The following is a 72,089-nucleotide window of genomic DNA, read 5'->3' on the forward strand; positions in this document are numbered from 1 at the left end:
ACAATGGAAAATCCAAACCTATTAGAAGGAAACAAAGTAATGTGAAATCCTATTTGAGTAATGGCATCATAAATGCAAATTATGTAGCATCTCGTGATAATCTTCCAGATTCGTTAACTAAGGCCTTGGTGAGAGATAGGGTTTGGAATACATCGAGGGGGAACCTATAAAATCATAAACCATGTATGAGGACACCAAACTTGGGACTATAGATCTTGTACCCAAGTTCAATGGAAAGAACGAATCATATGGGGGTTGTAAGAAATGCACTCTTTAATATTTTTGTCCATCCCTATGGTGTAATAGTGTATTTGTCTTGTCATATTGGAGGGTTGAGTCTTTATACTCTTAATAAATATTTGTAGCTGTTTTTGAGTGGGGTATATAAATTGTAGGAGCAACTATAACAGATTCACCTATGTGAGTATAGAAGTGGGGTCACTTCCTATAAGAATTTGGCTTATTCTCAAATATGCGCATGAAAACTAGGATCAATACAAGGTTGTAAAGTGCTGGCTATTTAAAGTTTATGTTAACACCTAGATTATTGTATGTGAGTAGGGATACTTTATGTCTCCTAAACAATCATAGTTTAAGTTTGAGATCACTACCGACTCTACAGTAGAGGCTGTTGTTTCATTACTGAAGGTTCAATGTAGAGCACACCTTCATAATGCATAGTAGTCCCCATTTATCTGGTAGTCTCTCTTGTCATTGTTAAATATTAAAATGAGTAAGGGATTGTTGGAGCATTTTAATATTATTAATTAATTAATTAATTTGAGTACCTTTCCATATGATCCATGAATGAGGAGTTATTGGGAGCGTATGGCCATTGGTGTGACACCCCAATAATAATAATAATAATAATAATTCGAATAAAATAAAATATTGAATGGTATGAGGGTATGTGATAAAGCGTAATTTAATTAGGAGTTACAAAACAAAGTGATATAAAGCTAAGTAAAGCAAAAGAATATTTAAGATAAATATTAGTCTTAATGGATACATATATTTGAGATCATGGATAAGGATTTAGGAACAACGTGTCTTAGCAAGGCAATACCACCTGGCACACCTAGTAATTGAGGGAAGTGAGTCATTAGGGAGGGTAATAATGAAATAGGGTGAAACACCATTACCCTCAGGTATATAAGGAATACATGGTTAACCATCGGAGCAACAAAGAAAAAAAAAACATATATATAACATAGGTGCTGCAGATAGTTAAGGAGGAGGGAAATCAAGAGTAAGAAACTAAAGGTTAAGGGTCAATATTAAGGTGAATTATATTATACCTTGAGTTACCATAACATGTTTTATAATATATTTTACGTATGTTTTGAGTTACCATAATTTATTTTACGAATTCGTGTTTTATAAATTATATTAATATTTCGATTACGTTGATTATTTTCTAAACTCTATTTGCTTAAATTGAAACTCATGGATATGTTTGTTTAAAGTTTAGAAATTACTTAACAATGATTTTGTAAACAATTATTTTCTGTAAGTACCACCACGGGAGTCCCATGTATTAGGGGAGTTAAATAAACATTGGCTTCTAATTGGTCACCTTGTAGCCCTCTGTTTGTCATGGATCCATTGACCTCTGTTCTATTTGTCACACCAATGACCTCTGTTCTGTTCTATACCATGGTTATGGTTACATAATTTTAGTTTTACCACTTAAATGATTTATTTATTCAAATTAAGTTAGTTTAAATATTTTAGCTTAAATAATTATCCATGGTTATTTTGTGCCCTCTATACCCTTGGCATACTACTTTTCATTCTACTACATGCTTATAGCTGTTACCCGTTTCTGGTGATGAGATATAAGGAAGAACTATAACCCCGTATATTGGAACCAGCACGGAATGTGATGCCAACGTATTACATTTTGTTTTTCCTTTCTTTTTCGTTCTAAAATTTTGTCACCACATGATAAAATAATAAAAGCTCTATGGATGTATTTTCAATCATTGACGAAGTAAATTTTCTATTTAATTATTTCTTACTTCCATTCTGTCTTCGCCTGCGCCATTTAATTGTTAAGATTAAAATTAATTAGTAAGTTGCGATTCCAACCTTACGACCCTGGTGTTGGATCGTGGCAAAAGTGGTATCAGAGTAATGGTAAGAAATAATAAATGAAATAAAATAAAGAAATAAATCTTTTACCTGCCACGTTAGTCCTTGTATGAATCTCACGTTTGTACTATGACTAATTCTGGTGATGTAGGAGTGTTTGAGTTTAATCTTAATGAGGCAGTTTGGGAGGAGTTCAGGGCTATAAATTTCGAGGAAATCTTAGCAAAGCACCACGCCCCCCGCCTTACCCGAAGGATCGAGAAACTCGGAAGATATAGTTAGGCGACTATATCTAGGCCTTGCCTAATTGATGGGTTGGCCAATAAATGTATGGGCCAATCCTAATGATGTAGCACACTTATCGTGGAGACAAAGCCATGCCTACACCCGCGAACGATATCTTGGACCTACCTGCGTACTCGGCCTTGCCCCAGGATTTGACCTCCCTCACTACATAGTTGGCCCTTTGCCCCCAGATTTTGCTGAGAGAAGAGGAAATATTTACCCCGAAGACAACATATTCACTGCCATTCCTAACCCTTTGGAAATTATTAATATTGAAAATGTTAATTTTAGCAATGACTTAACATACGTCGAGACACCTAGCTGGATTGTCGACCGAGCCTTTTGGGGATACATACAGTCCATCCCCATTTACACCGTTCATGTCGCATGGATTTGTTTTGGCATGGTACAATTAGGATGAGAATTTGAGCTTCTTATGCAACATTACTTTCCATGGTTGTTTGACCTACCCACCTAGATTTTGTAGGGGAGAATTCTTTTGTGAGCTAACCATGATGAGTTCTGATCCCTAGTTGTTGTATTAAAGGGATAAGACACTAACAAAAACTAGTTTTGTTTGTAATAAATTATTTGTAGAAATTGTTAAACTAGTATGTTATATATATAATACTTTGTTATGCTTTACAAATGTGATGCCCCGTTTATTAAATTCTTTTTACTGTAAACTACTTTGTAGAATAACCAATGACGGTAACAAAACTGAGTCATCTGTCAGCGGAACTGAATCAATGGAAAAAATCATGGAAAGAACGATTACCAGCTTTTTGCAAGCCTTGCAGGCCAACATAAACAATGTGATGCCAGAATGGCGAAAAGAGAAGGTTACCATAAAACAATTCCAGGAACTGAAACCCACCACATTTACCGGCGATCCAAACCTAATGGTAACAGATGCTTGGGTTAAAGACATGGAAAATTTTTTTTGCACCTTACCCTGCACCGAAAATCAAAAGTTAACTTTCACCACTTTCACTTTCAAAGATAATGCGCAAGAATGGTGGCTTCTCACCCTGGAGAAAGAAGAAATTGTGACTTGGGCAAGATTTTTGGAAGTATTTTATGAAAAATACTTCCCAGATTCACTGTGGGAACAAAAAGCATAGGAATTCATACATCTAAAGCAAGGAATCATGACGGTGGCCGAATACGAGAGCAAGTTCACACAACTCACTCGATTTGCGACATATGTCATCCCCACCGAAGTTCGAAAAGCAAGGAAATTCGATGCAGGATTGGATGCTGAAAAGGAAATCATTCGTTTGCAGGATACCCCAGTTTTAATCGTGTCTGATCGAGACCTCCGCTTCATGTCCCATTTCTGGAACAAGTTGCAGAAAACTTTGGGAACCACACTAAAGTTTAGCACTGCTTATCACCCGTAAACTGATGGGCAATCCAAAAGAACAATCTAGACTTTAGAAGACATGTTCCGTGTGTGTGTGCTGGACCTCAAAAGTAATTGGGATGAACACCTACCTTTAATGGAATTCACCTATAACAACAACTACCAAGCAAGCATTGGAATGGCACCGTACAAAGCACTGTATGGAAGAAGATGTCAATCACCTCTGTGTTGGACGGAAGTTGAAGACATGAAACTGTTAGGTCCTAAGATCGTGCAAATAACAAGTGATAAAATTTAACTTATCCAGCAGTGAATTCGCACTGCCCAGAGCTGCCAGAAAAGCTATGTAGATACACGAAGACGGGACTTGTAATTTCAAATAGGAAATCATGTGTTTCTAAAGATCTCACCCACAAGATAAGTTATCTGATTTGGAAGGCGAGAGAAGTTAAATCTGCGTTGCATCAAGCCATTCGAGATACTAGAAAGGATTAGTCCTGTGGCATATCGCCTTGCACTGCCACATGAACTATCCAACGTCTACAATGTGTTTCACGTTTCAATGTTTCGACGGTATCTCCGAGATCCAGAACATGTTGTCAATTATGAGGACCTGGAAGTTCAAGAAGATCTCTCTTATGAAGAACAACCAGTGCAGATTCTCAATCGTCGTGATCAAGTTCTCCAAAACAAGACTACACCCCTTGTGAAGGTCTTGTAGAGGAATCATCAGGTCAAAGAAACGACATGGGAAACAAAAAGTCAAATGTGAGCCAAGTGCCCATACCTCTTCGAAAACCAAGGTACGTAAAGTTTGGGGACAAACTTCTATTTAGGAAGGTAGAAATAAGACACCCCCAAAAAAATAATAAATAATATATATATATATATATATAATAATAATAATTTGAATAAAATAAAATATTGAATGGTATGAGGGTATGTGATAAAATGTAATTTAATTAGAAGTTACAAAACAAAGTGATATAAAGCTAAGTAAAGCAAAAGAATATTTAAGATAAATATTAATCTTAATGGATACAAATATTTGAGATCAAGGATAAGGATTTAGGAACAGCATGTCTTAGTAGGGCAATACCACCTGTCACACCGAGTAATTAAGGGAAGTGAGTTATTAGGGAGGGTAATAATGAAATAGGGTGAATCACCATTACCTTCGGGTATATAAGGAGTATGTGGTTAACCATCAAAGCAACAAAGAAAAAAAAACATATATGTAACATATGTGTCGTAGACAGTTAGGGTGGAGGGAAATCAAGAGTAAGAAACTAAAGGGTAATGGTCAATATTAAAGTGAATTATATTATACCTTGAGCTACCATAACATGTTTTATAATATATTTTACGTATGTTTTTAGTTACCATAATTTATTTTATGAAATTTGTGTTTTATAAATTATATTAATAGTTTGATTATATTGATTATTTTCTAAACTCTATTTGCTTAAATTAAAACCCATGGATATGTTTGTTTAAAGTTTAGAAATTACTTGACAATGATTTTGTAAACAATTATTTTCTGTAAGTATCACCACGGGAGTCCCATGTCTTGGGGGACTTAAATAAACCATTAGTTTCTAATTGGTCACCTTGTGGCCCTCTGTCTGTCATGAATCTATTGATCTCTGTTTTGTTTGTCACTCCAGTGACCTCTGTTCTGTTATGTTTTGTTCTGTAGTGTGGTCATGGTTACATAATTTCAGTTTTGCCACTTAAATGATTTATTTATTCAAATTAAGTTATTTTAAATATTTTAGCTTAAATAACTATCCATGGTTATTTTGTTCCCCCTATACTCTTGGCATATTATTTCTTACTTTATTGTGTGCTTATAGATGTTATATTTTCGGGTGATGAGATCTAAGGAAGAACTATAACTCGTATAGTGGAACCAGCACGGAATGTGATGCTGACCTGTTACATTTTGTTTTTCCTTTCTTTTTTTTTTCTTTAAATTTTTGTCACTGCATAATAAAATAATAAAAGCCCCATGGATGTATTTTTTTGATCATTAATGAAGTAAATTTTATGTTTAATTATTTTCTTACTTCCATTCTGCCTCCGCTTGCGCCATTTAATTGTTAAGATTAGAATTAATTAGTAAGTTGCGATTCTAGCCCTACGACCCTAGGATTGAGTGGTGACAATTGGAGAGTAGGGGTGCTCGCGGTTCGATTTTGGACGGTGCAGTTTGGGGAAAATTGAACCTGCAACTGCTCGTAGTACGGGTTGCGGTTTGTGTGGATAGGGTTCACGGATGCGCGAGTGGTTTTATGGATTGGACTTTTTTCTTTAAAAATTTATTTTTGGGCCTTTCTTTCCCCTTGTTTTGTAAAGATTTATTTTAGGCCTTTTTCTCTCCATTTTCTAAAATGCTCAACATTAATAATTAATTAATTAATTAAAACTTATAAAATTAAAAACACAACAAAATCAATTCCTAATACAAGCAAATCATTTAAAATCCTCAACTTTTAAATAAAATCATAAACTAACACAAACACATTTTCAAAATCTTATACTAAATCATCAAAATCATTCACTGCCCAACAATACAATTGAAGTAAAACCATTCAAAATCCAAAAATATCTAGGCTAGGATGAATGAAATTAATGGTCTAGGTTAAAAAAAAAAAAAAGTCTAAGTGTTGGCGGGTTCTTGCGGGTGTAGGTAAAACCTGCAACCCGTTCGCAACCCACAATAATGCCATATTCCAAACTGCATCTGCCCATAGTGTCTCTGTGAAACCGCCCAGTTGTATGCTGATTGGTTCGGGTTGGGCTGATTGGGCAGTTCGGATAACCCTATGCCCAGCCTTATTAGGGAGTAGTAAATGCTTGGGATTATGAAGAATCCCACATTGTAGGAAAGTGGATGAAGAGGTGTATATATTTATCTATGTTATTGGGCTTGGGTATAACTTATAGGAATTGGATCCAACTCACAGGCGCAAGGAAGAAGTGGAGGAGGTATAAGAAACTCCCTTGTTACTCTAGTTTAATGAATCATTATTTCTGATTAATTTGTATAGATCCAAGTATCTTATAAATAGACTTACTCACTACCAACCCATATCATTCCATACTAACCAATTTATACTCGAGAGATATTACATGTCATAGAAGGTATCCTTTCCAGTGGAGCTTTGGGTTCACCATCATGTGCGAAGGTAACCTGAACCATATGACGATCGGTCAGGCTGTTGTATCTTAGAGGGGACAAATCAAAGCTGGTGACTGCTGCACTGGTGTTTGGATTCTTCATATCGCATTGGACTTGATCTCCTTAAAGAAAATGAGATATACATGCCCCATCTTGATTGTATCTCATTTTCTTTGTATTTTTTCTTAATAGAATATTATTTTTCTTGGTATTTTCACCAATAGAAATAGGTGTTTCTATGTCTATCATGGAGATATAATTCATTTCATGTTAAGTATAAAAGCTTGTGCAAGAGTTCAAGTTAAACCAAAAGAATTCCACTTAGCATCAATATAGAGAATCCTAAAGTATATTATTGGCTTTCTAAAGTACGAATTGTGATATCTTATGGACACATCAATTGATTTTGTAGAATACTCAAATGCCAATTTTAAGGGAAGGGGTAAGAGTGAATGTGGCCAATCGTAAGAGAACCAATAGTGGTTGCTTTTACTTGGGAAAATATGTGGTACCATTGGATACCAAAAAGCAAAGTTCAATTTCTTTATCCATTATCAAAGCATTATACATTACTGTAGACACCCCATTTTGATTGTCCCTAAGACTTGGACGCTTCCTTTTGATTACCCAATGATGAAACTAAGATTGTGTTTCTCACATGATTCTTAATAAGAAAGATGGAATTTTTGCCTAATTTCCAAACCTAGGATTGTTTTGGCCAGCCATTTTTATGGCCAGTCGGCCAGAGTTCATTTTGTGGCCGGGCAAGAGAAGAAAGTGGTCGGCTGGCTACTTTGCCCCAGAAGTAAGGCAGTTTCCGTAGAATTATTGATGAAAGTGTGTGGGTCTTGTTCATTCCAGCTGTTTCTTGTTAGAAACATGCACGAAATGTATCTAGGCCCCTTCGATTATCATCATATAGCCTTTTTTGTCAAGAGAGAGGTTGTCATCTTCCTTAGAGGTGGCACCATTTTTCAATCCATCCATATCACCCCATCACCTTTGACACCTACCTTGTCTCTTACCTCGTTGATTGCATTTCATTGTTATTCTATATGGAGAAAGAGATAGGATGAGATTAAGGGAAGAAGAGAATTAAATTGAGAAAGAATGGAGAGAGTTAGAGAGAAAAAGAGAGAAAGTGTAAGTTTTGAGCAAAAACTCCGAAAAAACACGTTGATATTCCACCTTTCAATATACCAAACCAAGCCCATAAATTCTGTGAGAGTGATATTCAAGAGCTTTAATCTAAAAGAGAGTGCGTGCTCTTCAAATTGAGAGAAAAACAGAGAGTTGGAATAACTTTCCCCCACAAACACTGTTATATAACCTAAAAACACTATTCAAACTAGAATTTTGAGCTTTCAAATTGAGAATTGAGAACACACTTCCATAAGCTTGAGGGTAAGCAAAAGGAAGTTTGGAAATCAAATCATTTCCTTGCAAGGTAAAATTTGCACACTTTTCATTTTCTTGTATCTCTTGCATTTTCTTTCCTTGAATTGATTTTCTTGCTTCAATTTCATATTATACACCTGTTGTAAGCTAACTGTAAGTAGTGAGTTAAGCCACCTACATATTTGGTGTTTTGAACAAAACATAGCCTTTGGCCTAGCCTAAGTAGCTGGCCGCTACTTTAGTGGCTGGCCAGCCAATTAAGTGGCCAATCGGCTGCTCTTTTGGCCAGCCATCCACCTTTCTCTATGACAGAACCCAGCAACCTCCGGCGATGAGTAGAACATTTTCTAACGGTCTTCGAGACCCCTTGCAGCTTCTGTTTTTGTTGTTTTTAATTTAATTAGAGAGTGATTGTGAGGATTTAATTTTGTTGTAATTATTTTCCTCTCTTCCCTTATTCTGATTTGTAATATTTCAAAGCGATGTAATAATTCCCCCACCCCGCTTCTTTCGATCCCGTTCTTTTATTTTCTTTCCATAGCTGTATATATGTTGTTCATCTTGTTTTGTCATCATATCCATGCCTTGCATCCATGATTTATGTCCTAAGATCTAGCTAAATTTGCATTTGTGGGTTTAATTGCTTATTATGTGATTTTGTGCATTACCTCATGCTTTGAGATGATTCAGATGTCATATACTAGAAGTCGGATCTGTAGTTGCATTTCATGGGTGAATTGCATTAGGATCTTGTATATAGAAGCATGTATATATTACTAATTTTGTTTTTGTGCCTAGTTGCAGGACGTTAGTAAATATACAAGTTTTTGTGTTTTAGCATCTCACCTGTGTGTAATTTTTTACTATATTTAGCATCTTACCATGTGGCTATGTGCTTATTTGATATAACTCTATGCATGCCAGTGAGTGAAGGTTATGTTTGGAATAAAATTAATTTTCATGATTGCACAATTCAAAACACTTTCAAAACATCGAAATCAAATTGCTCCAAATTGGATGACATAGTCTATATGTGTTTGCTTCACATAATGAATTTTAGGATTTATAAATAACCGGAATATGAACACGTAAAGGAAATAAAAATCATATCATGGTTAGCAAAGGTTGATCTTTTGATCGGGTGAACGGAGTGCTCAATTAATGACATTCTCCCTTTATATCTAAGGTTCCGAGCCAAGCATACTCGGTTACGACGAACAGTAGCCTTAGCACGAGTCACGGGTTTCCTAATTTTTTCAAAATAAATATTAAGTGGCGACTCTAAGATCTAATGACGCAATCCATTTCTGGCAAGTGTTTTTGCGATAAAATGAATTTTTTAATAGTTGTCAAATTTGGACTCTCATCTACATTTCACATTACACTCGTAAGACTAGATCGAAGAAATCGAGGGTCCGAACTATTAACGCGCGGGTAATCCCCGGGCAATGTTACAATTACATCTTATTGTTATGCTCAAATAGTTTGGATGAAGTAAATGTTGACAAATTATGAAATCTCTCAAGAAATAATGGCATTATATTGTGAATATACAAGTGCCATATATATATATATATAACGAAGAATTTTGTTCAACATTATGAAACTGAGCACATGGAGCCACCACTTTGTTATAGAATTGGTTGAGGCTCAAGTAATTGCTTTAGGGCGTGTGTCTAAAAAATTAATTTACAATATCATGATTAAATTATTGAATCAACTCACATGTGCACATCTCAGGAAATCCTTGGGTATATGCCATCCATATTGACATGGGCCTAAGATATGTTATTGAATTTAATAATTAAAACTTTTGAGATACTTGACTTTATAAGACCCTTGGTTGGGAATCAATAGTGAAGATTCCCTTATGTGACTATTATTATATGTGATATTGTGAAAACACAAGTTATAAGGACCTAACATCAATTGACAATGTAAGATTTAAGTTATATCACGTTTTATATATATTTGCTGATATTTATTTTCCTACTCATTTAGGATAGTGTATGTATGTGTTATTATTATTTTTTGGGTCATGCATGATGTTTGATGCTCTCATCTTGCTCTTATATACTTCATAAATAAAATTTTATATTATGTATTGTGCGAACCTATCACTTTAGATTGCTTCTTTGACATGTTTTGATAATTATAAAAAAAAAATGAGAAAAAGTTACATTACTTCTTTATCGTATACAAAATTGTGTTGAGACATTGAGAACATCGCAATAGGGGAGTTAGGGAACTAAGTTTAAGGTTAATTTCCATTGTAATTTATCATGCAATTAATTTTTTGATTTGAAATGTACCATGTTAATTTTTCCTTTATATTCTATCGTGTTAATTGTTGGATGGTGAATGAAGGGATTGAGAGTGAAGGAGTGTTGGTGAGGACAATAACATGGTGGCAATGAAGAGGAAGTATAGGAAAAGCTAGACTAATAGGAAAGGTAGTAAGGTGACAAAACATGGTGGTGGAGAAATTGGAGGTAATAGAAGAGGGTGGCATAATGGTCGCTAGTAGGGATAACAACAAAAAAAATAGTTGCAAATAGGTAGGGAGAAAGGAGAGAAAAAAAAAATTAATTATTTCAGTAGAGTAATATAATGTGGTGGCAATGAAGAATGAGGATGGGATATAGTTGAATTGGTGAAGAAGGTAGTGAGGTGATATAAAATGGTGGTAGATGAGTTAGATGTGACAAAATAGAGTGCCGCAATAGTGGCAGTTGAAGTTAGGGATGTGCAAAATACCGCTAAAATCATCCAACTTGCATCTATTCGTCGCTAATCGCGGGTTAGTTTGATCAACAATTTGAAATTTATAATTCATCTTTGAAACCGCCTTGCCCTACCCTACCCTACCCTACCCCACAATAGTGAATACATTTTTTTTTTATCTCTAATAAAATATCAAAGTAAAAGTCAGTGTGAAAGAGATCTGAGATGTGAAATTTGTTATAAATTATAGTGCTATATATATAAAAAATATTATATAAAACTAGTTAGTGTTATATATATAAAATATTATATAAATTAGTGTTATATATTATGCAAATACTTGATAATTGTTTAATATTATTTTTCAATCAAGTAATCTGTTAAAAATGGAATAGCAAATTTGTTAAAAAATTTCAAATTTCAATCTCTCTCTCTTTCTCTCTAAAAAACCTCCACCCCTGGGCCTCACTTTTAGCTGCCCGGCCGCCGCCTTTGGATATGGTGGTCGGCTGGTCCAACTCCCTCTTGTGTTTGTGTGTTGGTTTTTCCTTATAATAACTTGATTCCCACAATGTTTTCCCACTTAGGTGTGTTTCGGTGCTGCTGGTCCAGCTTCCATTGGGGTTGTATGTTTTTGTTTCACCAGGGGGTGCTTGGATTGGGGATCAAAACAGAGCAGAAGGTGGTCGGTTTTGAAACCGGAATAGAGGTTGTTCTAATCTGGTTAGGAGTTTCATTCGGGCGCTCCTGTGCGAGTGGGAGTGTGAGGGATGAACTCTGGTTCGGATCTATGGTGATGCTTCGGTCCAGATCTAAGATCTAAGAGTTCAGATCTAGATCTTCGATCCAGATCTAAGATTTCATTCGAGTGCTCCTTTTCAGGTGGGTGTTTGAGGGGTGAACTTCATCTAGATGTATGGCGGTGCCTCGGAGGTTGTTCGTTGTTTTGGGTCGTTAACTTTGGAGCTTCTGCAGTGGGTGTGCTCGGAGTTTGGATCGGAACAGAGGTGTCCGACCATGGAACTGGTGATGGCAGTGGGTTTTGAATCGGAAAAGCAATGCTTGGTTGCTGTGAGTTTTGAATCAGAAAAACAGTGCTCGGTTGCTGTGATTTTTGAATCGGAAAAGCAGTGGGTTTTGAATCGGAGGTTTGAATCGGAAAAGCAGTGTTCCGATCGTGGAAGTGGAGATGGGTGTTCTAACGGGGGTCTTGGTAGGCTCGGCTGGTAGTGTGAGTTTATTGTTTAGGGGCTTGCATAGGAGTTGGCCTTCAAAAAGGTTGCTAGCATGGAGTTAAAAGATGGTTACATAGGCAAGGAGGATGGTGTACCAGGGTAGGTTCGGAGCATTGTGGAGGATGATGTTGGTGGCAGGAGCAAGGTGGTAGGTGAGCCTGCGAGGGGCAACAGCAGAGTGGAAGAAGAGGCTTACCAGGCATGGCCCTTGGAAGGCATGGGTCTTGGTGTTGGTGGCGTGGGTCTTGGTTTGGGTGGGCTGTTGAGTGGTTTTTAGGTTGGGTGGTGTGGGCTTTGGGAGTGCAGCACAGGTGAATTGGGTCTTGGTTGGGTGATGGTGAGTCAGCAGGCGTGCGCGGGTCTTGGCAGCATAGATGAATTGGGAGTGCAGCAGCTTGGGAGTGCAGTAGCATTGGGAGTTAGTTTGTTAAGCTTGGGTGTTTTGGTGTTGGTTATTGGGTTCGGGTTGTGTGGGTTGATTTTGTGGGGAGTCTTGTATTTTATTTTCTAGTTAAGTTCTTCTTAACTTTTTTGTTTAAAAAAAAAACAAAAATCGTGAGGCCAAGGGGTTGGTTGTATGGATGCGAGTAGCAGTAGTAGGGGTATTCTGTACTTTCCGAATCTCTTTCGATGTATGTCATCTTCCTGTACCTTTAATTTCATGCTGTTAATGAAATTTTTCTTTGCTGATAAAAAAAAAAAATTGTTAATTCACCATTCATGATTTGATTATAATTTTATTTTCAAACTGTACCAAACCACACAACACCCCCTAGTTGAGTAACCATGAGATAATAGTGGCAAATAGTAGAGAGACAAGAGGAAAAATAATAATAAGAACAAAAAAAAGAAAAAAATAATAATAATTTGATCATTCCAAGAATAGATTCGTGAACCATTTATCTATCTCTATATCGATCTATAAAGTGAACACCTCTTATGGTGTTTTGAAACCTTGGTTTCTTATGTTGCCAACCAAGTGTCCAATTTTCTATTGGAAACAAAAAATTTTTAGATAAATGAGAGCGGTGAGTCTTGAATCTTAGACCTTGTGTCCAATAAAGAAGATTCGTACATTTTGAGTGATACAAAATATATAACAAATATTTTATTTTTATTTATTTAAATTATACACATATCGCGTGTGCCAACCGTTAATAATTATTACTTTCTCTTTACTTTTAGTACAATTTTTTTTATGAAAAAGAAAATTTGACCCCTTTTTACTTTTTTTCTAGAATATTTTCTCCTGAATTAATAACAACAATATTACAAACCCACTCTTATCGACTTAGAATTTATTCAAAAAAAAGAAATCAATAATTTAAATTTATTTTACTCATAAATATATACTTCATTAATTTAACTTTCACAATACAAATACATTTGGGATAAGTTATATAAGAGCACCTGCATCAACCTCAGCAAATTTTGAACCAAATTATAATCCAAAATTCACTTTTGTATTTTAGATAGTTTATTTTTTATGTAGACACTCTATCAAACTTTCTATTTTAAAATTCTATTTCATTAAAATATTATTTTTTATTCTTTTATCTTTTTCAATTAAATATATGATAGATTAGCATCGCAAATTACAGCAACACAAAATTTGGGGAAAAACAATTTTGACCAAGGATTCATAAAAAGAAAAAAAAATGGAAAAGTTTGACATACAATATATTCTTTCAATTAATTTGGATGATGAACAATTGAGTAATTATCTAAAATATTGTTGAATATGTTTTCCAAAAAAAAAAAAAAAAAAAAAAATCCACAAAACAAAAAAGCATGCCCATCGCAATCAATTGTCATATACATATATACACAGGTAGAAAGAAAGGAGATTCAATATGAAAGAGAGAGAGAGATGAAACTGATGGGGCAAGTGATGAGAAAGCCAGAATGAGAGTGATGGAGGAGGGAAGAAGGGGTGTTGTAGTCGACGCAAGGGATGTTTATCAATGCTGAATGCTGCTCTCATGGCTTCATGCTCACTATTTCATCATCCTCCTCCTCCTCCTCCTCCTCCTTCTCGCACTTTCACTTCAATTTCTTCAGCCATGTTTGTGTTGTTTGCAATGCACTTTTCACAAAGCACTCATTGCCTACCCCTTAATCCCAAAAGAGCAGCAAACAACAAGCAAACAGTAGTAACACAATGACATCAGGAGGTCGATCGGCGGTCAACCGACTAGGCCAATTTTGGATATTTTCCTTCTTTGTTATAGGGCATTCATGAGATATTTAGAAAAATATTCAAGGGACATCCGGGTGAACGATAGACCATGACTTTTTGGCTTAATTTTGTTCCAAAAAATATAATAAAAAATAAATTACCGTATAAACAATGCCTTAACAAATCAAGTGAGAAATTATAACAAATATAAAATAAATGATTAATATAAGGAGTGTGATAGAGCACGTATTTATAGTTTTTATTTTTTACGTAGTTTAAAAGTCATTATAGAGAAACCAATGTGAATGTTGTAAATGTAGCTTTCTACTATTTTTTCAATCCATAAGGAATGAGCTGACTTGGCAAGATCTGATTTGCAACTTCCTGAAACGTGTGTTGCAAAGGATAAGATACGAAAGCCACGTGGAATATCGCCCGATCATCAGACCAAAAAAAAAAGCCAAATAATTTATCAAATAATCTCTCATTAGAAGAAATTTAGGCTAAATTTGACATTCTTAAAATAATCTATCTTCTTATTTTTTTTATCACATCATCTCTCTATTTTTTTTATATATCTTTTCATAAAAAGATAAAAAATACACTTATTTAAATCATCCCAAATAACTTCTTAATAAAAAAATTGATAAGTTATTTAAGATTTAAAAATGCTAAAACCGTAAAAATTTATCAGAACTGACACATGCAAAATGGAAAATGTTTGAAGGTCATAATTTTTGTAGTCATAATGGCTTAAAACTGTCAAAACGATGTCGTTTTGACATGTTTTACACCCAAAATAACGTTGTTTTCATAATTTTAAACTATTATGATTACAAAAATTATAATCCTCTAATATTGTTGCATACAAAATATTTAATAAAATTTTTAGGGTATCGAACCTCGTAACTCAAAAAAAGCAATCAAAACAAAACAAAACCAACCGAGTAGAGATATATATATATATATATATATATAAGTGGATAATCACATATACGTATATATATTGACAAAGTAGGAAGTAGAGAGAGAGAGAGAGAGAGAGAGAGTGAATGAAGTGTGAGTGAATGAAGGAATGAGTGATGTGAATTGGGAAATAGGAATTGGGAATTGAAATGGGTGACTTGTATTGCCCGGAGTGTAAGAGGGGTACGGAGGTGGTGTTCGATCACTCAGCAGGGGACACAGTGTGCTCGGAGTGTGGGCTAGTGCTGGAGTCTCACTCCATCGACGAGACCTCCGAGTGGCGTACCTTCGCCAACGAGAGCGGCGACAACGACCCCGTCCGTGTCGGCGGCCCCACCAACCCCCTCCTCGCCGACGGCGGACTCTCCACCGTCATCTCTAAGCCCAATGGTTCCACCGGCGACTTCCTCTCCTCCTCCTTGGGCCGCTGGCAGAACCGCGGTTCCAACCCCGATCGCTCCCTCATTCAAGCCTTCAAAGCCATCGCCACCATGTCCGACAGGTCATCCTTCAATTCAAATTTGTGCAATTTCTGATGAATTTTCTTTCGCTTTAATTGGACTCATGCAATCGATCTGTGAATTTTAGTCTTCGGAGATCAGGGATTTTGGCAATTAACTTTGAATAATTATCTCTCTAGTGCTCAAAAGTTACAAATTTCTGCAATTGAGCTTGACTGTTACTATGAAATTTAAGAATTCCAATTTTTGCAATTGAGAGAGGATGTGAATTTCTGCGATTGTTTCTCTTATGCATAATGTGATGAATTTTCATTCTCTAATGCTGACGCACTTGAATTCAAGTCATGCGATTGATTTGTGTCTGCAACTAAGATAAATTTTAGGGCCTGGAGCTCCGAGAATTTGAATTTCTGCAATTAAATTCGCCTAATTTTCTCTCTAGAGCTGAAAAAAGTTCTAATTGTGCAATTGAGTTGGTCTCTGTCACTATGAAATTCTCTCACTAGAGCACTATGAGTATGAATTTCTGCAATTGAGGGTTGCGCTCTCTCTCTCTCTCTCTCTTTCTCTGAAGAATTTTCTCTGTCAAGAGAGTGCTAAATGTATGATATTCTGTCACTGTTTTTCTCTCTACTCTTGAGTAATTTTCTTTCTCTAGTGCTGAGAATTCCAGTATTTTCAACTCTTTCTATGTCTCTGCAATCTTTCTAATTTCTGAGCTGGATGATTATTTATGAGTATGATTATGATTCTTTTAGTTGAAGTTTTCTGTTTGGTAAAGAAAAAAAAATGATAGATAAGTTTTATGCATGAAACTCTGTTCATGGAGCATCCATAGTGATTTCAAATTTGAATGGTTTTCTTATGCTCTACATTTACTTGATTCCTCTAGGGCACTGTTGATTAAAATGGGTTTTGAAGGATATATAATACTATATACTCAATGGAAAAATTATATGGAGTTAGGCATACATTGTGGGTAAAACAGATTGCACAACGAATCCAGCTTGGAAGGTGGAGGTGAATCATGAATTCTTGAATAATTTTCACAAGCGATGGAGTAAAACTACCAGAGTTTTATCCACATTATTCACAGTATAAAGGCAGTATAGTTTATGGGAAGAGAGAACGTATAGTTGTTGTGTCAAATACAGAACCCAAGTTCTATTTTTATATACGAGAGTTAAGAGACCTATAGGATAGATATGTTATAATATCTATCCATATCAAGAACATCTAATATTAATAATTACCATATAATATATATTGATAATTATCCTATATCAAGATTATCCCATATCTTGAATAACAGTTATAATCTGTTATATTATTTGGATCTCTCCTAACTGGGTCATGCAACCATGGACGACCCAGTTGGGTTCGGATTCTAAACCCGACCCAATTTCCAGTAGGTTTCATCTCTCTTCAATTCTTTATATTTTGTTTGTTTGGAGAGAAATTTCTTTGGAAAAATTGTTTTCTGTGGATTTTAGATTTCATATATAATACATGCACTTGTCTGAAGCTGCTTATTGAAGATACAAAACAAATTTTCACAAACAGTCAGAACAGAACATTCGAACATTCTATTGAATAGAATCTAGTTTTTAAATTAAGTTTATTTTCAGAAATTTTTTTCGAGTAACTATTTTCTATTGTAACAAATGGAACAATAAAGAAATCTACTAAATTATGGATTTTTATTTATTTATATTTTTTATATACTTATAAGGTTGACTTTATGGTGAATGAGGCCATTGCAACTATACTGATGGAATTAATTGGTTTTTCAGGTTGGGACTTGTTGCAACAATAAAGGTATGCTATGTAATTACTTGTAGTCATTTCAGTAGAATTTTAATACTGTGCTAAATATGTTTTTTTTATCATCTAACCTGTTTTTTCATAAATACCTATTAAATATTCACATTTTTCATTGTTTGGTTATTATTCTTAGTTTGTGGCCATCAATTTTTAAATGCTCATTTTCCATTGATAGGGTGATATTTCTATGCCCCTACTTTTTCATTGTATTCTAAGTTTGGACATATGTACCATGTTCCAAAATGTAAATAAAGTAAACAAGTAGAGCATATGAAGTAGGATGAGTCCTTGAAAGTTGTAATCCTATATCTGTTGGTTAGATAAAAATTTGTGTCATATATTAGGGTCCTGTGAGTCCTAGAATGAACTACAAGCTGTATAACAATATGTTGTTGAAGATGTTCTTAAGCTATTCAAAATGGAACCATAGTATATGTTTATCCCCAAAGAGGACAAAAGAAAAAAATTGCAAGTAAATTTTTCAAAAGTTAAAACAAAAAACTGCAAGTCATACACCGACTATTGGAAGTGGTTTCCATATGGAAGGTGGTGGCGGAAAGGGGTTTTCAATGGTTGAAGGTGGTTGCTACCTGTCAAAGATGATGGTCGGCCACTGGAGTTGGTGGTCAAAGGTGACTTATGGTGGGAGGTGGTGACCAAAGGAGGTCATCGACAATGGTGTTGGGAGGAGGTCGCCGGCGATAGTGGCCAAAGATGGAGGATGGCCAGATGTGGCGGCCAACGATTATAGGTGGTGGGGGGTTGGCCAAAGAGGTGGGAGAGGGAGGAAGAAATGAAAACTACTATTTTTTAGTTACAAGAATTTAGTAAATTTTATAAACTATTTATAATTTTTTGTAAATGAGTTTTTGTTTAGAGTTTTTAAAAGTTTTGTAAATATGAACAAAAAACTATATATATAAACGTTACTAAACGGACCCCAAATACTAAGTTTTTATGGAAAAATTGCAATTAACATCACATTGAAGCTTACCCTTGTAAATGATTACCTATATTGGCTTTGTTTGGGAAGTAGGCTATTTGGTTTTTTGGCTATTTTAGCCTAGCTAAAAACGTTGTGTTTGAGAAGTTGGTTGGCTTTTTTTTATAGTTGATTTGATGGTTGTGAGAGAAAAAGTGAAATAATTGCGGGTTGGATGTGACATTTTGTCTTATTGGATATTTTAGTTTATTTTGTCTTTTAGTGGGCTATTTTAGCCCAACCCTCTTCCCAAACAAGGCCATTAGTTGTTAAAGATTAATTGTAAGAAAGATTTAACTAATTTGATCAACCAAGATTGGTTTTTCAATAACTAATGATAAGAGAATATGCACTCAAAGCACATCCCATTCTGGAACAAATATGCTTAAATATGAATTTATATTTTGGATTTAATTTCTTAACAAAGTTCAACAAGCCTTAATGTGCTAATCTCATGTTAACTCAATTTTGAGGGGTAACTTCTATTAGGAACTTTCATGTCTTTAAGGTGGTAAATCGTTTGAGGTTAACATTAGCTTTATAGGTACAATCTAGTGGGATTTCTTTGTTAAACACTCTAGTAATCAGTTAAAACTAAGCTTTCAACAGGGTATATCATAGATGCCTTGCTCAATTTTATTTTGGTGGCTCATTAAGGTGAGACAAGTTGCCCTAGGGTTTTTCAAATTTGCATTGGCCATTCTTTCAAAGGTTTCCTTGATGGTCATTCTCTACCTTTGATCAGTAACCCAAAACTTGGCCATTTCCTTGTATGATCAAATGTTGATCACATTTTATTTCCAATGGTGTCTATCAAAAATGTCTTCTTTTCCCATATATCAATATTGCAATGTATTCATTGGTTATAATAATGTATTCTGTCAGACCTCAGAATATTCACATGAATTTTGGTAGCTTAATTATTATTTTCTCTACAGAATCAATTTTGACATCTATCCCTTGGGGACTAAGAACTCTTTTTTAGAGAAGTGAAAAATAATTTTCTTTATTTTTAGAGAAGTTTATATTATTGTTCTTCGTGGTTAGCTCAAGGTGGTCCAGAGTATCAACTGATAATGGCATGCTGGGTTTGTTGTGTTGGCTAATGAAAAAACAATCTATTATGTTTTCTCTTTTGGCTCACTCGACAAGATTTTAACTTGTAGGTTGCCATCTTGCATATAGATGTTATATGATAGGCCTCCTACAATGACAAACACATTTCAGTTTGATATACACGAAGGTTACAAAATCTAGCCTTTGCTCATAGCTTTTGAGGTTAGAAGGCTATGCACAAGCATCAAAGTTCAAATTTGGTCAAAAGTAAATTTTAAATGTGGAAAATGATCTTGAACAAAATAAATTTGAAAATTGTATTATGCCATACATACAGAACTAAAATTTGAGGACAAACCTGTTTTTATTCTGGGGTTGTTCCTTAACCTTTTATCACAAACTCAAGCATTACATTTTAGTGGGGACATTAGGAATTTGACCTCATGGGAGGCTCAGTTATTCACCAATTCGGTGTTAAATTGTTAATTTCCCATGTGATGCAGGGAATTGTAGGCGATGAAAACCAAACACAAAGAACAATCACAAATTTGAATAAAAGAGATACTCTTTCTTGAAATATATTAATTCTCCAAAATAATCCAATTTTCCCTAAGGCTTACAGCTCCTATTTATAGTGAAATAAAAGGCCTAATTACAATAGGAAATAAATTAAAAAGGCAATGTGATGCAGGACGATTAGGGACAGCCACAACAGTAGGCTTTGGGGCTGATTTTACACTGTTTTAGGGTGCTGTGAACAGGCTGCAGGAATTGAAGAAAGAAAGAAAGAAAAAGAAAAGAAAAAGATAGAAAGAAAGGAGGAGAAGAAGATAGGTCTAAGAATCACTCTTAGATTCGCTTCGGCATCACACCTAGGGTTTGATTGCATCACACAATCCATAAAGAAGATTCAAAGCTCTCAATTTTTTTATTAAAAATATTAACTCCATCAATTATAAGCATTACAAGGCTTTATATAGGACTAGGAGACTTCTTAAACCAACTAAATCCAAAAAAAGAAACTACTATAATATCTTAGACTTCCAAAACTAATTTCAGACCAAATAAGAAACATAAATAAAACTCAATTAAATAACTTGACTGACAAGATGACCCATGGGCGACCAATACGACCCATGTCAACAAATATAAAATTACCAAAGTACCCCTAACCTTAAAAATCCTAGAAAATATAAAAATAATAATAAAATAAGACTCTAATGATACTAGAAACGTAATTATATAAGATTTGTATCAATTTTTCTTTGACATCATGCCAATGTCCAAATATCATCGCTTATTTGAATTTAGCATTCCTTGAGCTTCTTATACTATGCATCATGCTTGCTAATCAAAGTCTAAATCAAAGAGAATATGAAATTTGCCAAAAATAGAAAGTTTTGAGTTAAGGCAAATCTTGAAAATATAATAAAAACTATACATGTTGGAAAAAAACCTAGCCTCAAACGGGTTCGTTTAGACCAAGTAATTAAAAAAACAAATATTTCCTAAAGCAACAAAATTATGCAATTGAAGCCTAAACAGTGGAATTTGACCGAAATCCATCGTACACCATGGCAAAGCAATGGGTATTGATCGTGATGTCGTTTTCCATGTCTCAATCGAGTCTCAAGCTATTCCGAGCACGTGCCATTTCACGTCTTGTAGTGCTTTTGGCCTTTGCCTTGTTTGCTTGACTTGCTGCCACCATGCAGCCGCTCTGCCACGAAACCTGGTAGCCACTAAAGGTACCCGTTTAGAGTCGGGAACCTCTTTGAACTCCAAGACTTCCTTGACAGTAGCTACCCAATTCAGGAATTCCTTCCGTGCCAAACCTCCTTGAAACTTAGGAATGTTAATCTTAAGACTGAATTCCCAGTGATAAGAGTCATGGTTGGAAACCATGGCTCTCTGGCCTCTGACCCTTCCTGGATTATCCGCGAATGGGGGGTTGGCGATATCGTCTTTCGAACCCGCGTCCTTCTCCACGGGGCAATGGTTTGGTTGATGGTTGTGAGGGTGGTCTCCAACATTCATGGCAATGGTTTGGTTGATGGTTGTGAGGGTGGTCTCCAACATTCATGGCCTCGAAACGATCCAAAAAGGCATTGAAATGATTCTCCAGACGTTGAAATCTCTCTTCCATCCAGGCCTCTCATGCTGCTTCATCTCTCTCATACACTTCGTCAACATCGGCTTGCCGGCCTCCACAACCTCTAGTAGCAACTCCTCCACGAACCATTGTGAATTTTGGAATCACTCTTTAGTTGATATGAATTGAACCATGCTTTGATACAAATTGATGCAGGGACTTCTAGGGGATGAAAACCAAACACAAAGAACAACCATGAATTTGAATAAGAGAGATACTCTCTCTTGAAATATGTTAATCCTCCAAAATAATTTGATTTGAATAATGCATATCAGAATTTAAAAATTACATATTTTATTTTATTATTTTAGTATTTAATTATAGTTATTATTTAAGGCTAAAGTATTTAGTTTTCTGTATATTTAGGTTGCCTATTTAGTTTATTTTGTTGTTTGACAAGAATTAATATTTTCCTTTTGTAGATTTTCTTGATTGGCAAGAATTATTTTTGCATAAATAAGATGTAAGTCTTTGTGACAATGCAATGTAAGTTGATATTTGATTAATAAAAAAACAAGGGTTTTCTCAATATTGTTCGTTCTTAGAGAGAGAGTATCTCTAGTTTGGATTTGTTCGTGGTTCGATCTTGTTGTTTGCTCATCTTTTCGATACGCTTCCTTGCAACTGTCAGCCAAATCCATGATTTGTGGAGGAGGATGGAGATGATGTCAAGGATGAAGACGAGAATCCGTTTGGTGCATACAAACCACAGATGAGGTGTTTAGTGGCGCATCCAATTAATGGGGGTCGGTCTTCAAACTTGACATACCAGAATTCCAGGGTTGTTTATAGCCTGAAGAAATTCTGGATTGGTTTGTTGCAATGGAAGAAGAATTCAATACAAAATCTTCATTATTGCAGTCACAAGTGGATTGGGATTCACCTTTGAAATATGATTGAGTATTTGGAGGAGGAAGAGATTGAAATTCACGAAGTTAAGAATAAATTTGGGCATTGTGAGTCTATTCTAAATCATGATCTAATGTCTAAAATTCAAATTCTACAAATCAATGATGCCAACCAAATTGAAGAAGGCTCATGTAGTGGAAACATTAAAATGCATGGGTGGAACTATGGCAATCATGTCCAGCAAAGAGGTGAATAACTCAATAATAGAATTATTTCAAATAAATTACAATACAAGGAGCTTTCGTTTTAGTTCTTTTGAAAATCAGTTTGTTGAAGACGTAAAGCAAGATTTCATAGGTTTGGATATCCATTCTTTTAGACATGGATCAAAATTATTAGAGAATATTATTCATTTAATTTTGGAGGATTCTTTGGAGTTTAGATTTGAGAAAATTAATCTGAAATACAAAGTTGATGCAGATAAATGCAAACTTCTCAAATTATTTTAGCAATGGAAACTCGAGGACGAGTTTTCTCCTAAAAATTGCATATTTTATTTTATCATTTTATTATTTTAGTATTTAATTATAATTCTTATTTAAGGCTAAAATATTTAGGTTTATTTAGGTTGCCTATTTAGTTTATTTTCTTGTTTAACAAAATTTAATATTTTCCTTTTTAAATATTCTTGACTAGCAAGAATATAATATTTTCCTTTTTAGATTTTCTTGATTAGCAAGAATTATTTTAGTATAAATAAAGATGTAAGCCTTAGGACAACACAATTTAAGTTGATATTTAATTAATAAAAAAAACGAGATTTTTCTCAATATTGTTCGTTCTTAGAGAGAGTATCTCTAGTTCAGATCTGTTCGTGGTTCGATCTTATTCTTTGCTTATCTTTCTGATACACTTTCCTCCATCACCATGTAAAAGGAAAAAAATAATTAAGGATCAACACTGATCAATGGCCTTAATGTTTACTTGAAAATTTTGATGGGGCCATCTTTCTATTTTGAGAAATTCTATTTATGTTAAAGAGTTAAGTAGATCAACAAGTTGAAATAGAGGAAAGGTTTTAACTCCCAATTTTGTGGTGGTCCAAATTTTTGGTCATTAGCAATAAAAAAATCAAATTTTGGGTTACCATAGTGATATATATATATCATCAGAAATATATATTTATTTTGATTAATTTTAAGCTCTTGAAAATCTGCATATCAACCGCCATCAGTTAGTTTGAGAATGGGCTGTAGATGGTTGTTATTTTAAGATCGTGGGGTTGTGTAATGGAGTATTACCCATTTATCTTGTTGTGGCTGTTCAATAGAGTAGTTTTTTAAATTTCTCTAATTGCAAAGTAGTGTTACCATTATGTTTTTTAGGCAACAAGGTTCAACTTACGATTTATGTCCCACTCATCGTGTGAAACCCATTTTTTTTGGTGAAGTTAGAAATTTACACCTTGAATTCCTTCTTCCTTGAAGTACCAAATGAGCACTTCAGGTTTCACGCTTTTGTTTGTCTGAAGTTAATGCCCTCTTTCTTGGTAGTAACTAGTAAGCCTGCTAGGATCCAAACAGTTGATTAACTAAAATTAAACTTGATCGTGAAGTCTGAGGCAATAAAATTTAAGAAAACAAAAAAGTTTTTTTTCCAAAGTATGCAAAATGGTGTCTGTAGTTTTTTTTAGTTTTAAAAAACTTTTCAGGTGTCTTTAAATTCTACAGTAATCAGATTTTTGAAATTTAATTACCCAATTAAAATGTGCAGAAAAAATAAAGATCAAGATCAATCACACACAGAAACAACAATATAACATGGAAAACCTAAACGGGAAAACCACATACTCAAACAATAAACTAGCATACCAAGATTAAGTACAAAGCTTACCAACTCTTAACACTAAGTTGTTCGGTTGTTTTGTAGTCCAATTCTCTATCTACGTCTGTTCTGGCTTCTCACTTCAACATCAATCTCCACTGGCTCTGTTCACCACATGATCATGATCTACCAAGCTCCTCACTCAATCAATAATCATGCAAAGGAAACTGTATGCTATCAAACTTTCAATGCAGTGGTAACTTAAACAATGAAGAATAGGTCTCAATGTATAGCAAATAACAATCTTAAATTGGCTGCATCTTGTAAGCCAACTTATTTGTCTTTTTTTAGCCCTATAACCTAAAAACCAATATTGTCATTTAGTAGACCTCAAGAATTCAAAAATGTCAATTTTACCATTAAAAAAATAAAATAAGATCCGATACATATCTGAAAAAAGGCAACTTTTTTCCATTAAAAAAAGAAGTAAAAGAGCCATAAAAAGCCAAAAACTAATGCAATATACTATGGTGGGAAAATTGGTTGTTTTGCATCAAAAAACCAATAAATTAACAAGGTTATCAAGCATGATTAAGATAAAAAATCATTATAAAAAGCCAAAAAACCAGAAGTTTGCCAAACAACATGATTTATTTTAAGCTTGGCTTTTTTGTTGGCTTATTTTTAAGCCAAAAGCTAGATTATTAGCTCCTCAGAAAGGAATCAAGGATTTTATTTTTAAGAAATTTGCTCCAGACACGCAAATCTATGCACATCAAATAGACACGTATTAGTGCCTTGACAATGGCACTTCACAAGTTTGGGTTCATTGATGGTACTATCAATCACCAAACGATCTCAAAGAACGGCAGCAATGGAAGTGATGCAATGATTTGGTAAGTTCATGGATTCTCAATTCTACAGAAGGCGAAATTCGTGCAAGTATATTGTATGCTGAAACTGCTAGAGAGATATGGCTTGATCTTAGTGATCGTTTCACCCAAACAAATGCACCAAAGATACATCAACTCAAACAATACATTGCATCTCTGAAACAGGAAGATGGATTGTTTCTACTTATTTTACAAAGATGAAGGCGCTATGGGATGAATTGAACTGACTTACAGTGGTGAAGTCCTGACTTGTGGGCGGGGAAAATTAAGTGCAACACAACTACAATGGGATCGTGCAACGGCATTTCTCCAAGGGATCCACAAATCCATTTCCAAATGCCACAATCATCTATGCTCTTGTTTGTCAAGAAAAAAAAACAACAAAAAATACATTCTTCAGCTCCTTCTGTCAATGCACTAGAAGCTGCAGGACTTTCACTTAATCCAGCAGCAGCTAATGCAAGCACCAATAATGGGACTTTCAGCCTCACCCACTCATCCAACCGATCGAATAACAACCAACGAAGTAACAGAAGGGATAATCGCTGCAACAGAAAACCAAATCTGCATTGTGATTATTGTGTCTATGATTGTTATAGGCTTGTTGGTTTTCCAAACAATTGACCACGAAACCCTCCCAAGAACCACAATTTTCTAGGGTCATCTTCCTCAAGGCCTCAACAACCTAATGAACGGGCACTGGTATCTTCACCACTTATCTTGGGAGCAATACCACAAAATCCTTGCCTTGATTCGTTCAGGTAGCATCAATTCTCAAGCCAACTTGGCAGCTACAACACTCACTGCATTAGACTCTGCTTGGATTATTGACACTGGAGCCTCCAATAACATGTACTCCTCGTTGTCACATTTCTCATCATATTGACCTTGCTCCACCCATGTTCAATTATCCTATTGAGGCTCAAAACCATCCACCAACAACTTCATCTCCACCTGAAGAAGTGAATTCTGAAATCACTGTTCATCCGTCTACCATCCATTCCCCTGGAGAATTACGTCAACCAACTTACCTTTAAGATTACTATTGTTCAACAGTCACTAATGCTGCACTACCTACTTCAAAAGCTTCTGAATAGACTGGTATCCTTTATGTTAGAATTGATGTATTATTGATTGATGTATGTTATATTGATTTCTATTACAATGATTCATGATTCCTATATATAGAAGAGGGTGAGTGTGTAGTAGGTAAGGAGTAGGTGAAGTGGAGGTGGTAGTGGTGTAGTGGGTTAGGTTTAGTGGAGTAGGTGAGGTGGTAGTGGTGTAGTGGGTTAGGTTTAGTGGAGTAGGTTTAAGTGGGTGAAGTAGGTGGAGAGTAGGTGGATTTTAACAGCCCCCCGCAAACTCAAGGGGGATAGGAACTAACCAACTTGAGTTTGGAGAGAGTAACAAAACAAGAAAATACATAAAAATAAAAGAGGATAGGTGACACTGTATGGTCGTGTCAGACCATTGGTGAAGACACTGGATGGTGGTGTCATAACGTTGTAGAGGACACTGTATGGGGGTGTCATAACGTTGTAGAGGACACTGTATGGTGGTGTCATAATGGTGTAGAGGACACTGGATGGCGGTGTCAGACCGATGTAGAAGACAGTTTATGGGGTCATGTCGGACCGTTGTAGCAGACAATGCTGTGACAATTGTTGTGACAGTTTACGGAGTCTTGCCGGACCCTTGTAGAAACTAACCGGAATCAATGTCGGGACAGTTTACAGAGTCTTGTCGGACCCATGAAGGAGCTAACCGGAATCAATGTCGGGACAGTTTACTGAGTCTTGTCGGACCCATGAAGGAACTAACCGGAATCAATGTCGGGACAGTTTGCAGAGTCTTGGCGGACCCTTAAAAAGTCGCACCCTCAAAAGGTGTGCCCAATCTTTCAAAAGGCGTGCCATCAAAAGGCGTGCCCAATCCATAAAAAGGCGTGCCATCAAAAGGCGTGCCCAATCCATAAAAAGACGTGCCATCAAAAGGCGTGCCAAGTTGTCGGCGAGCGCCGAGCGGCTCATGATGCGCGTGTCTGCCTCTTCGTCAAGGTCTTTATAAATCGAAGCGGAGGCTGAGGCTGAGGCAGAAAACCCGCTAAAAAACTCTGAAAAAAACTCTTCGTGTTGCTGAGAGAGATAGTTCCTTTTGCTGAGAGAGTGTCTCTAAGAGCTGCAAATCTTGAAACACTCTGTAATACTCGGTTGCCCAGAAAATGGCCTCTTCGTCCCGTAGTCTGCTCACTCTCTTTCCAGACCTCAATGAGTCAACAAGAGAGAGAACTGGTGCGGTGGCCAGTGAACCTCAACCAAACACCTCTGTGTTTGCTCCGTTGAACTTTCCGATGCGGTTGGTGGAGCAAAAAATGGCGGTGCAAACTGATATTGAGGCCAATCAGTATACTCTGAAGTCATGTGTGGAAACCATGACTGCGGTCACAAACTTGTCGCACCGGCTGCAGAGCAGGACAAATGAGGTGCAACAGTTAAACTCCCAGCTGGCTCTGTTCCAACGCATGTATAAGGATGCGCGAGCAGAGATAAGTGTGCTAAAGACAGAAAACAAGGAGCTGAAGCGGAAGGCCACCCTGATGTTCCGATTTGGAGGTCCGCCATATGCTGTAGTGGAGGAGCAGGGTGGAGTGATCGTGCCCAGTGGAGTGGGAAACACGGAGGCAACACCGTCAAGGGCCGTCCATGACGGAGGCAAGAAGAAAAGACCGGCGGTAGAGTAGAGAATAAAAATCCCGCCTGTGGATGTGTTTTAGGTTGTTTGTTTGTTTTTTTTTTTGGTGTAAAATGGTGATCGGGGTTGATCCCGGCAGGAAGAAATGACAAGTTTGTGAAATGAAAACGAGTTGGTTGTGAATGGATTTTAATTTTTTTTTTTTTTTGTAGTGGAATAAAAATAAAATAAAATAATAAGAGAATGGAAAAAAGGATGATGCTCACCAACTGAGTTGTAGAATATTGAGATATTGATGAAAAAGAAAGAGAGAAAAAATAAAATAAAATAAAATAAAGGTTTGTGAAAAATCATTATATATATATATTGATGAATCAGTAGATATAGGGTGAGTGAAGGATAATAGTGTGGGTAATATATTATAATAATAAAAGATATATATGCTTTGTCCCCTGAATCGGTAGATAATTGGTGAGTGGAGTGCAAAAGGTGAAGGAAGGGGTTGGAAAGTTGACAAAGTGGTGGATCCTTGAGTAGAGAGAGAGAAAAAGGGACCAGAGAGAGAGATAGTGGGTTGATTAAAAAAAGATTGTGGGATTGAAAGTGGAGTTAAAAAGCCGGGTGTGGTTGTGTGGCTGTGTTGTTGACCACTGTATAACATTGGCAGCCTTTGAATGACTATTAAGAGCTAGACAGCCTTTCAGACAATTTGCCTATCCCTGCACAGAGTATGAATAATGGTAGTACCCACCACCATTCCATCATCCGCTTTGTGTTGAGGGTGAGGGAAAATCTGGTGTTGCCTCCACAGTTATTGCAGGGGGTGAAGCAAGTGCTCATGGGACTGGAAGCCAAACTTTCTGTGTCTCGGCTCCAAACTTTCTGGATCGTTGCTGATCTCTGTGATGCGACTAGGGCCATTCGATGTGAGTTTCGAGCTAGAAGAGCCATGGAGGTTGGTTGAACTTGCAGAGAGAGAGAGAGAGGGAGTGAAGGCATGTGTAGAGGTCCGGCGGGCGGCCAAGGCGAGACTGCCGCCCGCCAGTGAAGCAGAATGACTAGGTTGTTAACCTTGCTCTGATACCATGCTATAATTGATGTATTATTGATTGATGTATGTTATATTGATTTCTATTACAATGATTCATGATTTCTATATATAGAAGAGGGTGAGTGTGTAGTAGGTAAGGAGTAGGTGAAGTGGAGGTGGTAGTGGTGTAGTGGGTTAGGTTTAGTGGAGTAGGTTTAAGTGGGTGAAGTAGGTGGAGAGTAGGTGGATTTTAACACTTTATCCCTTTGATACATTACCTATACTAACTTTTCTGGTGCTTATTGAGCCTTCATTTCTGCCATCTCCTCAAATGAAGAAAAGTCATTTTGTCAAGCAGTGAAGATACGACACTGGTGTGATGCTATGACTGCAGAACTTTCTGCCCTTGAAAGCAATAACACATGGAGCCTTAACCTTTTACCACCTAATAAGAAGTCTATGGGGTGTAAGTGGGTTTACAAAATCAAGTATCGATCTGATGGCACAATTGACAGATACAAAGCCTTTTTGTTGCCAAACCTTTTAGTTGCCAAGGGTTTCACACAAGTTGAAGGGATACATTTGCTCCCATCACTAAGCTCGTCACTATTTGAGCTTTATTATCAGTTGCTTCTGTTAAAAACTGGTCTCTCCATCAACAATGCTTTTCTCCATGGTGATTTGGATGAAGTGTACATGACTGTTCCTCCTGGATTCGCTCAACAAGGGGAGACTTGAGTTTTCCAGTTATATAAATCCCTATATTGTTTGAAACAAGCTTCTAGCCAATGGTTTGCAAAGTTTTCCCAACCTCTCCACAAAGCTGGATTCTCCCAATCAAATGTAGGTTACTCTTTGTTTACCCGGGTCAGAGGGGGATCTTCCACTTTGTCTTGGTATATGTCGATAACATAGTTGTTACTAGCAATGTCCCTTCTGCAATTCAGCAACTGAAGCATTTTCTTGCAAAGAATTTCTTCATCAAAGATTTGGGGAGGCTGAAATATTTCCTTAGCATTGAGGTTGCACGCTCTAGCCAAGGTATCTCTTTGTGCCAATGCAAATATACATTGGACATTCTTAAAGATGCAGGATTACTTGGTGCTAAACCTTCCGCTTTTCCCATGGAACATCTTCATGTAACTTTTGTTGATGGCACATCTTTATCAAACCTATTTACTTATTGTCGACCTGTGGGACGACTCATCTGCCTCTCGGTTACTAGACCTAATATTTAGTCCACATTCTAAGTCAGTTAATGCAAGTTCCTCGCACTGAATATCCGCTTTGATAAATTTTTTTTTTTTTTTTTTTGGGGGGGGGGGGGGGGTAGTACATCTCAGATGCTTTTTGCTCCCATCTTAATCAAGCGGGTATTCTCTAGCAGCTCACTTGTCCTCGTGCGCCTGAACAAAATGGGGTGGTTGAACGTTAAAATTACCATATTAGGTATGTGATTAGGTGTCTTCTTTGTGGTATGAATGTTCCCAAGTTGTACTAGTATATGATTGTTCTTACTGCTGTCTATCTGATTAACCACATCCCGAGTCGTGTCTTGCAAGGCCTTACGCTGTTTTTTAAGTCCTTAGGCCTGATAGCACTATGTTTCCTCTCCTTCCTTGTACGTTTGAGTGTACTTGTTTTATTCAGAATTGTAGTCCTACCCTCACTAAGCTAGATGACAAGGCTATCCGTTGCATTTTTCTGGGGTACTCCTCTTTATCTAAAGGGTATAGGTGTTATGATTTAGTCTCTCGGCATTTTTATCATTCTTTAGATGTTACTTTTCTTGAGGATTTGCCATTTTTTGGTTTTAACATTCCTTTGCAGGCTCCTAGTGCAGTTCCTCCATCTCTTCAGTCTCCTCCTGCTCGTCCTGTTCCCACCTTTGATATAGGCACATTCTTTACTTTGGATCATTATCTTGCTCCTCAACCTCCTCTATTTCTCCCTTCTGCACTGCCTTTGCAGGTTTACACCCGTCGCCCTCGGCTCGTACTGGCCTCCTCTTCTCCTCTCAGTTAAGGTAATTCACCTTCTCCTATTGCTCTTACTCGCTTCTCTCAGTATCCCGAAAGAGAGCGTCGCCCCATTTTCTGTTATGGTTGGCTTGGTAGTACTAATCATCCTATTTCCCAGTATCTGTCTTATGTTGGTCTTACAGGTTCTCATCACTCTTTTTTGGGCAAACTTGAGTCTGTCTCCATCCCTCGCTCTGTCTCTGAGGCCCTCCAGAATCCCAAGTGGGTAGCAGCTATGTAGGTTGAAATGGATGCGTTAGAACATAATTAGATGTGAGAGCTTGTTCCGTTGCCTCCTCCTGCCAAGACAGTTGGGTGTAAATGGGTATTCAATGTTAAGTATCTTGCTGATGGGTCAGTGGATCGCTATAAAGCTCGTTTGGTTGCCAAAGGCTACACCCAAGTCCCTGGCCAAGATTTTGATACTACATTTGCACCAGTGGTGAAGTTGACCTCTGTTTGTCTTCTTGTTTCCTTGGCTGCTGCTCATTCTTGGCCTCTTCATCAATTTTATGTCAAGAATGCTCTTCTCCATGGGGACTTTCTTGAGACTATCTATATGCATCCTCCGCTTGGTTTTCGGGCTGAGGGGGAGTATGCGGGGAAAGTGTGTCGTCTTTGCAAATCCTTGTATGGTCTGGAATATTCTTGTCGGGCTTCGTTCAGTTGGTTCAGCAAGGTTATCTTGTCTATGGGCTTCATTCAATGTCACTCTGATCATACCTGTTTCATTAGGCGGCAAGCGAATGGACGGTGCATCATTTTGCTTGTCTATGTTGATGATATTATTCTTACTGGAGATGATGCTACGGGAATTGCTCAAGTTAAAAAGGATCTTAACCATGTTTTTGACATCAAAGATCTAGGTCCTCTCAAGTACTTTCTTGGTATTGAGATTGGTCGTTCTCGCCAAGGAATTTCCTTGTCTCAAAGGAAGTATACCTTTGATCTTCTTCAAGATACCGGTATGATGGGTTGTAAACCTACCTCTATTCCTATGGATCCTAACTTGAAGCTTACTGCTGAATCTGACGAGTACCAACATTAGACCAAACTTGATATTTGATGTGACTGTTGTGAGTCAGTTTATGCACGCACCTCGTACCGCTCATCTTGATGCAATCTATTATATCTTGTGATATTTGAAGACTACTCCTGGTTTAGGGCTATACTTCTCAGCAGGCTTGCTGTCTAGGTTGTCTTGTTTCACTAATGTCGATTATTCTAGCTCCAAAATTGACTAGCACTTTACCTTTTGATTTTTGTACCTTCTATGGCAATCATCTTATATCATGGAAGAGTAAGAAACAAGCAGTTCTCTCCAGATCTTCGGCTGAGGCTGAATACCGTGCTATGGCACAGGGTACTTGTGAGATATTATGGGTCAGATCTATTCTTGCATAATTTAAGGAGAATACCTCATCTCTTTTGTTTTGTGACAATAAATCTGCAATTATGTTAGTTTTCGATTTAGTTCTTCATGAGAGGACGAAACATATCGAAATGGATATTCATTTTATTAGGAAAAAGGTTAGGACAAATGTTGTGAGTCCATCCTTTGTCTCTTCCTCTGAGCAGCTTGTGATATGTTCACCAAATCGGTTGGTCCAACCTTATTACAGTCTTCCATTGTCAAGTTGGGATTTGTGAATATCTTTGAACTAGCTTGAGGAGTGTTGGAATATGTGAATCTCATATATTGTGTAAATCCCGTATATTGTGTGATTATGAGATTTTAGGCATATTTTTATATATTTGATTTTATTGTTATTCTACCTTCCTAAATTGTAACCTCCTCAATTCAGTATATATATATACACAAGGCTCATCATACATTGTGATTAAGCCATTCTATTTATTATTTTCTTTTGATGCTGCTACTCGAGTGCTTTGTCATCTCAAAGGTACATCTGGAAAAGTACAATTGCAGCTAGGAGGTTTCGAACCTAAGATCTTGGAGGGAGCACATCCCCAGGCCCCAGGTCTTGACCACCGATTGCGTTCAAACAGGTGATACAATGGACTGGAGTTGCGACAGTAAACTGCGTTCTCATTCGAATGATGCTCTCATGCATTCAAACGCGCACATCACTAGAAATATCCAAACGAAAAGCAACTATCCGTATGTATGAGGCCCAATTACCAAGTTTATGGGTCCTAAAAGTCAAGTCTAATAGAAAATTTATCTTATAGCCCAAATCCAAACTATGGTTGAGAACACAAAACAAACCAGCCCAAATAGACTAAGCTGGATAAACCCTCTAACTGATGCTAATGCAATGCATGAGTTTTACCTTTACATGAAGAAGAGTTTGTCTGTCTGACCAAAGCTTGCAGTTGAAGTCTTTCATGAAAAATATTCACTACAGAACATGCTCAAGACTCCATCAAGATTAACTAACTACTACAGACTCAATCTTTAGAATGAAATTGCCAACACAAAATGACTAAGGGGTTAGCTAGACAATTTTCTTCACAGTCTACTTGTATATTCTGCATTCATGTTTTACCCCTTTGATTTGACTTCTGATATGATCTGTCTGTCATGAGTTTTACCTTTACTGGATGAGTTTAAACTTTTCCAAGTTGATCAGAAGGATTTACCAACTTAAAGAGGGTGATACCGTCTAGGCAGAAAACAGTACTATTGGCCAGAGAGTATTGTGTTCTAGTTTGTCTGCGTTGAACATTCTGTCTGTAATTTTCTTTATATATTTGTCCACAAACTTGTATCCATAATAAGTGTGTTTAGAAGCTTGAATGAAATTTAAACACTTCATAGCCAAGGGGTGCATATGTACACTTTATAGTAAGCGTAGACACTTATTTGGTTGGTTTGACAGATGTCATTTGCTAGAAGTTTTAAAATGATAATCACCAATAGACAAGTAGAGCTTGATGATGATATGATTTAGTGTTGCCAATTTTGACAACATGCTGAGTGGTTAATGCCAAGGATGACTCACCAAATGGAAGGAAAAGGATATGCTAAAAGCCCCAATTGAGAATAGAGTTGTATTTTGAGTCTGTGAGTCTTGGAATTATGATTTGAGTGTGAAAAATTTGTTTGGTTATGACCAAACACACAACTCAAAATTCTATTCAGAGCTCATAAAAAATTTTAAAAAAATTCTGAAAATATTTTTTATTTAAAATATAAAAATAACAGGTGCAAAAAAAAAAATAAAAATACGAACACTGTTTCGGTCAACTAGTCGGACAACCAGCCAGACAACGAGAGGGACGTTCGGGAGGATGACCGGGTAGACGTGTTTTCAAAAGTGGGTGTGGAATCAATGTTTGAAAATTGTAACCAAACACCACACTCAAACCAAGGGGTGGAATTGAGTTTTGAATGCCTTACCAAACACAGCCTTTGTGTTTGTTCAAGTTTTCAGCAGGTTAGGAAAAAAAAAAGTGGTTGATTGTGCAGGTCCCTATTCATCGAGATGTCCGGGGAATAGCAAATAGCAATTACTGACAAGAGTAATGCATTTGGTGAACCTATGACTGACAGGTTCTAGAGTAATGAAGTTTCATTTGTCTAGTTTTATTTTTATTTTTTCCTTTTCCTTTTCCTGTATTCCTTAGTCAGGATCATTAAAACTATCCCAGTACTGACCTGACTTCATTGATTTAGTGGAGTTTGTTTTGTCTGATAGATACTAATTTTTCAGTTTAAGAGTCTAAATCAGTTGAACTTTCTTCTCGCTTTCTATTTTGTGTTCCCTACATTTGTGATATGCTTATACTAAAAAACATTGAAATGATAACTGGGTGGCTATGGTCAACACATGAAAGCTCTTGCTCTATCGTCACTGAAAGCTGGGGCTCCCAACTTAAATTGGTGGTTCTTGCCAGTGTCGGTCATTTTACTATGAAGATGACCCATTATTGTTTATATATCAGCAGTTTCTTTTATGTCTTTAAGTAATTTGTGTAAGCTATTTCTAAGTTTACTTCAGCATTTTTATGTCTTAATGTTGTACGTGTATAAAGTGATAACTTCTTTGATGGATTTAATCTGCAAGTGGTTTTGGTTCTTTGTTCATTTGTTCATGAGGCCTTTAATAGGAAGTGGTCATCTTTTGCTCTTTCTATAATTTTGATGTAGGATCGAGCAAATGAGATATATAAAAAGGTAGAAGATCAAAAGCCTCTTAGAGGACGAAATCAAGATGCGATTTTGGCTGCTTGCCTCTACATTGCTTGTCGGCAAGAAGATAAACCCCGCACTGTGAAAGGTAAGCTGCAAGTTCTATAAAATTTTGATTTTTGTGTTTTAATATATTCTGGGTGCGTTTTGAGTACTGGAAGGTGTAAACTTCCAGAAATATGTTCGGTTGCCAATGGAGCCACAAAGAAGGAGATCGGCCGTGCAAAGGAGTTTATTGTCAAACAATTGGAGGTAGAGATGGGACAATCCATGGAAATGGGAACTATTCATGCTGGTGACTTCTTGGTGAGTTTGTCAATAAGTTTTCTGTTTTCTTGTCTCTGTTGCATGTGTTCGTTTCTTGGGTTTTCCTTGTGGGGATTTGTGTAGTTTAACTGTTGACTTTTGTGCTCCTTGTTTTGTAGAGACGTTTCTGTTCCCATCTTGGCATGACCAATCAAGCGGTTAAGGCTGCACAGGAAGCTGTTCAGAAATCTGAAGAGCTTGATATAAGGTAGTTGGATTTTCACTTCTACTCTCGTTGGTCAGAGAACTTTTATTCTGTTCTTTTGTGTTCTTGTTTTATTCTATTTATATTTTGTAGTTACAAGAAAGTATATTAGTCTGGGTGACTTGTAATTTTAGAGAACCAAATGGATATTTTTTTGCCAATTGTTGTGGCATGCATAAATAGTCATTTGTGTTTATTTAATATGCACCATTAACTCCTGGTTTTGTTGTTGTGTGTGTCTGTGTCCATTTATTGATGACACTCTTCGAGAAACTTGGACCCTGTGAAAATATGATCATGCATTCGTTTCCGATAGTACCTCTATAACTAAAAGGCAAACTAGAAGTCAACCATATAAATAAGGGAAAATTGCATGTTTCTGATGAAGTCTACTTGTCTCCCTCGAATACTATTCTCATTTATGTCCATTGTTCTAGTTGGTATGATTCTTTTCTCCTGGAAAAAGTCTCCACACACCTTGAAAGGATTATTAACTGATTTCTTTTGCAAGAAAATGATGAAATGGTTGGAGAATATTGCTATAAAGTAGCCATCACATGCCCATCTTTTACTCAATTTCTGAATGAGTTAGATAGATCTCTCCTTTTGAACAAATCTGACATTAACTTCTCAAATTTGCAGCATGAGTTTGTGACATAATTTCTACTGTGAATTCAGATACGTAGATGGTCTGTAACTTGATTTTATAAAAAATGTGAATGAACATTCTGTAGTTTTTATCATGTTTTCAATAATAAACGTATCTTCTCATTTCCACTCTTATTCCATTACAGGAGAAGCCCAATATCCATAGCTGCAGCTGTTATATACATCATAACTCAATTATCAGACGACAAAAAGCTTCTCAAAGGTTAGAAATATACAATACAACTCATCTTTGTAGTTTTTGCAGACATAATACGAACTCAAACGCCTTATTTGTTTGCAGATATTTCACTTGCTACGGGTGTGGCTGAAGGGACTATACGGAATTCTTACAAGGATTTGTATCCATATGCTTCAAGACTAATACCAAGCTGGTATGCAAAAGAGGAAGACATCGGGAATCTCTGCAGCCCTTGAAACCTTTTCAATTAGGCAGTTGCACCGGATTAGAGCAATCTACATGTTTAGTACTGTTGTTCCTCTAGAGATGGGGGAATTTGTTAATTATTTGTAGTATTAGTTTTTTATTTTACTTTAACTAAGTGAGAGTGACCTTCCTAGTAAAATGAATCTACTTCTAATTGTAACCAGTGTTGTCAATCCGGTACAGTCTGAGACGTACCAATTTGAGAGAAAAACGGAACAGTAGAACCACAATTCCAACTTACTGGCCTGCTCCGGCCAATCTCGTCAATTTCGGTAAATTCCGCCCATCTCAGCTTCTGTGCCAATTCTGTCCGGTACAATTAAAAGCTGGAAAGTGAATGGTGTGCCTATACATATCTATATATATATATATAGATATATTATATATGTACGTATGTATGTATGTATAGAGTGATTAGTTTTAGACAGAATTGAGAGATAGGACTTTTTTCTAATGAATAGAGAAATGAGGAAGCATTTTCTTACTAAAAATACATGAGTCTAAATGTATATTAATCATGTTTGAACATGTATGTTTTTAGTATGATTACTAGTAAGAATTTAAGTAGATATACAATTACTCATAATTATTAGGCTTTACAATAGTTACAAATATATTTATTTTTTTAACATTGAGGTAACTTTTTACTTTTTATTGTTTGATTTTTACATGCCACAAACAAATAATATAATTATATAAAAGCCACAAAAATTTAAATATACAAAAAATTAATGTGGGATTTATTTTTTAAAGCTTGATAAAACTGTGGCCTATTATATATAGTATTAAATTATAGCCATAAATCCGAAATGGTACATGAAAATGCACCGACCTACCATACCAATGAAAAAAGGTATATTGACCGTACGGGATTAACAATTTCGATTCTAACTTGACTAATGAAATTGTAGCATATAGGTATAGCACCAAGGATTAGAACAGCTTCTGTGATCATCCAAGGCTATGGTTGGGGTGATCAAGTCTAATTTACCTTATAATTTTGACATGTTGGCTCAAATTCAGAACTTGTCCTTGCACTATTCTTGTGTTCTTGTGTCTGGTACAGTAGCATTTGATGGTCTAGCAGCTACGAAGCACATATACGGATACGGTATGTGGATACGGTATGGATATATTTGGCCCATTTGATAGTATTTATAAATCAATGTGTTTAACTTGTTTGCTTAAAAAAAGCTAATTAATCTTGTTTGATTGCAATTTTAAAATTACAACTTGTCCCCCCCCCCCCAAAAAAAAAAAAAAAAAAAAATCTTTAAGCTATGAGATTTATATTTTTAGCTCACTTGAAATTCTTAAATATGTACAGGCAAAAATGTTATATTTCTTTTGTCTTAATTATAAGTTTTGAGGGCATTCTTAATATTTACACAAAAATAAATAAATAAATAAATAATTATGTAAACTTTTAGAGAAATTTAACCAAAACCTATTCAATGGACTCTTGTTTGGTAAAAAGGATAACCCAATTTATTTTGTTTCATAAATCCTTTAAGGAGAAAATACATAATTGAGTAAAGACAAAGTAAAAAATAACTTTTTCTTTTTTTTCCTTGGACAATATTGCCAGAGTAACATATTACTGTGAACCAGAGTAACATGTTATTGTCGAATAAAGTATCTATAAAAAAAAGTAACATGTTACTGTTACTGTTTACATCAATTTTGACGGTAATAAATTATTTTATTTTATTTTTTTTTAAAGAATTTCATAGTTAACATCGATTTTATTTAATAGATTTTGATGAGAGAATTCTAAAAATATTAATTTTATTAAAAATCGATATTTACATCAAAAGTTATATTATTTTAAAACTTAATATTTTGATAATAGTGGTATGTGTTTGACTTTTTAAGAAAAACGTTTTGTGCTTGGTATTTGACGAAATCCCTAATATATAGGATAAATTACAATCACTTTTCTTAAAGAACAATTCAAGAACCAAGACCAGACTATGGTTGAAAGGTGTTGCGATTTGAACCCAATCAAAGTCAAATCTTGAAAATTAGAAGACTATGATCCAAAACTCAATGCCCCTGATACCAAATTACGAAATCTAATGAAATCAATCCAAAAAGAGATTTCATGAAAGAAAGAAAATCCCAAAATGGGAATAAGAGCTCTCAAGTTTTAAAATATTTAATGTTAAAATATCATCAACTGAATATTAGAGAGAAAAATGTTTCAGACTACTAAACCATCACCACTAATGGCATGGCGCCGACGTGGAATGACTAATGCAAACTCGCCCGTTTCTCTCTGTTTCTTATTCATTTCAAATTTCAAATTCATTTTCAGAATACATTTGAAGACTCTCTCTCTATTCTTCCTTCTCTTCTCTCTCTATCTCTCTCTCTCTCTATTCGCTGTTGTGTCTCTCTCTTGAGGAGCTCCCCGACGAGCACAGCTCTCCAACCCCGGCGACGATCGAGTCTCTCTCCAACCTGTGTCAGTCCTCAGTTATAACGATCGGCGGACTGGTTTTTGTCGCTTTTCAAGACGACGACGATCGAGTCACTCACAATGACCAAGTCTCTCTCCGTCTTCCCGCCGAACTTGTTTCTCTTGACTCTCTGTCTTTTCTCAACAGATCTGTGTGCTCAACAGGTCAATTCTCTCTCTCTATATATATATGCTGATTTGTTGAGATTTTTGTGACTTTGATTTTGATTTCATCTGTTTAGGAGGATTTTGATTTGCCCCAATTTTACATTGGATTAGCTATGGCGCTGTGACTGATGGTACTAGGGTTTATGAGGTTCCGGCATTAATGATTGAGTTCAATGAATAAGTGAATGATATTGTCTCTACTCCATTTCAATCTATTACTAATTTACAAGGACTTAATCAATTGGATGTGAATAAAACAAGAAACCATTTGTTGTTGAATTGTTTTGGCTAATTGTTCATATTGTGATATATGAAGACTGATTTGAAGAGAGATTTTTGGACACAATTTTTGAAGACTTACCTGCAAAATAATGTATAAAAATAGTATAATTGTAATGTATTGTGCAAGAATTGTAATTGTCGATAGTGTATTGTGCAAGCAATGTAAATAAGCATGAGGTGTATAATTGAAGCATGTTGTCACGACCTTAGTTATTTCCAAGTTATCCGTGCGGCACTTAGACAATCTCAAGTTTTACTTGATGATGCTAAGTCAACCTAACTCACAAACTTATAAGTAAGAGAAGTAAGAGGAACATAAGAGAGTTTGAGAGAATGCCTTGTATTCACAATGAGTAAGCGTTACAATTCTAGGATGACTTGGAGCAAATGAGCTCCTCTCCTATTTATAGGCTCCCTAGGAGCATTCTAGAGTTCTCAAGAGAATGTTATGTAGAAACTTCTGTTAGACGCCTTATTTACAAGCTTCAAGAATGTTCTAGAATGCCTTCTAGAACTATCTACTCAAATATCTAATTGTATATACAATTGTATGGGTTCTTGAATTCCCTAGGTATTTCTAGAATTCTCCATAGTCTTTTAAAGTTTGCTAGGGAGTTCTAGATTCTTCCATTAATCTCTCTTTCTTTCATACTCCCCTTTGGATATTTTGGAGAATTCTGTAGGGGCATGACATTTCTCCCCCACCTATGTTATAGCGACATCCTCGTCACGTCTTCTTCCCGAAATTTTTGTATTTGTTCCTTTAATTGCTACAAAGCATCGGCTGGCTCCCAGCTAGCCTCGCTTTCAGGTAGTCCTTTTCATTTAACCAGGTACTCGATACAAGGAGGTACTCCACGTCTTCTAATCACTCGGTCAACCATCATATATTTAGCTTGTTTTTCATATGAGGTTACGACCGCCGTTGGTGCCCTTGATGACTCTCTGCGGCTTGGATCTTCCTCGTCAGCATGATAGGGCTTTAAGTAGCTTACATGGAATACGAGACGGATCTTGAGTCTTTGGGGTAGCTGGACTTGGTAGGAAACTTTGCCTACCATTTTTGTAATAGGGAAAGGGCCTTCATACTTCCTTGTTAGCCCTTTGTGCACCTTTCTCAGGGACTTGAATTGTTGCGGTAGTAGCTTGACAAGCACTAAGTCCCCGACTTGGAATTACACGGCACGTCGTCGTTTATCAGCTGTAACATGCTCGGGGGGTACCTGCACACATTAAACAGTTCGGACCCTCGATCTCTTTGATTTAGTCTCACAAGTGCAATGTAAAACGTAGATGAGAGTCCAGATTTGGCAACTTTTAGAAAATCCAATTTATTACAATTTTGTCAAAAATAGACTGCATCATCAGATCTCAGAGTCGCCACCTAATATTTTGAAAAATTAGGAAACCCGTGACTCATGCCAAGGCCACTGTTCATCGTAAACAAAGATGCTTGGCTCGAAACCATAGGTATGAGAGGGGAAGGTCAATAATGAGCACCCCCGCTCACCCGATCAAAAATCGGCCTCTACTAAACCATGATATGAATTTTATTTACTTTATATGTTCATATTCTGATTATTTAACAAGTACTAAAATTTACTACATGAAGCATACAAGTATAGACTAATTTTGCAAGAATTGGAACAATATCAATTTCTTGTTTGTTTTGCAAAGAGTTTGAGTTTGCCACCTCAAGTGGGCTTAAAGTTTGTGAATTTGCCACTACCAAGTGGGCTTAAAGCGTACATTCGTTGAATCATTCCAATTCAAGCAACAAGTCTTCATCCACAGGCATTCAAACAGATATGTCACATAAGCAAATAGCCACATAGTAGGATACTAAACATAATAGGAAAATTATGTACAAGCGAGATGCTAAAGTATAACAACTCACATATTTACCAACGTCCAGCGAACAGGCTACAAAACAAAGTTAGTAAAATATGCATGATCTTATATACAAAATCCTAATGCAATACATACACAAGAATGCTTCTAAAAATCCAGCTTCTAAAACATAACATGCGAAATATTGCAAAACATGTGATAACGTACAAAACCATGGGATAATCAATTAAAGTATAAAGATGCAAATTTAGCCAGATCTAGACATGAATCATGGATGCAAAGCATGGATATGCATGGTATGTCAGATATATACATATGTACAAGTAGAAAAAGCGATTAAAGAATGGAATAGACAAAAGCGGAGTGAGAAGTTATTACAACATTTTAAATATTATAGATTCAGGGGAAGTGAATAAAATAAAAACCCCACCAACACTCAAAATAAAAATAAAAGTTTTAAATCCCCGGCCATTGGTGGCGAAATCAGAATGACCTGTGGCAGCAACTGCACACCCATTCAATGGTGTCCATGGCATTGTGGGCCAGAAAATTCACACATAGACCCACCAAAAGTTAGTGGGCCCAATCTGCTTAACCCAGAATTGCAAACCAAAATATCCCACTGGCACTAGCAGGACCAACACATGCACACCAAACCAAAACAAAAATCATGCGTGCACAGCCCAGCTGCCGTTCTCTTCCATGCACAGCCCAGCTGCTATTCTCCTCTATGCACACCGAGAGAGAGAGAGAGAGAGGTTGATGAATTGTTTTCTCCCTTTTTTCATTTTTTTACCCGATCACCAGCTTGGAGTAAAAATGTATTCTGCTAATTTGCTCTCCCAACCGAGACTTTTGCTCTGCTTCCGTTCCAGAGAGAGAAGAGATGCCATGCATGTGTGTGTATACCTGTGTGTTCTCCGAGAGGGAGAGAAGAGAAGAGCCCAGGTCTCTACCATCTACCACAGAGAGAGAGAGAGAGACCGTAGCAGCTTTGAACATTTTTTTTTTACTTCCTGGTTGTGCACGTCTCTCCCAAAACAAATTCTGTGTGTGTTGGGTGTGTATATGATGTGCATGGAGTGAGTGTGTGTTAGAGATAGATAACCAGAGAGAGGGAGAGTGCCTCGTGTGTCTGCTGTGTGTGATAGGAGACCAGGAGAGGAGAGGGGCCAAAATTGGAGAGAGAGAGAGAGAGAGATAACGAAGATGCTGCTGCTGGTGTTGAAGGTGGTTCTGCTGGTGTGGCTGAACTACACTCGTTGCTTCATGTGATTTTTGTCACCATGCGTTTGACACCTCTCTAACAAAAATAGTAAAGCACACCACCACCCATCTGAGAGAGAGAGGCGCTGCTGCCTTTTTTTTTTTTTTTTTTTTTCACTTCATGGCTTTGAACTTCTCTGAAAATGTTTGTGTGAGAGACCCCCCCGTGTGCGTGTTTTCAACCCAAAAATCAAAAGAGCTCTCTCCTCCTCCTCAACCCATTTTCTCTCTAAACAATATCACTCATGAACATCACTCACATGAACACCACCGACGGAGGCTAGTGCTGTGTTGTTTTCTTTTTTTCATTTTTTTCACCGAGAGAGAGAGAGAGAGAGAGAGAGAGAGAGATGACAGTGTGTGTTGAGTATCAATTATAGAGAGAGAGCCGAGCTCCATCCAGCGAGAGAGCAGATATGAGAGCAGTTTTGTTTTTTTCTTTGTGTGTGTCACCTCCCCACCCACTCTCACACGCTCCCCCTTTTTTTTCAATATTCTCGACCTTCCCCTTGACCATGCATGCTCCATCCCTCAAAATAATTTTCAACCACTCTAAACATCATCATCCTCCCGACCCTCTCTTCTGCCATCCACCGAAAGCCATAATAATATTCTCTCTATCTTTTCTCTCTTTTTCTCAAAAATACCCCTAACCACACTCTAATTTTTTTTTTTGTTTTTTTTCATTATTTTATTTTTTTTGTATTTTGTTTTTATTATTTTCTATTTCTAAAATACACCACCTCAAAATATGTACACACACATCAAATTATATAAAATATATAAAAATTATAAAATACTACAAATTAATAAAATATTAGTGATATAAAATAATTTGGTCAAAATGGGTGAAGTTTAGGATTAAAGCTTCAATCTGATTTTCCGGTTAAGAAATTCATGCAATGGCATATTCCAAATTTCATCAGGGAGTGTTCAAAAGAAAGCGCCCAAATCTTAGGGCCAGTCAAAATAGAGTGTCTACATCAGCCCATTTCTTTATCTGCTTAGATGCTTTATCCAAGTATGTTCTTGCAACATCGGCCTGCTCTTGCCAACCTTTGGCAAGTTTGAATGCTACTGGACTCCTTCCTGTAATCCTGACATAACTGTGTGGGGGTGTTAGCAGCTGTTGTCCAGTAGCTAATTCAAATGGGCTATGGTTGGTTGACTCACTTCGTTACAAGTTATAAGAGAATTAGGCTACATCTAGCAACCTAGCCCAATCTCGCTGGTTAGCACTTACGAAGTGTCTTAAGTATAGCTCTAACAAAGCATTCACCCGTTCTGTTTGTCATCAATTTGTGGATGGAAACTTGTGGAGAAGCACAGATCTGACCCCAACATCTTGAATAGCTCAGTCCAGAATTGCCCTGTGAAACATGGGTCTCGATCGCTGATGATGGACCTTGGTATGCCCCAATACTTTACTACATGTTTTAAGAACAACCTTGCTGCTTTTTCAGTGATGCAATCCGTTGGGCTGCGATAAACGTGGCATACTTTGAAAACCTGTCAACTACTACTATGATGGAGCCACACCCCTTTGACTTAGGTAAGGCTGAGATGAAGTCCGTGGAGACACTTTCCCAAGCCTTTTCTGCTATAGGCTTCAGTAACCCTCCGAGTGCTTATTGCTCCATTTTGTCTTGTTGGCATACTAGACAAGTCTTTACATATGCCTCCACATCATCTTGCATTCTTGGCCAATAATAGGCTGATTCTAATAATACCTTGGTACGCCATTGTCCTGGGTGGCCTGCCTATTTTGTATCATGACATTCCTTAATTAGATTCCTCCGTAGGTTACCCCACTTTAGAACATAGAGTCATTTTTCCTTCATGTAGAGTAGGCCATCTTCCATCAAAAAATGTTTAGTTTTCCTATTGTTGGCTAATGCAATGATGCCTTTGGCAGGTGGGTCATGTTGTAGCCCTTCTTTGATGAGTTCAACCAGCTCCCCTTCAGGTTTGCTACCTAAAGCTGCCAATTCCGCCTTGCGTCATAGTGTATCAGCCACGAGGTTTGCCTTTCCTAGCTTGTACTCCAGGACATAGTCAAATTTCGCCAAGAACTCTTGCCATCTAGCTTGTTTAGGGCTCAACTTCTTTTGGGACTGAAAGTAACTGGTGGCAACATTGTCTGTCTTGACCAAAAATTTGGATCCCGGCAAGTAGTGTCGCCATGTGCGCAAGCAATGAATTATTGTCGACATCTCTTTCTCTTGCACTGTGTACCTCCGTTTGGTGTCATTAAGCTTGCAAATTTCATAAGAAATAGGATGCTCATCTTGCATAAGTACTCCCCCAATAGCAAAGTCTACATGTTTAGTACTGTTGTTCCTCTAGAGATGGGGGAATTTGTTAATTATTTGTAGTATTAGTTTTTTATTTTACTTTAACTAAGTGAGAGTGACCTTCCTAGTAAAATGAATCTACTTCTAATTGTAACCAGTGTTGTCAATCCGGTACAGTCTGAGACGTACCAATTTGAGAGAAAAACGGAACAGTAGAACCACAATTCCAACTTACTGGCCTGCTCCGGCCAATCTCGTCAATTTCGGTAAATTCCGCCCATCTCAGCTTCTGTGCCATTTCTGTCCGTTACAATTAAAAGCTGGAAAGTGAATGGTGTGCCTATACATATCTATATATATATATATAGATATATTATATATGTACGTATGTATGTATGTATAGAGTGATTAGTTTTAGACAGAATTGAGAGATAGGACTTTTTTCTAATGAATAGAGAAATGAGGAAGCATTTTCTTACTAAAAATACACGAGTCTAAATGTATATTAATCATGTTTGAACATGTATGTTTTTAGTATGATTACTAGTAAGAATTTAAGTAGATATACAATTACTCATAATTATTAGGCTTTACAATAGTTACAAATATATTTATTTTTTTAACATTGAGGTAACTTTTTACTTTTTATTGTTTGATTTTTACATGCCACAAACAAATAATATGATTATATAAAAGCCACAAAAATTTAAATACACAAAAAATTAATGTGGGATTTATTTTTTAAAGCTTGATAAAAATGTGGCCTATTATATATAGTATTAAATTATAGCCATAAATCCGAAATGGTACATGAAAATGCACCGACCTACCATACCAATGAAAAAAGGTATATTGACCGTACGGGATTAACAATTTTGATTCTAACTTGACTAATGAAATTGTAGCATATAGGTATAGCACCAAGGATTAGAACAGCTTCTGTGATCATCCAAGGCTATGGTTGGGGTGATTAAGTCTAATTTACCTTATAATTTTGACATGTTGGCTCAAATTCAGAACTTGTCCTTGCACTATTCTTGTGTTCTTGTGTCTGGTAGAGTAGCATTTGATGGTCTAGCAGCTACGAAGCACATATATGGATACGGTATGTGGATACGGTATGGATAGATTTGGCCCATTTGATAGTATTTATAAATCAATGTGTTTAACTTGTTTGCTTAAAAAAAGTTAATTAATCTTGTTTGATTGCAATTTTAAAATTATAACTTGTCCCCCCCCCCCCCCAAAAAAAAAAAATCTTTAAGCTGTGAGTTTTATATTTTTAGCTCACTTGAAATTCTTAAATATGTACAGGCAAAAATGTTATATTTCTTTTGTCTTAATTATAAGTTTTGAGGGCATTCTTAATATTTACACAAAAAAAAATAAAAATAAAAAAATAAATAATTATGTAAACTTTTAGGGAAATTTAGCCAAAACTTATTCATTGGACTCTTGTTTGGTAAAAAGGATAACTCAATTTATTTTGTTTCATAAATCCCTTAAGGAGAAAATACATAATTGAGTAAAGACAAAGTAAAATAGCTTTTTCTTTTTTTTCCTTGGACAATATTGCCAAAATAACGTATTACTGTGAACCAGAGTAACATATTACTGTCAAATAAAGTATCTATCAAACAGAGTAACATGTTACTACATCAATTTTGACGGTAATAAATTATTTTATTTTATTTTTTTAAAAATAATTTCATAGTTAACATCGATTTTATTTAATAGATATTGATGAGAGAATTCTAAAAATATTAATTTTATTAAAAATCGATATTTACACCAAAAGTTATATTATTTTAAAGCTTAATATTTTGATAATAGTGGTATGTGTTTGACTTTTTAAGAAAAACATTTTGTGCTTGTTTTTAATACATTAAAGTTTTATTATAAAAGGTATTTGACAAAATCCCTAATATATAGGATAAATTACAATCACTTTTCTTAAAGAACAATTCAAGAACCAAGACCAGACTATGGTTGAAAGGTGTTGCGATTTGAACCCAATCAAAGTCAAATCTTGAAAATTAGAAGACTATGATCCAAAACTCAATGCCCCTGATACCAAATAACGAAATCTAATGAAATCAATCCAAAAAGAGATTTCGTGAAAAAAAGAAAATCCCAAAATGGGAATAAGAGCTCTCAAGTTTTAAAATATTTAATGTTAAAATATCATCAACTGAATATTAGAGAGAAAAATGCTTCACACTACTAAACCATCACCACTAATTCACCGCTAATGACATGGCGCCGACGTGGAAAGACTAATGCAAACTCGCCCCTTTCTCTCTCTTTCTTATTCATTTCAAATTTCAAATTCATTTTCAGAATACATTTGAAGACTCTCTCTTTCTATTCTTCCTTCTCTTCTCTCTCTCTCTCTGTTTGCTGTTGTGTCTCTCTCTTGAGGAGCTCCCCGACGAGCACAACTCTCCAACCCCCGCGACGATTGAGTCTCTCTCCAACCTGTATCAGTCCTCAGTTATAACGATCGGCGGACTGGTTTTTGTCGCTTTTCATGACGACGACGATCGAGTCACTCACGATGACCGAGTCTCTCTTCGTCTTCCTGTCGAACTTGTTTCTCTCGACTTTCTGTCTTTTCTCAATAGATCTGTCTACTCGACAGGTCAATTCTCTCTCTCTCTCTCTCTATATATATGCTAATTTGTTGAGATTTTTGTGACTTTGATTTTGATTTCATCTGTTTAAGAGGATTTTGATTTGCCCTAATTTTACATTGGATTAGCTATGGCGCTGTGACTGATGATACTAGGGTTTATGAGGTTCCGGCATTAATGATTGAGTTCAATGAATGAGTAAATGATATTGTCTCTACTCCATTTCAATCTATTACTAATTTACAAGGACTTAATCAATTGGATGTGAATAAAACAAGAAACCATTTGTTGTTGAATTGTTTTGGCTAATTGTTCATGTTGTGATATATGAAGACTGATTTGAAGAGAGATTTTTGGACACAATTTTTGAAGACTTACATGCAAAATAATGTATAAAAATAGTATAATTGTAATGTATTGTGCAAGAATTGTAATTGTCGATAGTGTATTGTGCAAGCATTGTAAATAAGCATGAGGTGTATAATTGAAGCATGTTGTCACGACCTTAGCTATTTCCAAGTTATCCATGCGGCACTTAGACAATCTCAAGCTTTACTTGATGATGCGAAGTCAACCTAACTCACAAACTTATAGGTAAGAGAAGTAAGAGGAACATAAGAGAGTTTGAGAGAATGTCTTGTATTCACAATGAGTAAGCGTTACAATTCTTGGATGACTTGGAGCAAATGAGCTCCTCTCCTATTTATAGGCTCCCTAGGAGCATTCTAGAGTTCTCAAGAGAATGTTATGTAGAAACTTTTGTTGGACGCCTTATTTACAAGCTTCAAGAATGTTCTAGAATGCCTTCTAGAACTATCTACTCAAATATCTAATTATATATACAATTGTATGGGTTCTTGAATTCCCTAGGTATTTCTAGAATTCTCCATAGTCTTTTAAAGTTTGCTAGGGAGTTCTAGATTCTTCCATTAATCTCTCTTTCTTTCATACTCCCCTTTGGATATTTTGGAGAATTCTGTAGGGGCATGACATTTCTCCCCCACCTATGCTATAGCGACATCCTCGTCACGTCTTCTTCCCGAAATTTTTGTATTTGTTCCTTGAACTGCCACAAAGCATCGGCTAGCTTCCTGTGACGCCCCGATTCTACACTATTGGTTGCACTCAAGGGAGAGTCACTAATGAGTCCTATGGTCAATAACCAAGTGAGATCCCAGATCGCCGGAGGAGTCAAATTAGCCTCTCTTCTAAGTTCAGCTTTCTTAGGCAACGCACTACCCTTTTGACAGATCTTAAAAGGTATTGACACAAAGTCTCATAAGTAACGATAAGGTTCATACATATATATAGATCATAAGTACATAACAACCAGGAATACTCTTAATTTCAAAAGCTTGTTCCATTACATTACATCCCAAAAGAAAATTTAATCTTCATATGAGCCTTACAAAATATCAAAAGGAATTTCTAACTTTCCTAAGATAGCCAAAAGTCTTCGAAGGTTTCAGGCTCGTCATCTCCAGCTATAAGTTCCTCTTCGTCACCTAGCATGATACGCCGTGAGCATTGAATGCCCAGTAAACACACACACACCCCGTCCCTTTTTTCCCAGTCCAATACACAATCACAAACATAACATCAAGTAGTAAAGCATGATACTCAAATAAATAAATAAAGGGTTACAAGTTAGATGTTAGTAAACTAGAAATCCCCCAAAGAGATTTCGTCGTCCCAACCACAAGAATCGGACGCGGATTATTCGGTATGCCCCCTCTTTTGCTGCTTTGTTGCAGAACTAACCTCGGATGCCTACCAACGGTTATGTACCGTGTAGCGCCAACCATAGGGCCTCAAAAGAGACGTTAAAAATGGGCCTTGCCCAAATCCCTCCTCACACCAAACCACCTAGGGTCCGAATACAACCGCTCCGTTCAAAGGTTCCAAAAACCACTTGCGCAAGACTTCAACTTCCCAATAGGGAACGCATCCCAACAATCCATACATCACTCATTATCATCTTTTCATCACTCAAGTGATCGAAAACCCAATACCATTCCAATTAAGTTTCCCGTTGAGTTAAATGTTTTAAATCAAGGTTAGACAACTTAACAAGATAATAGCATCCACACAAGCATGCATCAATAAGATGAAGAAGATAAAGAACATAACCATAACACATACAATATCATGCCAAGATATGATCATAAGCTAATAAACATTTTCATGAACACAAGGGCATAAGACATCAAACACAACAGAATTTTCCAGATCCAATATCACATAAGGATTAGAATGAAAAGACTATTTTAGGTTTTTCACCAGACTCGTCCTTCCTATGGTTCGTAGAGAATTTGATATAGTTTCTAGAACATATTTCGGAAATGGGATAGCTTTTTTAGATTTTAAGTTATTTAGAAAACATTCCAGCGCTGCCCAGATTTGTCGATCGTTACGAAAATTTGATTTTCTTGCAAACCGCTCACTGTTTTTCTATGAAACCAATTTTAGTTGAAAGCTAACTCCTTAAGGAAGATTTTGACATAAAATAGAGGTCCAGAATAATTTTATTCATTTTTCTAGAATTTTTGAAAGTGGGCTGCGAAAACAGATTATAGGGTTCAATGCCCAAAACAAGAAGATTTATGAGAAAAGGGGTCCACTAAGGGAAAATTTTCGTTTCTTTTGTGATGAGAACATGCTAACTAACATATATTAAACTCAGAAAATTTGGTTGAAAGTGTGCCTTTGGAAAGTTTGAGAGATTGGTATGAAAAAAAGATGGTTTTGTGCCGAAATGGGGGAAGATACAAGAGAGGTAGAATCAATGCTCAACTCTTAGCATTTTTAACACAAGTAACTCATCAATAACACATTTGAAAAAAATTATTTAGAACCCTTAAGAACATGTATTTGAAAAAGGAAAATGAAAGAGAAGGTTGTATTGTGGCTTACTTGCTAAGCTTTGAACAAGATGACTCTTTTATTTCTTCCTTCCTCTCCCTCTCAAGACTTCTCTCTTGCTCTCCTTCCTCTTTTCTAGCCGAATGTGTGTGTGTGAGTGTGTTGTTTTGCTTGCCAAGCTAGGGGATGGTCGTATTTATAAGCAAATTTTGGTGTAAAAGGTCATAAAAGCCCACTAGTTGGAAATTGATAGAAAGGTTAGGATTTGCTTGAAGTCTAATGGGATAGGAGTGATTAGGGAGCTTAATCATAGGATTAGGCAACATCTAGTTGATTCCTAGTTGAAATGAAACTAGTATTGGAAACAACATCCTAGGTTTAGGGTGCTAGGTTTTGGGTTTCCTAGAATACCATGATCATAAATCTTGGAAATTGGCTTTTCACTTCTCCCTAGGGTGGCTGGCCATTGGGAAAGGTGATGGGGCTATTTTTTTAATCAGTTTAGGTACTAGGGGCACATTTCTCAATGTATATATATATAGATTTCAATTGATTGATGGTACTTATAGTATAAGGGTACATGTACTAGTTTTTGGGGTAATTCTTGAATTTAAATAAAGAGTGAGGGCTTGGCATTTAAACTCATGTATTGGAACCTTACTTATGTAGAATTAAACTAAATTAGGCTAAGGAACCTAATCCGGCTAGGATATTCCTGTTTCGATAAAAAAAAAAAATACTAACCGACAAGATTCGAAATAATTCAAGGAACTGAGGGGCTTTAAGAAAATAATTCAAGCATTAGGGTTTTTAAAGAGAATATATTTTTCAGGGGCTTCACACTCCCAGCTAGCCTCACTTTCAGGTAGTCCTTTCCATTTAACTAGGTACTCGATACAAGAAGGTACTCCACGTCTTCTAATCACTCGGTCAACCATCATATATTCAGTTTGTTTTTCATATGAGGTTACGACCGCCGTTGGTGCCCTTGATGATTCTCCGCGGCTTGGATCTTCCTCGTCAGCATGATAGGGCTTTAAGTAGCTTACATGGAATACGAGATGGATCTTGAGTCTTTGGGGTAGCTGGACTTGGTAGGAAACTTTGCCTTCCCTTTTTGTAATAGGGAAAGGGCCTTCATACTTCCTTGTTAGCCCTTTGTGCACCTTTCTTAGGGACTTGAATTGTTGCGGTAGTAGCTTGACAAGCACTAAGTCCCCGACTTGGAATTCCACGGCACGTCTTCGTTTATCAGCTGTAACATGCCCGGGGGGTACCTGCACGCATTAAACAGTTCGGCCCCTCGATCTCTTTGATCTAGTCTCACGAGTGCAATGTAAAACGTAGATGAGAGTTCACATTTGGCAACTTTTAGAAAATCCAATTTATTGCAATTTTATCAAAAATTGACTGCGTCATCAGATCTCAGAGTCGCCACCTAATATTTTGAAAAATTAGGAAACCCATGACATATGTCAAGGCCACTGTTCGTCGTAACCAAAGATGCTTGGCTCGAAACCTTAGGTATGAGAGGGAAAGGTCAATAATGAGCACCCCCGCTCACCCGATCAAAAATCGGCCTCTATTAAACCATGATATGAATTTTATTTACTTCATATGTTCATATTCTGATTATTTAACAAATCCTAAAATTTACTATATGAAGCATACAAGTATAGACTAATTTTGCAAGAATTGGAACAATTTCAATTTCCTGTTTGTTTTGCAAAGGGTTTGAGTTTGCCACCTCAAGTGGGTTTAAAATTTGTGAATTTGCCTCTACCAAGTGGGCTTAAAGTGTACATTCGTTGAATCATTCCAATTCAAGCAACAAGCCTTCATCCACAGGCATTCAAACAGATATGTCACATAAGCAAATAGCCACATAGTAGGATGCTAAACATAATAGAAAAATTATGTACAAGCGGGATGCTAAAACATAACAACTCACATATTTACCGACGTCCCGCGAACAAGCTACAAAACAAAGTTAGTAAAATATGCATGATCTTATATACAAAATCATAATGCAATACATATACAAGAATGCTTCTAAAAATCCAGCTTCTAAAACATAACATACGAAATATTGCAAAACATGTGATAACGTACAAAATCATAGGATAATCAATTAAAGTATACAGATGCAAATTTAGCCAGATCTAGGCATGAATCATGGATACAAAGTATGGATATGCATGGTATGTCAAATATATACATATGTACAGGTAGGAAAAGCGATTAAAGAATGGGATAGACAGAAGCGGGGTGGAAAATTATTACAACACTTTAAATATTACAAATCCAAGAGAAGTGAATAAAAAAAAATCCCCACCAACACTCAAAATAAAAATAAAAGTTTTAAATCCCCGGCCATTGGTGGCGAAATCAGAATGACCTGTGGCAGCAACCGCACACCCATTCAATGGTGTCCATGGCATTGTGGGCCAGGAAATTCACACATAGACCCACCAAAAGTTAGTGGGCCCAATCTGTTTAACCCAAAATTGCAAACCAAAATATCCCATTGGCACTAGCAGGACCAACACATGCACACCAAACCAAAACAAAAATCATGCGTGCACAGCCCAGCTGCTATTCTCCTCTATGCACACCGAGAGAGAGAGAGAGAGAGAGAGAGGTTGATGAATTGTTTTCTCCCTTTTTTCATTTTTTTACCCGATCACCAGCTTGGAGTAAAAATGTATTCTGGAGACTTTTGCTCTGCTTCCGTTCCAGAGACAGCGAGAGAGAGAAGAGATGCCATGCATGTGTGTGTATACCTGTGTGTTCTCCGAGAGGGAGAGAAGAGAAGAGCCCAGGTCTCTACCATCTACCAGAGAGAGAGAGAGATACGTAGCAGCTTTGAACATTTTTTTTTTTACTTCCTGGTTGTGCGCGTCTCTCCCAAAACAAATTCTGTGTGTGTTGGGTGTGTATATGATGAGCATGGAGTGAGTGTGTGTTAGAGATAGATAACCAGAGAGAAGGAGAGTGCCTTGTGTGTCTGCTGTGTGTGATAGGAGACCAAGAGAGGAGAGGGGCCAAAATTGGAGAGAGAGAGAGAGAGAGAGAGATAACGAAGATGCTGCTGCTGGTGTTGAAGGTGGTTCTGCTGGTGTGGCTGAACTACACTCGTTGCTTCATGTGATTTTTGTCACAATGCGTTTGACACCTCTCTAACAAAAATAGTAAAGCACACCACCACCCGTCTGAGAGAGAGAGGCGCTGCTGCCTTTTTTTTTTTTTTTTTCACTTCATGTCTTTGAACTTCTCTGAAAATGTTTGTGTGAGAGACCCCCCCGTGTGTGTGTTTTCAACCCAAAAATCAAAAGAGCTCTCTCCTCCTCCTCAACCCATTTTCTCTCTAAACAATATCACTCATGAACATCGCTCACATGAACACCACCGAGAGAGGCTAGTGCTGTGTTGTTTTCTTTTTTTTAATTTTTTTCACCGAGAGAGAGAGAGAGATGACAGTGTGTGTTGAGTATCAATTATAGAGAGAGAGCCGAGCTCCATCCAGCGAGAGAGCAGATACGAGAGCAGTTTTGTTTTTTTCTTTGGGTGTGTCACCTCCCCACCCACTCTCACATGCTCCCTTTTTCTTTCAATATTCTCCACTTTCCCCTTGACCATGCATGCTCCATCCCTCAAAATAATTTTCAATCACTCTAAACATCATCATCCTCCCGACCCTCTCTTCTACCATCCACCGAAAGCCATAATAATATTCTCTCTATCTTTTATTTCTCTTTTTCCCAAAAATAGCCTGACCACACTCTAACTTTTCTTTTTTTGTTTTTTTTCATTATTTTATTTTTTTGTATTTTGTTTTTATTGTTTTCTATTTCTAAAATACACCACCTCAAAATATGTACACACACATCAAATTATATAAAAATATATAAAAATTATAAAATATTAGTGATATAAAATAATTTGGCCAAAATGGGTGAAGTTTAGGATTAAAGCTTCAATCTGATTTTTCGGTTGAGAAATTCATACAATGGCAAATTCCAATTTTCATCATGGAGTGTTCAAAATAAAGCGCCCAAGTCTTGGAGTCGGTCAAAATGGGTTGTCTACATCAGCCCATTTCTTTATCTGCTTAGATGCTTTATCCAAGTATGTTCTTGCAACATCGGCCTGCTCTTGCTAACCTTTGGCAAGTTTGAATGCTGCTGGACTTCTTCCTATAATCCTGACATAACTGTGTGGAGGTGTTAGCGGCTGTTGTCCAGTAGCTAATTCAAATGGGCTATGGTTAGTTGACTCACTTCGTTACAAGTTATAAGAGAATTATGCTACATCTAGCAACTTAGCCCAATCTCGCCGGTTAGCACTTACGAAGTGTCTCAAGTATAGCTCTAACAAAGCATTCACCCATTCTATTTGTCCATCAATTTGTGTGTGGAAACTTGTGGAGAAGCGCAGATCTGACCCGAACATCTTGAATAGCTCAGTCCAGAATTGCTCTGTGAAACATGGGTCTCGATCGCTGATGATGGACCTTGGTATGCCCCAATACTTTACCACATGTTTTAAGAACAACCTTGCTACTTTTTCAGTGATGCAATCCGTTGGGCTGCGATAAACGTGGCATACTTTGAAAAACTGTCAACTACTACTATGATGGAGCCACACCACTTTGACTTAGGTAAGGCTGAGATGAAGTCCATGGAGACACTTTCCCAAGCCTTTTCTGCTATAGGCAGTGGCTTCAGTAGCCCTCCGGGTGTTTATTGCTCCATTTTGTCTTGTTGGCATACTAGACAAGTCTTTACATATGCCTCCACATCATCTTGCATTCTTGGCCAATAATAGGCTGATTCTAATAATACCTTGGTACGCCGTTGTCCTGGATGGCCTGCCTATTTTGTATCATGGCATTCCTTAATTAGATTCCTCCGTAGGTTACCCCACTTTGGAACATAGAGTCGTTTTCCCTTCATGTAGAGTAGGCCATCTTCCATCCAAAAACGTTTAGTTTTCCTATGGTTGGCTAATGCAATAATGCCTTTGGCAAGTGGGTCATGTTGTAGCCCTTCTTTGATGAGTTAAACCAGCTCCCCTTTGGGTTTGCTACCTAAAGCTGCCAATTTCACCTTGCGGCATAGTGTATCAGTCACGAGGTTTGCCTTTCCTAGCTTGTACTCCAGGACATAGTTAAATTTCGCCAAGAAGTCTTGCCATCTAGCTTGTTTAGGGCTCAACTTCTTTTGGGACTGATAGTAACTGGTGGCAACATTGTCTGTCTTGACCAAAAATTTGGATCCCGGCAAGTAGTGTCGCCATGTGTGCAAGCAATGAATTATTGTCGACATCTCTTTCTCTTGCACTGTGTACCTCCGTTTGGTGTCATTAAGCTTGCGAATTTCATAAGCAATAGGATGCTCATCTTGCATAAGTACTCCCCCAATAGCAAAGTCTAAGGCATTCGTATGTGCTTCATATGGCTTGGTGTGATCGGGTAGTCCTAAGATTGGTTCCTTCATTACTGCCTTCTTTAAGTCCTCGAAGTTATCTTGGCACAGTAGTGCTGCCCTTGCCGAGTAGCCTTTTAGGAAACGCTGATAGTAGTTAACAAAGCCAAGGAAAGATCTTAGCTTTATCACTTTGGTGGGAGCCTCCCATTCTTGTATTGCCCTCACCTCGTCTTCGTCTATCATAAGTATCCCTTCCTTGATCTTGTGCCCCAAGAACGTCGCCTCGTTCGTTGCAAATGAGCATTTTTCCTTCTTCACATAGAGCTCATTTTCTTTCAATACTTTAAACACCGTTCGTAGGTGATCTACGTGGTCCTTTAAGGTGTTGCTATACATCACGATGTCGTCCAAGTAGACCACTACGAAATGGTCCAAGGATGGAAGACTTTGTTCATTAACGTACAAAACGTGGTTGGGGCATTGGTGAGCCCAAATGGCATTACTAAAAACTCATATAAGCCGTACCAAGTAATACAAGTAGTTTTAGGCTCATCCCCTGCTACTATCCTTACTTGGTAGTAGCCAGATCTTAAGTCAAGTTTAGTGAAGTATCGAGCTCTTCCAAGTTGATCAAACAAGTCAGCAATTAAAGGAATAGGATACTTGTTCTTGATAGTTACCTTGTTAAGCACTCGATAATCGATGCATAGATGAAGAGAACCATCTTTCTTCTTTTGGAATAGCACCGGAGCACCATAAGGGGCTTTGGATGATTGAATATAGCCAGCATCCAGCAAGTCCTTCAGCTGCCTCCTTAGTTCTTCCAACTTGGGTGGTGCCATCCTATAAGGTGCTTTAGCAGGCGATGTTGTACCAGGCTCTAACTCAATCTTATGGTCCACCTCCCTTCTTGGTGGTAGCTTTTTTGGCAATTCGGGCATCATCACTTCTTTGTATTCATCAAGCACCATTTCTATTTCCTTGGGTATTGTCCTCAGAGATACATCATTCTTCTCATTTTTCATGGCTGCAAGATAGGTCACCTCTCCTTTCTTGAAGCCTTTCTTTACTTGCATAGCTGAGAGAAGCGAGGTCTTGAACCGTTTTCCTGGCACCGATTGTACCACACAAGGTGTGTTCTTTTCCAAGATTGCCTATGACTTTGCCTAAGAAGTCTATGCCTATGACAACTTGGAAGTCATCCATAGGTGCCACCATGAGGTCAATCATGCCCTTCTATGCACCAAGGCTGATGTCTATCCCACGTGCTACCCCATGCAAGGGTTTTGCTCTGAGTTAACAGCCTTGAGCCATCTAGACTTCTTGCTAGTCTATAATTCCAACTTTCTTGCTTCTTCTACAGAGACAAAGTTTTGGGTAGCTCCTGTGTCCACCATTGCACGAGTAGGCTTCCCGATGAGGCTTACCTCTACATACATCAAGCCTTTGTCATTTTGGGTAGATGTGGCGTGCTTCGATTTGATGGCATTGAGTAGTTGTAAAGATCCCATGTGGGGAGTTTCCTTTTTTTCTTGCTCTTCTATCATGGCATTGAGGGCTTGTCTCTTCGGATAGTCTCTTGCCCAATGTGGCCATCACATAAGAAGCGGTTAGTCTTGGGCTTGAATTTGCCTTTGTCCTTGCATTGGTACTTAGCTTTATCTTTTCGTTTTTTGCCAGTAGGGGATTTACTGTGCCCCTCTTTATGTTAGAACCCTTTGTCCTTGTCTCCCCTACCTTTATTATGACTATTTGTGGATGTCTTGGCCTTGTTGTCTACCTTTTTATACTCAATGAGGGACTCTGCTACAGCCATAGCCGAGGTAAGATCTTGCACTCCGTGGCGACGCAGTTCTTGCTCCGCCTATGGTTGTAAGTTGTCCAAGAAGTTGAAGAGTAATTCTTCATCAGCCATACTCGAGACCTCAAGCATAAGAGTAGAGAATTCTTTTACATAATCCCGACTAGACAATGTGTGCTTAAGTTTCTTCAAGCTCTTTCTAGCTTTATAGGCCACATCCTCAGGATAAAATTGTTTCTTAAGTTCTTTCTTAAAGTGTTCCCAAGTGTTTATGGCGCACGTACCTTTTTCAATGTCAGCATGTCTATGACGCCACCATGGTGTTGCTGTATTGGTGAGGTAAAGGACTACGGTGCGTACCTTGGCATCTTCCTCGGTTACTGCCATCACCTCGAAATATCTTTCCATATGCCACAAGTAATTATCCACTTCTTTGGCATCCCTCTTTCTATCAAAAGGCTTTTGCTTTGGCACCTCCACCTTAGATGTCCTTAGCAAGGTCACAACTCCCCCGGCTATGGCCTTCTTGCACATTGCCACGTCTGGGCGTACCTCCTCCAAGCGGGCTTCAAACTGTGCGAGCATCTCCAATACCTTGGCTTGGAAGGAATCATTGGCCACTTGAGCCTCATGTCTCACAGAATTGATGATGGAAAGCATGCCATCATGGAGTTCCTTGATCTCCCCTTTGAGACCCTCCACCTCCTATTCAAGCCTTTACTCCAACACATCAAGACGCTCTCCCGAGTCGCCCACGGCAAGCTCCACCTTGGCAAGCCGTGTTTCCATGGTGGTAACAGCATCTCGTGACTTATCCTTACTTCTTTTCGTGGGTTCTTTTCCACGAGCTTGTTTAATCACAGTCTCCTCTACACCGGATGACATTGTTGCCTTTTCTTCTCTTGTCTTAAACCTGCTCTAATACCACATGTTACGGCCTTGGTTATTTCCAAGCTATCCGTGCGGCACTTCTCAAGCTTTACTTGATGATGCTAAGTTAGCCTAACTCACAAACTTATAGGTAAGAGAAGTAAGAGGAACGCAAGAGAGTTTGAGAGAATGCCTTGTATTCACAATGAGTAAGCTTTACAATTCTTGGATGATTTGGAGCAAATGAGTTCCTCTCCTATTTATAAGCTCCCTAGGAGCATTCTAGAGTTCTCAAGAGAATGTTATGTAAAAGCTTCTCTTGGAAGCCTTCTTTACAAGCTTCAAGAATGTTCTAGAATACTTTCTAGAACTATCTACTCAAATATCTAATTATGGGTTCTTGAATTTCCTAGGTCTTTCTAGAATTCTCCATAGTTTTCTAAAGTTTGCTAGAGAGTTCTAGATTCTTCCATTAACCTCTCTTTCTTTCATACTCCCTTTTGGATATTTTGGAGAATTCTGTAGGGACGTGACAATGTGGTAGTTGTTGACAAATCATTCACTCTCTAATTAATCCTTATTAAACTTAATTAATTGAACTTATCCTTAATTAATCAACCGTGACTCCAATGAACTCCAATTAAGCCTATTTAACTTTGCTAACCGTGGCTTAACCACACTTATTAATCATGCTTGGCTTAATCAATCACACTTGGGCTCAATTAAACGTACTTAAGTCTCAATTAATCACAACTAGTCTTAATTAATCACAATCAAAATTACACACAATATACAAGATGGTAGCATTAACTCAATTCAATCAAGCACTTTGATTAAGTTAAATAAAGCTAGTTTGATCACCATCAATCAAAATAAATACACATTATCTATGAAATCCCCTACAAGAACACAAGTGACATTCATTTCTCACAATAGAAATTTTCTTTATATGAGTCTCCCCCTATTTTATTTAAAAGAACTTGAAATTTTCTCTCTAAGTGTCACTAAAGTCTTTTCTATTTTAACTGATCCTTATGTTTTTGATTCCTATCCTCAACTTTGGTATGTGGCTTATATAATAGTCTATCCATTATTTCTTGACTTGTAATTATTTAGTAGCTTATGTTTTCTCTTGGAACCTTTATGTGGGAATCAGACATCTATTGCTTCCAAGGAGAAGCATGCTTTCAATGTTTTAGGTTTTGATATTTTTTCATTACTTATTGAATGATTTTATTGCCAATGATATATTGATTTGTTTGTTTAAAATCTGATGCTTCGAGTTTCTAACCTTGGAATATTGTGTCATCTATGTCAGTTGTATATGGGTGTGTGATATAAATTTATGAACTTCAATTTATATGCAAATAGAACTGGAGGTTTCAGTACCTTGACTCATTATTTTGTTACGCATTGTTTCACTATCAGTCTCTTGTCTAATTCTGATTGTTACAAGGCCGCTATTTATTTGCAATTTACACTTGGGCATATCAAATATTGTATGGTTATGAACTGGAGTATTATAAAATTATGCATTTTTTTTTTAAATCCAGCTTCATTAATTATAAAGCCTGTGAACCAATGGTGCACATGTTTGCATGTTCAAATAAGTATGCTCAGGTGTTGTTATTCTTATGGTAAACCACAAAGGATCAACTGTTGTGAAATTTATGTTGAATCTAGGCCAGTTTAGCTTAGCTTATTAAATTTTGATATCTGGTCAAATACTTTACACACAATGGGGCTATTTGGTGCTGCTTCTAGTAAGTTAAAAGCTGATAATCATAAATGAGGGGCTAAAAACACCTCTCTTGCTTTTTTAAATAGTCCTCAAACTTGTACACTAACTGATTGAGATTTGGCTTCATATTTTTGTAGATGTCAACTTCAAGTGTTAGCGGCAGTACCTCAGATCATTTGACATATTGCAACAAAAATAGTCCTAAATGTCAGAAAAAATAAACTATTCGAATTTCCGAGACGGAACGAAACAAAAACAAGTTATTTTATTGTTGTTATGATTGCGGTGGTTTTCTTGGATAGTGCTTGCCTACAAATTCACAATGTAGACATGAAGGACAAGTGCAAATAGACAATTTACCAACTGTCACTGAACAACTTCGAAGTATGGGCAAACGCCTTCGATTTCAAAGCAAACAACTTTAATTTCAGAGCACGCAGTTGCCAAAATTGCAGACAGACATAAATCGAAGTTGGTGTTGTATTTATAGGATCTTTTTCTTCCTTGTAATTGGTGTTGTACTAGTTATGAAGATGTGATCATTTATATGAAAGTTAGATATTGAAATAGATGATATGTATGAAGATTTATAATATACGATAATTATTTTTGAGAAGTATGAAGATGTAATCTGTTATCTGTTTGTCTGTTTGAAGAATTTTTTAACACAGGTTGTTATATGTTTGTTTGTTTGAAAACTGATTAAACACAGGTTGAAGACAAATTTTTCAATACAGATTTTGAACACAGATTTCTGGACAGATATTTTGAACACAGCTTTTTGAAGATAGATTTTTTAACACAGTTTTTGAAGACAGATTTTTGGACACAAGTTTTTCAACATAGATTTCTAAACAGATTTTTTCACATAGGTATTTGAACACAGTTTTTGAAGACAGATTTTTGGACACAAGTTTTTCAACATGCATTTTGAACACAGCTTTTTGAACACAGAATTAGAAAACAAATTTTGAAGACAGATTTTGGAACACATATTTTGAAGACAGATTTCTGGACAGATATTTTAAACATAGATTTTGAAGACAGGTTTTTCAACACAGATTTTTGAACAGATATTTTAAACATAGCGTTTTGAAGATAGATTTTTTCACACAGGTTTTTTAACATAGTTTTTGAAGACAGATTTTTTGATGCAAGTTTTTCAACACACATTTTGAACGTAGCTTTGTCAACACAGATTTTGAAGATAGATTTTGGAACATAGAATTTCAACATAGATTTTTGAACATAGATTCTTTGAAATCAGATTGGTAATAGATTTTTATCATATTTCCATCCACATCTGTATAGAGCTAGATAGCAAATATAACAACAAAGCAACATCAAATTTCTATAAATCTCATAAATTATGCTTCATCAAGTAATAAAGAAAGATGCATTAAATTACTCCAACCACAAAAAAAAACTCTAAGTTAAAATTACAAGTTTCCAACTAACGAAAACGAGACTCATTTCGGTCCATTTGTACATTGAAATCAACAAAAGAAGATGGTAGGGCTCCATAAATTTGATTCGTAGCACTCATGGATTGTTGAGTTCGCATCATGTCAATAACTCCCGGTGTGCCTCCAATACATTCCGACGGGGTAAGAGATGTGTTGACTCCATAAATCTGGGTTGGAGCAGTCATTAGACTTTGTCTTCTCATAATGTTCATACTTCTGGGTATGCCTCAAATGGCATTTACCATTTCTCTCTATTCAATTACAATGACATGAAAAAAAATAGCTTACTGTACATTATTGACAAATAAAATAAACCGATCGATGTAAATTCATATTATGTATACGTATCGGCACATACTTACTATTTTACATGCTAACCATACAAGGATAAAGCTCTCTATGTGTACGAGGTTGAGGTTGAGGTTGAGGTTGAGATTGAGATTGAGCTTGAGCTCCAAGCACCTTAGTACCCTATATTAACCAAGATGAATGAGTAGAGATAAATGATAAGTTCAATAGAGAGACATGATACAATATTGAAAATAAATAGAGAATACCATGAAATTTACCTTTGATTTGTTATGTTTTGTTTTGCTTGCTTTCAACCGATTGGCTATTTGATCTACTTTGGCGACTTTTCATTTCATAATTGGACGACTTTTTTAGCGAGAAACCAAAGGACTTAGCAACTTCGTATTACTGATTGCTTTTTTATTAGTGCTCCCAATTGGGAAAGATGGTACATTACTAGTAATATGTGGCACATTATTAGTAGAAGCTAGTACATTACTCCCACCACCCTCATCATCTTTCATCACTCTTTCTTGATTTCATCTAACCCACGATTGATAATTTTGATTTTGCCTTCAGAGTTCCCAGTTACTTGTTCAATGCCAATCAATTTTTTGTTCATTTTATCATAAACCCTTGCATTGAAATCATCCCTAAAGCCAGTGTATGTGATTTTGATGCATGTGTACCCTCTATCCAAATCATTTCTCCATCGTGGTAGAATGAATTTATTTGGAATCTCATTTATGTATCTTGCAATGAGCACAACGAGTGAGTGAGCACGCATGATATCCCTAAATTGAAACAACTGACACATACATTGAACATCAACTTTTGTCGAATTATTATACATAATAAAGTTCACATGCTTTATCTTCCCAAAAACCACCACGGCTTCCTTCACAAAGTATGTGCAAATTGAACCCTCCTCTTTCACAAGACACGACTGACAATAAAGTAGTCTCTTCATCTCTGCTTGCACTTCTTTGAATTTTACATTGGTGTAGGCATCCTGAAATTGATTCTCAAAACCATACACAGTTAGGCAATCAAACACTTTGTGTCAAGACTTGAGGTCAGCTTTCTTCTCTTTCTCTACCTTACTTCTCAAGGCATTTTCATATTGTTCAACAAATTGCTTTAATGTAGTCTTCGGGTTGACATATCTATCAGAAAAGGCATTCATGCTCTCACTTCGTTGTGTAGTTGACATGCCAGCCCAAAAAATGTCTTTCACATAGACAGGAACCCATCGAAGTCACTCATCATATAATAACCCCACCATTGATTCTCATAAAGATTAAATTCTGCATTTATTTTTTTTCATCTCATCTCAAATTCATCTTTTGTGAAAGGGTCATACACTGCATTTTACAAAGCCAACTTCATGGATTCATATTGGGAATAGCCTTTCATTTTCTCCGTAATTTTCTTCATTATATGCCATAAACACCATCGATGTCAAGTATTTGGAAGACAATTTCTATAGCATTTTGCATAGCTTTGCATTGATCAGTTATTATAGCTTTTGGAGGATGATCTGACATACAATTTAACCATGATTTGAATAACCAAACAAATGTATCTGTGTCTTCACTAGATAACAACCCACAACCAAGAAAAATCGACTGTTCATGGTGTTTAACTCCTACAAATGGAGCAAATGGCATATCATATTTGTTAGTGAGATAAGTTGTGTCAAATGAAACATCTCCAATTCTTCATAAGCTGCCTAACTCATTGCATCTACCTAAAACAAGTTTCTAATGCGAAAGTCAGTATCAACATCAATCATATAATAGAAACTTGAATTTTGTGCGTGCATCCTTAAGAAATATTTTTGAAGTGCATCGACATCTCCTTCTCCAAGCCTCAATCTTCTAGCTCTGTCAATGTAATTCCTTGCATCTCGCTTATCAAATGTTAATGACTCATAACCCCAGCTTCAACAACCATTGAGTTATAATTTCTAGACTCCCCAATCCCTGTTTGATCATTAATTTCTAATGTTCTTTTCATAGGAGTAAGAATTTTCTTATTCATTGCAAAATGACGTGAGCCGATAGGAATCAAGTCATGATTATGGTTAAGGTTAACTGTGGTTAACATAAATCTCCCATCCTTTTGTAAGGTCGCTCGTACCCTTGCTTTATAATCAATTTCTATGGACAGATTCTGATTTTTTGGTTCTCTTTCCTGATCGAGAACATTCAATCCCAAAATATCTTAATTCCCTATCATCGCCACAAACTTGAGTTTTATAAGCTATGGAAAATCCAACTTGTTTAGCATATTTGGCATAAAATGTGTACACTTCTTGCTTTGAGCTAAAACACGTACCCCTCTTAGGTTCCTCAACTTCTTTACTCTCATTTAATAAAGGATTCTCACTAGTATTCGAATCAATCTCCATTTCTGTTCATTCAAAAATACCATATGAAATCAAATTATTTAATAGATTAATAGAATAATAGAATAACCTATTATTAATTTGTTCAAAAATCAATCATTATTGACATTGTTATTAATCTATTAATAACAGATTATTTTAATGATGCAAGCTCTTGAATGATGCAAGCTATTCATAATAGATTATTAAAAAATTAATAACAGATTATAACAGTTACCCTTTCAATTTATTTATTTATTTTTTCTTAACAAATAAATAATCTGTTATTACAATTTCTAACAATGCAAGCTTTTGAATGATGCAAGCTCTTGTATGTTTCATTACAATAGATTATTCAAAAATTAATAACATATTATAATATATTACCTTTTCAATTTATTTATTTATTTTTTCCTAACAAACAAATAATCTGTCATTACAATTTCTAACAATGCAAGCTCTTACAATTTCCAAACAAAATAGCTCTTCAATTTATGTTTATATATATTTCATTACAAAATACAACTACTGTAACGCCCCAAATTTTGAGCCCAAATGATAATACAACAATTATGGCTCTTTCAAGGAAAACCGAATATAAATCTCCAAACTTACATTACATGATACAATAGTTCTTCATGCAACAATACATTAAGCCAACAACAAGTAAATAAACAAATAAATACCCCCAAGGGATTTACAAGTTTCCAAGGCTTGAGTCTGGTTACACAAAACGGTTATTCAAACCTATACAAACACAGCCCTTGGCTTACACACAGAGTCGCAGCAAAATGAGAGAATTGTACTCCTAACACACATACTTCCACGCCCCTAGTTGGGTGGGATCACCACATCTTTTTCTGTACAAAATCTCGTAGGGTGAGCATGAAACCCAGTAGGAAATTCTTAATAAAGTATATACATTTTATATAAGTCTCAAGAGATGAAATGCACATGCCATACTATGCTCTTTTTGAAGATAAATCACATTTTCATCTTTTGAAAACCATCATGCTCAATAATATCATGCAATTTCAATTGTTCAAAACTTAACAATTTATTTCAAGGACGGTAAATAAGACTCTGGTAATCCCTAGGTCGGTGTCTACAAGTAGACTATACATGTACTACCAATTTGTCATTTTTATCAGCATTGACTGGAAGGCTCGACACCTATAATCTGTCATTTTTACTAGTATTAACTGGAAGGCTCGACACCTATTCAATTTCATCTACACCACCTATCAAGACTTACCACCGTATTTACCTCAAAACCAATTCATGGAAACTTGTTTCTCAATATTCTATTCTCAATGCAAGTTTTCAAATCAACTTTCAAAGTTTAATGTAATCAAATGAATTGATATGCTAATAACACAAGATGAATATAAATACTTTTATTCCAATTCATTATCCAAGGAATAACACAATTCCCTCTTCTCAAGTATCCTCAACAATTAGTCATTTCAAGAACATTTCAACGTTTTGAACAATAATTTCCAAAATGAACAACAATTCTCATATTCCCTGAAATTTGTCATTTCTATAAATTTAAATAAGAAAATTTCCAAACATCCATTTATTTTGACACACAAAATAAATATAACAATATCATTTATGGATTTTCAGTATTTTAAAAAAAAAATCTCTAAATTCTAGGTTTTCTCACCAAAACTATACAACTCAAATCTTTTGAAAGAGAACTTTCCAAAATCATCTTTTCTTCAATCAACGAAGATCAAAACCCATAAGATCATTTTAAAAGAACAAGAGACAAATCCATTTTCAAAATCGCGCAACTTCTTGAATTAATAATCAATTTTCAAAGCTATCGAAGGATGATTTCGAAAATCATCTAGATCTTGCAAAAATATATATATAACTCTAAGAAAATTCCTACTTCAAGTTTTGAAGAAGAAATGAGATGAAACCCCAATAGTGTCCAAACTCGATCTTCGCCGCACACAATGAAACCGTCGAGATGACAACCAACTTTTGTGAAGAACTTAGGTCTAAATCCCAATGGATTTAGAGAAATCAAAAAGAGAAGATGACTTCTAGAGAGAGAAGCTCCCGATCTGGAATTTTGGAGAGTTTTAGAAAGAGGACTGAAAAAGTGACCTGAAATATCAGATTCACGAACTGATATAACATAATCCGCTCGAGCGTGGAATGCATAGCGATCCCGGGTTTACCCTTGTTGTACAGTGATCCGGACATGTGTCTGTGGATGTTGGTAGTTGATTATTATCTTGTTTACATCCTTTTACTTTGTATTTGAGTTATAGGATGTGTTGGGCAGGTTTGTTACAGGTTGGTTGAGTTTAGAAACCAAAACTAGTTGCCCAGATTTTGACCTGTCCGCTCGAGCGGGGGTTCTGGCGCTCGAGCGGGAATTGCACCCATCCAGTATTTCCTGTGCAGTGTTGGACACTCGAGCGTGGAGTTGGCCGCTCGAGCGGGTTGTGTGAGTGCCGCTCTAGCGGGGAGTTGGAAGCTCGAGCGGAGACCTGGTTCTGTAAAAGTTCTGGGAGTGTGTATCCGCCGCTCGAGTAGGATTGTTGACGCTCGAGCGGGAGTCTGTGAGTGCCGCTCGAGCGGGGTGTTTGACGCTCGAGCGGGTCGACTGGGTTTAAGTTCCGTGTTTTGACTTTTCAAATCACTTTTTCACTTTCTCTTCTCTCTCCTACTTTTCCAAAACCACCATTGTTGAGCCTCTCACTCTAGAACTCTACCTTCTCTCTAGGTTTTGATCTAGTAGGATTGATTTGCTCATCTTTGGCCTTTACAAAAAAGTTGTTGATCGTCGAGGGCTACATTTTAATCTGAAAATTTCGAGATTTGGAGCACGTTGGGTTTTGTCATCTTCTCCCTTGGAGCTCCGAATTTGAGGTAGGGATATCCTACTCCTCTCTATGGATTTTGTCTTTAAATTTTGGTATTTTGAGAGGTTGGGGTTTGTTTGGTGATTTTGTGAAAGATTGGGGCTTTTGTGTTATTTTACAAAGGTTGGGGTTTTGTTTATAATAAACCTAGATGTATGTTTGGTACAGAGGAATGGAATAAATGTTGAATCATTGATGAAAATAGGGCCCAAGGGTTGTAATGGTAATTATGGAAAATGACCTAATTACAATGTTTGATTAATTGAGATAATTAATTGTGAGAAATGAGGAAATGAAGTGGAATTGTTGAGATTGGGAATGTATGGGGAAAAAGGGTGTAGTTGAATTATTTATCACTCACCGAATTGAAATGTCGATTGAATATCCATTGTGCATTTATTTTCTGTTTAGAGATAACTGCTTTGGGCTATCGGTGGAGGATAGTCGTGATTGTTGTAGACAATGCATGATGATTAGGCAAATGAAAACTAATCAATGGAATGTGTCATGGAATTTGACGGTTGATAGAATACATGAACTGTATGTATTGAGTGATTGTGTATAGAACCAATGTGTTTGTATACGTTATGTGTAGAGGAGGAGATGGGGGATGTACTCCGCGGTTTAGGGAAAGATAGGGGATGTACCTCTAAACCGAATAGTATTGGGAGAAGATAGGGGATGAACTCCGTAGATACAGCTCATATGCTTGTCTAGAGAAGTGAAGATAGAGCTCTTATGCTTATCTTTGTGAAGTGTGGATATAGCTTATATGCTTATCTGTGAATGTGGGATATTGTTGTTATACATATCTGTTGAGAATGTGGATATAGCTTATATGCTTATCTGTGAATGTGGGATATAGTTTTTATACATATCTGTTGAGATGATGATAGAGATAATATGCTTATCTGTTGAAAAAGGGAAAATGAAAAGTAACTTGGACTCATAAGTCGTATGACATAAATATGTGATTTATATGAATGTATCAGTGTTGGCCATCTATCAATTTCTAATCTTTTAGTCATTGTTCATGGTTGGTTTAGTGTATTTCTACTGGGCTGTGGCTCACCCTATATGGGAATATCATTTTTAGGTACAAGTAGCATGCCACCTCCAAGGACATAGCTTGGGAGGCTAGAGGCGGACATACTTTTGTCGTTTTATTTTTGATGTATTACATGTAAATTCAAGCCAAGGGCTAAATATGTAAATGAGTTAGTACTCTTTTGTTGTAACCAAGTGTTAACTTGGAAAGCTGTAAGCCCGTAGGGCATTTTGCTTTTGTTGTTAACATGTAATACTTTTGTAATGAAACTCTGATGAATGTAAGGTTGTGGGACTTTTATATATCAATGCATATTTATTTGATGGGTTTAATGTAGTTATTTTGAGGGCGTTACAACTTGGTATCAGAGCGTACCGGGTTCGAATACTTTGGGTACGTGAAGTGATTAGGATCACAATGGGTTTGTCTCGCTTGATAGAGACTTAGATGTAGTGTCATATGCTATGTGCTTAATTGATAACATGCTTATGTGACTATGTGGGTATGGAATTTAATTTCTAGGATGTTGATTGGATCCTTGGGTTTCTGGGAGTCTTGTTAGAAAAGCACTTGATCAATGCTATTTCTAACCGGAACTCTAGTAACGCCTCGGGACTATCATTATCCGAAAATGAAATTCGTAAGTGCTTATGTGTTTATGTGCTTACGTGGAGTGAATTACAGTTGTCCATGCATTAGGACGTGTGTTTAGTTTCGGCACATTTATGAATGTGCTAACGTTCTGTATTACCTTTATTAGGATGTCAGGACGAGGAAGAGGTGCTAGGCGTGGTAGACCTGCGAGGCAGGAAATACTGTTACCGGAGGAGGTTCCGGCAGTACAGGAGGGAGTTGGTCAGGCCAATGTGGCCGAGCCAGCGAGTCAGCAGGCCATAGGTGCCTTGGCCAGAGAGATAGCAGGAGCTTTGGGTATTCTTAGAGCTGGGAATCAGGCAGCTGAGGCAGGGCCTTCTTTCTTGAAGAGGGAGTTTTTCCGGTCTAATCCGGATGAGTTTATCGGGGATCCGAAGGAGCCACTGAAGGCTGATGAGTGGCTAGAGCAAATGAGTAAGACGTTCGAGATGCTTGGCATCGAGGACGGAGCACTGAAAGTGACCTTGGCATCCTTCCAGCTGAAGGGAGATGCGGGTCAATGGTGGAAGTACGAGAAGGCTCGTGTTGGTGGTACATGGGAGGCGTTTGTGAATGCTTTTCAGGAGAGGTTTTTGTCTGCAGCAGCTAGGGAGAAGCTGAGGGATCAGTTTAGCCGGCTTAAACAGCAGGGCTTGTCAGTGGCCGAGTTTGAGGCTACTTTTACCAGTCTGTCCAGGTTTGCACCTGAACTGGTGGCGTCTGAGGAACGCCGTTGTTATGAGTTTGAGCGGAAGTTGAGGCGGGGCCTCAAGTTGAGAGTTGGTGGGTCTTACATCCGAGAGTATAGACACCTGGTAGATGCTGCTGCTCATATGGAAATTATGATGTAGGAAGAGGAGGAAGAGCAGAGGGGCTCCAAGAGGAGCCAAGATGGCCAGGGTGATGGCAGGAGGTAGAGGGGTTATAACCCTCAGCAGTCTCAGGGAGCAGTTTCTAGATCGACCTTTCCAGTGCCAAGTGCAGGCTCGAGGAGAGGCAATCAGGGGGAGTTGGCTTGTTACAAGTGTGGCCAGCTGGGTCACAAAGTTTCAGTTTGCCCGCAGAAGGGTGGGGGTTAGAGAGCTGCTTCTTCTTCAGCTAGACCGCAGAGTCAGAGTTTGGGTAGGGGGCAGCCCTTGTCTTGTTATTAGTGTGGACAGCCTGGGCACCTGAAGAGGTTTTGCCCGCGGTTGAGTGCCACTTCGGGAGCGTCGGGTTCTAGACAAACGCAGAGTTTTCAGCCAGCTCAGTCTGTGCAGGCCTCGAGGGCCAATCCGGGGGCTTCGTCGTCCCAGTCAGTGCAACAGTCGTATGCTCCTAGAGGTGAGCAGGTAGACCAGGAGCCTACAGGGCGCGTGTATGCTGTTACCGCGCAGGATTTAGTACCGGCTCCATCGGTAGTGAGAGGTACTTTTCTGTTTTGCAACTCGGTTGCTAGTGTGTTGATTGACACGGGTGCATCTCATTCTTTTGTATCTGCTGCATTTGCATCTGTTTTGGAATTGGAGTTAGCACAGTTAGCATCTCCTATTTGTGTAGTGTCACCTCTTGGTGGTGAGTTAATCCTGAAACAAGGTGTTAGACGTTGTGATATAGAGGTCGCCGACCATAGGCTTCCTTTTCCGTTTGTTGTCATGCCCATGAAGGGTTTTGATGTTATTTTGGGTATGGACTGGCTATCGTCATACCGGGCTGTTATCGATTGCTACCGCCAGAGGGTCACGTTATGTACCTTGAGCGGGGAGTGGTTCCATTTCTTGGGAGACCGGGTTGGTAGTGTTTTGCCACCGGGGTATGATTCGCGAGGGCGAAGTGAGCTTAGTGGTCTACTTGCTAGCTTTGAGAGTGGTGAGTGTGATAAGACCCAGATTGTATTGCCGAAGGTGGTTTGTGAGTATTAGGATGCCTTTCCCGATGATCTTGTTAGTTTGCCACCTCACCGAGAGATAGAATTCTCTATTGATCTAGTGCCCGGCACGGCGCCGATTTCTATGGCACCTTACCGTTTTGCTCTAGCAGAGTTGGTTGAGTTGAAAGTTCAGCTCCAGGAATTGCTAGATAAGGGTTTTGTTCGCCCTAGTGTTTCACCGTGGGGAGCACCGGCCCTCTTTGCTAAAAAGAAAGATGATGCCTTGAGATTGTGTATAGACTACCGGAAGTTGAATCGGGCTACGGTTAAGAATAAGTACCCTATGCCCCGTATAGATGATTTGTTTGACCAGTTGAAGGGTTCCCGTTGTTTCTCTAAGATAGACTTGAGATCGGGTTACCACCAGTTGAGGGTTAGGGAAGAGGATATTCCGAAGACGGCATTCCGTACGCGGTATGGCCATTATGAGTTTCTGGTGATGCCATTTGGGCTTACCAATGCACCGGCAGTCTTTTATGGACTTGATGAACCGAATTTTCCGGGAGTTCTTAAATCGATTTGTGGTTGTCTTCGTGGACGACATTCTTATCTATTCGCCTTCTGAGGAGGAGCACGAGGAACACTTGAGAGTGGTGCTTGGGTTGCTTAGAGCCCATAGGCTGTATGCCAAGTTTGGGAAGTGTGAGTTCTGGCTGAGGGAAGTCAAATTCTTAGGCCACGTGGTATCCAGGGAAGGAGTGTCTGTTGATACATCCAAGGTAGAGGCAGTGCAAGATTGGGCACAGCCTAAGAGTGTGTTTGAGATCCGCAGTTTTCTGGGATTAGCTGGGTATTACCGCCAGTTTGTGAAAGATTTCTCCAGGTTAGCGTCA

General features: G+C 37.1%; 1 protein-coding gene across 1 annotated transcript; it reads left to right on the plus strand.

Annotated features, from left to right (window-relative positions):
• The first annotated feature begins 15,434 nt into the window (after positions 1-15,434).
• On the plus strand, positions 15,435-37,254 carry LOC114286127 (transcription initiation factor IIB). The gene is made up of 7 exons (XM_028229201.2): positions 15,435-15,933; positions 17,686-17,710; positions 35,332-35,461; positions 35,549-35,679; positions 35,799-35,887; positions 36,679-36,755; positions 36,834-37,254. Exons 1-7 carry the CDS (start codon positions 15,581-15,583, stop codon positions 36,965-36,967), a joined length of 939 nt encoding a protein of 312 aa, XP_028085002.1. The 5' UTR covers positions 15,435-15,580; the 3' UTR covers positions 36,968-37,254.
• The last annotated feature ends 34,835 nt before the right edge of the window (positions 37,255-72,089 follow it).

Source organism: Camellia sinensis, chromosome 14 (assembly GCF_055761805.1).
Source record: "Camellia sinensis isolate YWXY chromosome 14, ASM5576180v1, whole genome shotgun sequence".
In the NCBI taxonomy this organism is placed as follows: Eukaryota; Viridiplantae; Streptophyta; class Magnoliopsida; order Ericales; family Theaceae; genus Camellia; species Camellia sinensis.

Coding starts and splice junctions, on each gene's coding strand:
- LOC114286127 (XM_028229201.2), top strand. CDS start 15,581: ATGGGTGACTTGTATTGCCCGGAGTGTAAGAGGGGTACGGAGGTGGTG. Junction 15,934..17,685: donor ATCGCCACCATGTCCGACAG/GTCATCCTTCAA, acceptor TTGGTTTTTCAG/GTTGGGACTTGTTGCAACAA. Junction 35,462..35,548: donor TAAACCCCGCACTGTGAAAG/GTAAGCTGCAAG, acceptor GTAAACTTCCAG/AAATATGTTCGGTTGCCAAT.